General features: G+C 37.6%; 2 protein-coding genes across 2 annotated transcripts; one reads left to right on the forward strand and one right to left on the reverse strand.

Annotated features, from left to right (window-relative positions):
• The first annotated feature begins 19,220 nt into the window (after positions 1 to 19,220).
• Positions 19,221 to 27,070, forward strand: LOC113297726 (FGGY carbohydrate kinase domain-containing protein-like). Its single transcript, XM_026546302.1, has 15 exons — positions 19,221 to 19,449; positions 20,683 to 20,762; positions 21,003 to 21,120; positions 21,964 to 22,142; positions 22,838 to 22,920; positions 23,083 to 23,267; positions 24,382 to 24,443; positions 24,673 to 24,781; positions 24,876 to 24,995; positions 25,104 to 25,223; positions 25,320 to 25,440; positions 25,537 to 25,693; positions 26,126 to 26,198; positions 26,287 to 26,414; positions 26,812 to 27,070. Exons 1-15 carry the CDS (start codon positions 19,233 to 19,235, stop codon positions 26,932 to 26,934), a joined length of 1,875 nt encoding a protein of 624 aa, XP_026402087.1. The 5' UTR covers positions 19,221 to 19,232; the 3' UTR covers positions 26,935 to 27,070.
• Positions 27,071 to 27,843: 773 nt separating this feature from the next.
• LOC113292766 (ribosomal RNA-processing protein 17-like) lies at positions 27,844 to 29,968 on the reverse strand. Its single transcript, XM_026541630.1, has 4 exons — positions 29,809 to 29,968; positions 29,541 to 29,646; positions 28,669 to 28,795; positions 27,844 to 28,267 (listed from the first exon to the last, which is right to left on the reverse strand). Exons 1-4 carry the CDS (start codon positions 29,928 to 29,930, stop codon positions 28,020 to 28,022), a joined length of 603 nt encoding a protein of 200 aa, XP_026397415.1. The 5' UTR covers positions 29,931 to 29,968; the 3' UTR covers positions 27,844 to 28,019.
• Between the last annotated feature and the right edge of the window lie 42,121 nt (positions 29,969 to 72,089).

A 72,089-nucleotide genomic window follows, 5' to 3' on the forward strand; every position in this document is an offset into this window, starting at 1 on the left:
TAGAAGAGTCTATTCATAAAAGCACAGAGCTCAGGTGTTAGAAATAACATGATAGTTTCACCATATCTCGTTGAGTCCTTTTCAGTACTATTTTTATTTTATTTTGTTTTTAAACTATGTTTCTCTAAGTGATTAGGTGGGGCTCACGATTCAAGTTGTTACCAATGCCAGGGTGAATTAGAGTGATTGAGATACCATGAAAAAAAAAAGTTGAAAAAGAAGAAAAAAAAAAGAAAAAAGAAAAAAAAAATTTGAGACCAGACCATTTGACCAAAAGGAATAAATTCAATAAAGTCGACCACTGGTACCCTTGTATATGCCAGCTGTGTTGACCTAGAGTTAGGACTATCAATCACTGGTTCCCTTGTATATGCCACTGTGTTGATATTAGTCAGACTAGTATCTCAGTCCATTAGGATAGGTTCATTTTTGGCGGAGGCCTTCAGACAGATATGAGAAACACCGTTCACTTAGTAAACATCAAAAGCATCTATGTTTTTCTCTATATCCATCTTCTTGATATATCCATGTGATTAGTTTTGACTCCGGATACTGATGTCCATAGTGCGACTATCTGAGTAGAGCTCTGTCACTTATATATGAATTTTAGTGCAAACTCGTGTACAACAATTGGAATTTCGCATCAGGGTACTTCCTCTTATAGTCAATAAGTATGTCAACCAAGGAGATTCTTTAGTGCCTTCTAAGGTTATGCGTAGATAGTTAGGGTCTGGAGTAAAGGTTTTGTGGGTATATCTCTTGTAAGCCCTCCCGAGACTATAACTCGGCCACTAGGGCCACCTAGGGGTTTAAAGGCTTATTGCATACGCTAAATGCAATCGACGATAGGCAGAGGAAACGTTAATAGGGTAGAAGAAAACTGTGAATCAGATGCCAAAATTGCGGCTATAGCGAAAAGGTTAGAAGCTTTAGAAGTGGGTCATACTAGTGGTAGAATAGAGCCTTTTTGGGAAGGCCATACTGTTGAAGAGCAAGCCAATGCTCTTTATAACAACACTAGATTCGATAACCGTCAGAAGTTTGACCCATATTCAGAAACCTATAACCCTGGATGGAGAAACCATCCCAACCTTTCTTGGTCTAAGGGCCAGAATCAAGGTCAGTCTAGTAACTCTCAAGCTCCCCCAGATTTTGGCTATACTAAGAATCCTTCATCCCCGGCTCAGTTTCAGAACCCTTCGGATAAGAAGATTATGAGTTTAGAAGAGTCTCTTGCTTTGTTAACTCGTAACACTATGCAGTTTCAGCAATCTGTTGCTCAAGGTTTAGAAGAAAATAAGAGAATAGGTCAGGCTAACTCTCAGGCTATTTCCGAGTTGAAAACCCAGGTTAGTCATATAAATGAGTCTTTAAGAGAAAGAGGTAAGTTTCCTAGTCAAACTCAACCCAACCCTAGAGGAGTTCATGAAGTAGGTGCAAAACCATCAAATCAGTTGAATGCTATTAGAACCCTTAGGAGTGGTAGAGTAGTAGACAATCAGGTAACCATGCCCGATAGTGAACATACTGTAGTTCACCCCTCAGGATCTCATCCCTCAGGACCACTAACTGAGGGGACTGATAAAATTTCCAATGATGCCGACTCGGTTCCTGAGAGGTCTGATCCTGTGCCTAGAGCCCCATTTCCCCAGCTATTAGCACCAACAAAGAAGGAATCGAACTTTAATGACATATTGGAGGTTTTTAAGCAAGTTACCATAAACCTTCCTTTATTAGATGCAATTAGGCAAATTCCTGCTTATGCCAAGTTCCTTAAGGATATGTGTAGGCGAAAGCGAAAACTTAGCGTCCATAAGAAAGCCTTTTTAGCTAGTCATGTAAGTTCAATCATTCTGAACACTACCACTCCAAAGTACAAAGACCCAGGTTCCCCAACCATTGCTTGCACAATAGGTAAACACCAGGTATAAAAAGCTTTACTTGACTTAGGAGCCAGTGTGAACTTACTGCCGTACCATGTGTACTTACAGCTAGGACTTGGTGAAATGAAACCTACTCAGATAACACTGCAGTTAGCTGATAGGTTTGTCAAAATTCCTCGAGGTGCTATCGAGGATGTTCTTATTGAGGTCGACAAGTTTATTTATCCAGTGGATTTCGTGGTCCTAGATACCCAACTTGTCCCTGACCCAGAGAACCAGATACCTGTGATTTTAGGTCGCCCATTCTTAGCTACGTCTAATGCGATCATAAACTGTCGAAATGGTGTGATGAATTTATCCTTTGGTAATATGACTATCGAAATGAATATTTTTAATGTCAGTAAGCTACCTTATGAGCTAGATGACACATGTGTTGAAGAGGTGAATATGATAGAATCCTTAGTTCAGGAGTCATTACCAAACATCTTGTCTGAAGACCCATTAAAGAGTTGTCTAGCCCACTTTAGCATGGATTTCGACGAAGATAGCAACATTGAACAAGTGAATGCTATGTTGGATTCTATTCCTATGTTAGATACTGATAAATGGAAAGCTAGGTTCGAACCATTACTAGCTTTTGAGTCTACCTTAATCCCTTGTTTAGAAGAGCCTCCTAAGTTGGACCCTAAATCTGCATTCTTAGGGCCATCTAAGACTTTGCCTGTGATTATAGCATCCGATCAGGACAGCAGGCCAGAAATCGTGCTTCAAGACAATAAGGAAACTCTAGGGTTGACCATACATGATATGAAACATATAAGTCCTACAACTAGTATACCTCAAAAGAATTTAGAGGATGAACCACCTGATTATAACTCAGAGAAAGCAATTGACCTTTTTCAGAAACCTGATGGTCTAGAAATTAGGAATATTGTGACTAGTCTATATAGAGACACCCAAAATTCTAAGTTTGGGGGTAGTGATCGTCAATTATCCCCAGTAGAAGTCCCTAACCTGGGACTCGATCCTAGTGCTTATGAGGTATCACTTGAGTTTATTCAGACTCCACAGCCTGATCCTCCTGATACTGTTCAGGAGGAAATCCAGATATTAAAGTCCCGTTGTTCGGATGAATCTGTTTTTCAAGACACTCATATGAAGCCCAATTGGGCGCCCCAAATAAATCCAGTTGTCTTGCAAGAAACTTTCAATGAGGTTGTGCTCCTTATGTTATTTTTTCTGATCATGTGCAGTTGTTTCATATTAGTGGCAGTTTTATTTGGTTTTGATGACCCACAGTTATTTCGACTACTGATATATGATTTGAAAGGTAACTAGCCATTTTATGAAACTTGATGTCTGGCTGAAGACTTTAAACTTAGCACTTATTAGGAGGTAACCCAATCTCATGCAACACGGTAATATCTTTCCTTAACTCTTTTGCTTCAATGGTAACAGTTTCTCCTTGTTCATGCTTTTAATTTCATCTTTAGAACATTGAGGACAATGTTAGATTTAAGTTTGGGGGTATGGGAGAAACTTTTTAGTTGCATTAATAAACTCTAGAGCCTAGAAATTTATGCATATTAAGGATCGCACTAACTAATCTAAGTGGATGGAAGCATTTTGGTTGTAGGAGTTGAGGAACCAATCTGATTAGATGGAAACATCTAGAAGAGTCTATTCATAAAAGCACAGAGCTCAGGTGTTAGAAATAACATGATAGTTTCACCATATCTCGTTGAGTCCTTTTCAGTACTATTTTTATTTTATTTTGTTTTTAAACTATGTTTCTCTAAGTGATTAGGTGGGGCTCACGATTCAAGTTGTTACCAATGCCAGGGTGAATTAGAGTGATTGAGATACCATGAAAAAAAAAGTTGAAAAAGAAGAAAAAAAAAAGAAAAAAAAAAAGAAAAGAAAAATTGAGACCAGACCATTTGACCAAAAGGAATAAATTCAATAAAGTCGACCACTGGTACCCTTGTATATGCCAGCTGTGTTGACCTAGAGTTAGAATTATCAATCACTGGTTCCCTTGTATATGCCACTGTGTTGATATTGGTCAGACTAGTATCTCAGTCCATTAGGATAGGTTCATTTTTGGCGGAGGCCTTCAGACAGATATGAGAAACACCGTTCACTTAGTAAACATCAAAACCATCTATGTTTTTCTCTATATCCATCTTCTTGATCTATCCATGTGATTAGTTTTGACTCCGGATATTGATGTCCATAGTGCGACTATCTGAGTAGAGCTCTGTCACTTATATATGAATTTTAGTGCAAACTCGTGTACAACAATTGGAATTTCGCATCAGGGTACTTCCTCTTATAGTCAATAAGTATGCCAACCAAGGAGATTCTTTAGTGCCTTCTAAGGTTATGCGTAGATAGTTAGGGTCTGGAGTAAAGGTTTTGTGGGTATATCTCTTGTAAGCCCTCCCGAGACTATAACTCGGCCACTAGGGCCACCTAGGGGTTTAAAGGCTTATTGCATACGCTAAATGCAATCGACGATGCCTGCGACACTGAGTTAGGATTTTATTTTCTATTTGATTTGCTCGAGGACTAGCAAATAATAAGTTTGGGGGTATTTGATAGGCACATTTTTGTGTCTTACATAATCTCAATTGTATATATTATTAGTGCTCGATTTTATATTTATTATGGCTTTTTATGTCCCTGTAGGTATTTTTGGAGAAATAAGTTTTTGCGGCGAAATTGGCTAAAAAAGTGGTTTTTGCGCTCGTGGGAGAAAATTACTATACAGACTCTCACTTTGGATAAGGGGTGACCTAATTACTAAGGGACACCCATTTCCAGGCAGCTGCTAAAGAGAGACCAGCACAGGATAGGGGGAGGTCATCTTCATCGTTTTTGAACTCAGAAATTGGTGGGAAAAAAATGTTGCAGACGAAGCAGAGTTGGGGATTGATTTCGAAGGTGTTTTAGAGAGATTCAATCGCTGAAATTTGTTGGGATGGACGTTATTGAGCATAACAGGCTTGGTATGTGCGCTGGAATCGATCAAATTGGGCTGGATAATCCGAAAAAAGGAAACAGAGGTTGAAGTGAACACGGAAACTTTGTGGAATTATTTTAGGAATTTCAGGGAGACTAAAGGCGTGAGATTGTTTACTAAGGTGATATTCTATCTAAGGAAGAGTTTCAGATGATTTGGAAGTCTTAGAAACACTTAAGGAAATCGGCAGAGAAGATTATTGTCGTGGCTTGCACGAAAAGAAAAAGAGAGAATTAATCGTTGTTTTTAGGTTTCTGAGCGGTATAAAAGGTGTGTTCGAGTCCCAGGGAAGGTGACGAAGTCATTGGAGCAGTCGCAGAGAAGTTTGTAACACTACAGAGCTGAGAAGATCAAGTTGTAGGAAAACCCGTGTTTCTGCTGCTGCTGCTGAAGAAAAAGCGTTGCAAATAAGAACAACGTCTCAAATTCGTAACGCTGCTACAGTGATTTCTTTGTAACAGTCGTCCATTGTTTTTGTAACGCCACTACACCGTTGCAAACAATCAGTGTTATAGTTTTTCATCTTTTAATCAACTTTTGAACCATAAACAAATATTTTGAGCAAGTGATTAATATGAGGAGCTAAACCCCGTTGCTGAGGCGATAGAGGAAGCTATTTTTCCAACAAGAAGTGGTATATTCTATTTTATTTATTTATTTGCAATTATTTTATGATTATTTGCCTTGGTTGAAAATTGTTTGAATGATTCTTGTTAAGCAATTGTTATTTCTTTTGATAGAGCATACTTGGACCTAGGTTTTTGATGTTCTATGCTTCGGATTTACACTTGTTATTTTGAGAATCTACTTATTGCAATAGTTAGAATCAAATTGAACGAGAAAATTGCATAAATATAAATATTGGGATTAAATCACTTTGAACTTGGAAAATAGTGGAATCTTAGCCTCAGTGTTCTTTTAATATTGATATCATCTTTGTTGAGTTTGCTACAATTTTTAGTTTGTTTTCTATTTTAGTTTTAGAATTTAAGTCTATATTTTATCCTTCGCAAGTCTGAGAATCGAACCACTTTTACCACTATCTACAAATCACATCAATTTTTGGCGCCGCCGACGCGGATTTGCTTTTAGGGTTTTAGACTTATTTTTCTTTTATTTTATTTTTTTTATTATTTTTGTTCTTTTTTACGTTTTTGGGTATTTATCTTTTGTCTACAGGTTTTGGATCATAAAGAGAATTGAGCCAAGGAGTTTGGTGATTTCGTAAAGACTGGACTTAAAGCATAAAGACTTGGAGCGAAAGATTAAAGCGAAAAGAACGGAAAAAAGACAATTTCTTTTTAGATATTTTTTATTTTTTTAGGGTTTTTTTTTTTTATTAAAAAAAAAAAAGAGAGAGAACTGTATTAGGGTTTGTTATTTTTGTAATTTTTCTTTTCTTTTTGGACACTTGGACATTGACTTTGGACATTATTATTTTTAAACCCTAAGGAAGGGTTGGTTTAAATACAAACTGTGTGCAGGGAAGGACGGTGATTACGATATCACCTCGGCCCCTCGGTTCGTACATGACATAGGAGTCGTGGCCCGAGTCGACTTCAGCGGTTCTTCGCCCGTCTGGTACGGGAGGTAAGTTTTTCGAAACACCCGCGAATCCCCTGTCAGCGGGTTTACTGTATTCCTTCGTTTGCATATATGCTGAGGACTTGAAACGATGCTTTAATTCCTAGTAAAGGGCAAGGACTGGCCATACAAGATAAGGGTTCGGATTTCATCACCGTTCTCTTCTTGCCCGCCTTAGGAAAACGAAACCAAACGCGAACCTAAGCCTAAAATTTTGACTAGAACGAGACCTATAGGGTAACGAGCTTAATAGGAAAGTCGTTCGAAAATATTGGTTACTCTTTTGAGCATACTTCGAAGTTCTTGAGGTTTCTGTGAGTTGAATGCGTGACTGCGCCGCCTTGTAACCGGTGAGGCCTTGGGTATCAAAGCTCCACTGAGCTTCCCTCGCCTGATTCAACTTACTTTGACTCGGATTGATTCCAGAGGGGTTTGCTCAGATTGTAACGAGTTCCTTTTCGAAAGAATAGAAGCTGGTCTAGACAATCTAAGTGGAGCCATCATGCTTTTTGTTTGCTAGAAATTTAGGTTTGATTTGGTTGAGTCAGCCTTGTTTTGTGATTGCATAGAATTCCCTCCTTATTCTGTTGCATGCCTGAACGTAAAAGAGACGCCCTAGGTAGATTTGTTAAAGAGAAACCTAGTAGTTCTAAGCGTCTTGATTACCTCAATTTAGAAGTCCGATTCGTGAAGATTCCGTTTTTGAACGTCCGTTTGAGGAAAATCCCTGATAGTCCAATAGCGCCAGAAATGGCAACTTTGAAAGCTTGTTGAATCCTACTAGGACTACTCGTCCCTCGTGTATCAGTTACCTGAAACTGAAGCAAATTATGAACTTAAGCCTGGAACCTTACAGTTCTCCCAATCTTTTTAGGAAAGAAAATGAAAACCCCTATTTCCATGTTAGGGACTTTGAGGAAATTTGTAGTACCCTGAAAATTAGAAACCTTGATGATGATGCTTTAAAACTCAGGTTATTCCCCTTTTCCTTAAAAGATAAAGCCAAGTCGTGGTTGTATAGTTTGGCTTCCGAATCAATTGAAACTATGAACAACTTACATCGCCTTTTTGAACAAGTTTTTCCCTAGGCACAAAACCTCGTCTATTAGGACGCAAATCTGCACGTTTACGCAACAGGAGGGAGAGTCTTTGTATAGGTATTTGGAAAGGTTCAATGATTTATTGCCCAATGTCCTCATCATGGTTTAGAAAAGGTTAGGTTAGTTCAGATCCTTTATGAGGGTTTAGATTATCCCACACAACTACAGTAGAGTCATGTGTACAGGTGGGTTTGAAAACCAAACAGTTGATGATGCGATGACATACTTGCATGAAATCGCCGAAAAGACCCAACAATGGGAAAGTAATAGGGTACCCCAGAAAACAATTCTTCTAGGCAGAGGAAACGTTAATAGGGTAGAAGAAAACTGTGAATCAGATGCCAAAATTGCTGCTATAGCGAAAAGGTTAGAAGCTTTAGAAGTGGGTCATACTAGTGGTAGAATAGAGCCTTTTTGGGAAGGCATACTGTTGAAGAAAGCCAATGCTTTATAACAACACTATTGATAACCGTCAGAAGTTTGACCCATATTCAGAAACCTATAATCCTGGCTGGAGAAACCATCCCAACCTTTCTTGGTCTAAGGGCCAGAATCAAGGTCAGTCTAGTAACTCTCAAGCTCCCCCAGGTTTTGGCTATACTAAGAATCCTTCACCCCGCACAGTTTCAGAACCCTCGGATAAGAAGATTATGAGTTTAGAAGAGTCTCTTGCTTTGTTAACTCGTAACACTATGCAGTTTCAGCAATCTGTTGCTCAAGGTTAGAAGAAATAAGAGAATAGGTCAGGCTAACTCTCAGGCTATTTCCGAGTTGAAAACCCAGGTTAGTCATATAAATGAGTCTTTAAGAGAAAGAGGTAAGTTTCCTAGTCAAACTACCCAACCTAGAGGAGTTCATGAAGTAGGTGCAAAACCATCGAATCAGTTGAATGCTATTAGAACCCTTAGGAGTGGTAGAGTAGTAGACAATCAGGTAACATGCCCGATAGTGAACATACTGTAGTTCACCCCTCAGGATCTCATCCCTCAGGACCACTAACTGAGGGGACTGATAAAATTTCCAATGATGCCGACTCGGTTCCTGAGAGGTCTGATCCTGTGCCTAGCCCCATTTCCCCAGCTATTAGCACCAACAAAGAAGGAATCGAACTTTAATGACATGTTGGAGGTTTTTAAGCAAGTTACCATAAACCTTCCTTTATTAGATGCAATTAGGCAAATTCCTGCTTATGCCAAGTTCCTTAAGGATATGTGTATGCGAAAGCGAAAACTTAGCGTCCATAAGAAAGCCTTTTTAGCTAGTCATGTAAGTTCAATCATTCAGAACACTACCACTCTAAAGTACAAAGACTCAGGTTCCCCAACCATTGCTTGCAAAATAGGTAAACACCGGGTAGAAAAAGCTTTACTTGACTTAGGAGCCAGTGTGAACTTACTGCCGTACCATGTGTACTTAGAGCTAGGTCTTGGTGAAATGAAACCTACTCAGATAACACTGCAGTTAGCTGATAGGTCTGTCAAAATTTCTCGAGGTGTTATCGAGGATGTTCTTATTGAGGTCGATAAGTTTATTTATCCAGTGGATTTCGTGGTCCTAGATACCCAACCTGTCCTTGACCCAGAGAACCAGATACCTGTGATTTTAGGTCGCCCATTCTTAGCTACGTCTAATGCGATCATAAACTGTCGAAATGGTTATGAATTTATCTTTGGTAATATGACTATGAAATGAAATTTTTAATGTCAATAAGCTACTTCTGAGCTAGATGACACGTGCATTGAAGAGGTGAACATGATAGGAACCTTAGTTCAGGAGTCATTACCAAATCATCGGAAGATCCATTAGAGAGTTGTCTAGCCCACTTTAGCATGGATTTCGACGAAGATAGCAACATTGAACAAGTGAATGCTATGTTGGATTCTATTCCTATGTTAGATACTGATAAATGGAAAGCTAGGTTCGAACCATTACTAGCTTTTGAGTCTACCTTAATCCCTTGTTTAGAAGAGCCTCCTAAGTTGGACCCTAAATCTGCATTCTTAGGGCCATCTAAGACTTTGCTGTGATTATAGCATCCGATCAGGACAGCAGGCCATAAATCGTGCTTCAAGACAATAAGAAACTCTAGGGTTGACCATACAGGATATGAAACATATAAGTCCTACAGCTAGTATACCTCAAAAGAATTTAGAGGATGAACCACCTGATTATAATCAGAGAAAGCAATTGACCTTTTTCAAACCTGATGGTCTAGAATTAGGAATATTGTGACTAGTCTTAGAGACACCCAAAATTCTAAGTTTGGGGGTAGTGATCGTCAATTATAGTAGAAGTCCCTAACTTGGGACTCGATCCTACTGCTTATGAGGTATCACTTGAGTCTATTCAGACTCCCACACCGATCCTCCTGATACTTCAGGAGGAAATCCAGATATTAAAGTCCCGTTTTCGGATGAATCTTTTTCAAGACACTCATATGAAGCCCAATGGGCGCCCAATCCAGTTGTCTTGCAAGAAACTTTCAATGAGGTTGTGCTCCTTATGTTATTTTTTCTGATCCTGTGCAGTTGTTTCATATTAGTGGCAGTTTTATTTGGTTTTGATGACCCACAGTTATTTCGACTACTGATATATGATTTGAAAGGTAACTAGCCATTTTATGAAACTTGATGTCTGGCTGAAGACTTTAAACTTAGCACTTCTTGGGAGGTAACCCAATCTCATGCAACACGGTAATATCTTTCCTTAACTCTTTTGCTTCAATGGTAACAGTTTCTCCTTGTTCATGCTTTTAATTTCATCTTTAGAACATTGAGGACAATGTTAGATTTAAGTTTGGGGGTATGGGAGAAACTTTTTAGTTGCATTAATAAACTCCAGAGCCTAGAAATTTATGCATATTAAGGATGGCACTAACAATCTAAGTGGATGGAAGCATTTTGGTTGTAGGAGTTGAGGAACCAATCTGATTAGATGGAAACATCTAGAAGAGTCTATTCATAAAAGCACAGAGCTCAGGTGTTAGAAATAACATGATAGTTTCACCATATCTCGTTGAGTCCTTTTCACTTCTATTTTTATTTTATTTTGTTTTTAAACTATGTTTCTCTAAGTGATTAGGTGGGGCTCACGATTCAAGTTGTTACCAATGCTAGGGTGAATTAGAGTGATTGAGATACCATGAAAAAAAAAAGTTGAAAAAGAAAAAAAAAAAAAAAAAAAAAAAAAATTGAGACCAGACCATTTGACCAAAAGGAAAATTCAATAAAGTCGACCACTGGTACCCTTGTATATGCCAGTTGTGTTGACCTAGAGTTAGGTTATCGATCACTGGTTCCCTTGTATATGCCAGTGTTGATATTAGTCAGACTAGTATCTCATCCATTAGGATAGGTTCATTTTGGCGGAGGCCTTCAGACAGATATGGAAACACCGTTCACTTAGTAAACATCAAAACCATCTATGTTTTCTCTATATCCATCTTCTTGATATATCCATGTGATTAGTTTTGACTCCGGATACTGATGTCCATAGTGCGACTATCTGAGTAGAGCTCTGTCACTTATATATGAATTTTAGTGCAAACTCGTGTACAACAATTGGAATTTCGCATCAGGGTACTTCCTCTTATAGTCAATAAGTATGTCAACCAAGGAGATTCTTTAGTGCCTTCTAAGGTTATGCGTAGATAGTTAGGGTCTGGAGTAAAGGTTTTGTGGGTATATCTCTTGTAAGCCCTCCCGAGACTATAACTCGGCCACTAGGGCCACCTAGGGGTTTAAAGGCTTATTGCATACGCTAAATGCAATCGACGATGCCTGCGACAGTGAGTTAGGATTTTATTTTCTATTTGATTTGCTCGAGGACTAGGAAATAATAAGTTTGGGGGTATTTTATAGGCACATTTTTGTGTCTTACATAATCTCAATTGTATATATTATTAGTGCTCGATTTTATATTTATTATGGCTTTTTATGTCCCTGTAGGTATTTTTGGAGAAATAAGCTTTTGCGGCGAAATTGGCTAAAAAAGTGGTTTTTGCGCTCGTGGGAGAAAATTACTATACAGACTCTCACTTTGGATAAGGGGTGACCTAATTACTAAGGGACACCCATTTCCAGGCAGCTGCTAAAGGGAGACCAGCACAGGATAGGGGGAGGTCATCTTCATCGTTTTTGAACTCAGAAATTGGTGGGAAAAAAATGTTGCAGACGAAGCAGAGTTGGGGATTGATTTCGAAGGTGTTTTAGAGAGATTCAATCGCTGAAATTTGTTGGGATGGACGTTATTGAGCATAACAGGCTTGGTATGTGCGCTGGAATCGATCAAATTGGGCTGGATAATCCGAAAAAAGGAAACAGAGGTTGAAGTGAACACGGAAACTTTGTGGAATTATTTTAGGAATTTCAGGGAGACTAAAGGGGTGAGATTGTTTACTAAGGTGATATTCTATCTAAGGAAGAGTTTCAGATGATTTGGAAGTCTTAGAAACGCTTAAGGAAATCGGCAGAGAATATTATTGTCGTGGCTTGCACGAAAAGAAAAAAAGAGAATTAATCGTTGTTTTTAGGTTTCTGAGCGGTATAAAAGGTGTGTTCGAGTCCCAGGGAAGGTGACGAAGTCGTTGGAGCAGTCGCAGAGAAGTTTGTAACACTACAGAGATGAGAAGATCAAGTTGTAGTAAAACCCGTGTTTCTGCTGCTGCTGCTGAAGAACAAGCGTTGCAAATAAGAACAGCGTCTCAAATTCGTAACGCTGCTACAGTGATTTCTTTGTAACAGTCGTCCATTGTTTTTGTAACGCCACTACACCGTTGCAAACAATCAGTGTTATAGTTTTTCATCTTTTAATCAACTTTTGAACCATAAACAAATATTTTGAGCAAGTGATTAATATGAGGAGCTAAAACCCATTGCTGAGGCGATAGAGGAAGCTATTTTTCCAACAAGAAGTGGTATATTCTATTTTATTTATTTATTTGCAATTATTTTATGATTATTTGCCTTGGTTGAAAATTGTTTGAATGATTCTTGTTAAGCAATTGTTATTTCTTTTGATAGAGCATACTTGGACCTAGGTTTTTGATGTTCTATGCTTCGGATTTACACTTGTTATTTTGAGAATCTACTTATTGCAATAGTTAGAATCAAATTGAACGAGAAAATTGCATAAATATAAATATTGGGATTAAATCACTTTGAACTTGGAAAATAGTGGAATCTTAGCCTCAGTGTTCTTTTAATATTGATATCATCTTTGGTTGAGTTTGCTACAATTTTTAGTTTGTTTTCTATTTTAGTTTTAGAATTTAAGTCTATATTTTATCCTTCGCAAGTATGAGAATCGAACCACTTTTACCACTATCTACAAATCACATCAGTCACCGGTCAAATCGGTCAAGTCAACCGAGTCAACTCAGTCAAAGTCTTTGAGTCAACCCGGGTCAGATCATGAGTCAGACCCTAGTTAGCTATAGGTGAGCTAACTGGGCTGACTTGATTGAGTTGCCATGGCATAAGCCATTTGCACTGGCCTGAGTTATGTTGCACAATGATTGTGCATCATAGTTCCACCCAGCCATGATGGCCCTGCACACTGCAAATCTTGCAACATTTTCATTTCTTCCACCTGCCCATCCAAATTCTACACAGTTCAACCAGCCAACTGCACTCATTCTTCTTATACTGCTAACATCAACACACATCTGCAACACTGACATTCCCATGCTCACACCCTTCCATCCTTACATTGCAGCACCACCTGCTTTCACCTGTAACAAGATGAACCGTTTATGTACCAAACATTACCACCTACAAATGCATGACCCTGCCACAAGAAATACCATCAGACCCATTTGCACCTTCTTATCTAGCCAACACTCAACTCAGTAGCAACTACACTTCCTACACTTCTTGTCTCAGCTGCACTTCTACCAGTTCCACTGCAACTTCAGTTCACTTCCTCATTTGCACACTGCCTCTAAGCCACTCTGCAACTCTGCTCAACTGCAACTTCATCATAGTTTAATAACTCACAGAACCCTGTAATACTTCAATTCTGCAGCTCCCATTTCCAACTGCACCCATGACAATCAACACCAACACAATCTGTAGCTTCAACACCTGAACCTACTTGAATTGCAGCTCAATCTTCATGCTAATTTATTAAACAATTGCATCTCAATCTACCTAAAATCCAGATATACCCTGCAATCACAACACCCATATTGAAGACTCGCAAACACCACTTCATTACTGCTTCAAGCTCCTCTGCAATCTCAGTTCAAGCATAATTCTTCTTCCTGCAACTCACCAGCTGACGTCTAACCCTTGCAAAGCTGTAACATGCTTGTAAATATTCAACCAAAGCCCATGGCAATCACCTGCATCACCAACATTCTGCTACCACCAGCTCAAACCATCTCTTTTAAGTAGCAGCACATCTCCATGTCAGGTCTAAACTCATGGCAACAACTCATCTCAATCTTCTTCATTTGAAAATATATTTCTCAGCCAACAGCATCACCAATACCATATTCGGCTGAGCTCACATATCTACATATGCATCTCATCAACAACAAATTCAGAAACCCTTTTTCTTCTTTACCACCTCCTGAGTCTCTCTTCTCAATTCAATGGCAGCAACATGTTCATCATCTCGAATCCATTTAAACCAATCCCAACTTTCTTGTTCTTCGATTGCAAACCCATGTTGAACACCAACAGTAGCAGAACCTTCAAATCTCTACAAATTATCTCAAATTCGAACAGCAATCCGAACCCATGTCTCCAAATGTCCACAACTTCATAACCAGCACCTTTAATCAGTCCTTTGCAACCCATTATGAATATGTGCCCTAATTCAGTCAAAAACTAATTGCAGAAACATCTATTTCTCTACTGCGTTGTTCTTGATTCAAACACCAAATTCGCCAGCATCATCCCTAAATCAACCACCATTTTCTGCTCAGATTCAATCCCACATCGGCTTCTTCATCACTTCACAGATTCGGGCCATAAACTCAAATCTTCTCAATCTCCATTTCATTCTCAGCATCAAAAAACCTAATAATCACTCCAATCTTCTACTGAAATAGTTGTTCAATTCCTTCTCTGGCTGTTCTCGATCTGCTCCCACTTCTCTCTGAATCTCATGTCCGCAGCCCTCTCTCTGATTTCTCTAACTCTCAGACAAAGCTCTGAATGAATTTTAGGTCTTGTTGTAGGAAAAACAATGGACGTATCCACCCCAACTTTGAGAACCCCAGAGTATAGGCACCCGACAGTTAGATTCAGGCCACCAAATGACAGTCCCTTATCCTCCAATATGCTCCCGATAATGCTTGCCTGTGCAACGACGATTCCGCCCGCTTGCTCCAAGTGAATGCTCTTTTCTTCTCTTGAATTCTTCCACTAACAGCAGCCGTCTCTTATTTCTCATATCCACTTCTTCTCTACAATTTCTCTTCATCACTAAAGTAGTCGTGCTTTTCAAACATAAATTTGCATCACTAAAGCCGACATGTTTTTCAAACAAAAATTAAGAAATAGAAGCAAATAATGAGAAATAGTTTGTCTCCAACAACATTTGCATCTTTTTGCCTTGTTCTTCTTATTTTGTTCCAAATGACTCCAAAGTACCTAAATACTCAAAAACAAACATAAGATACATAATTTACAAGAAAACTTAGCAAAGAAAGCATAAATACTAGATATAAAATTAGGTGTTTTAGACACCTATCAATGATTGTCAAGCCATCAATCATGAAGGAAAAAGAGAAATCTCCATTAGCTCTGACATTGAAAAGAAAAAGAAGGAATGTAAGGAAGCTTAGAGCCGTTCCTTCAAATTCTCAGAAGTTTTCTGATGTTCTTGAAGTGTTGAAGGAGATGCAAAAGGATATTCAACAAATAAAGGTTTTTGTGTTTAAGACTCATGAGATTCAGAAGGCCCTGGTCCGATATCAGTCAAGAAGGTTTATTGATATTAACTCCTATCTTCATGAACCTTATGTCCCAATGGTTGTTGACGACAAGGAGTTCGGGGACGATAAAGAATTCTTCAAAGGTCTTAATGCCTAGTAAATCTTCTATTTTCTTGCTTTGTTTAAAAGAATAACTAGAGTTTGGAATAGCCATTATTGTGATTACACATAGCTATGTCCAACGTTTTCATCTTCATGTTTTTAGGTTTATTTGTTTAAATTCTAAAAAATTATTTGGAAGATGATTTTTGCAGTATTAATCTTTATGGTTTTATATTGCAATTTTTTATGGGATATGTGTGTTTGCATCCGTGAATTATGATTGTCCCATACCTTGTCAAAAGTTAAGTCTTTCATATGTCGATATGCATGTATTGATAAAAGAATGAATGAACTTTTGACAACACAAAAGTTTGAAGCCTATTATGTCATTATTGATGAAAGATAGGATGAAGTTTTGTTGACAAGGATTATGTCTATTGTATGTCATTGTGCGAATAGTGATGGAAAATAGAATGAGTCCTTGTGTATTCCGCAGTATTGATCTTCCCTGATCCGTATCTTTTATGTATTACTGTGAGGCTCCGTAAGTTCTCTTATGTCGAGCATGACCAATTAAATTCATCACTTTTTGTTGTTAATTTGATTGTATATTTCTGATAAGATTAATTATGGGTCCTCTTGTGATTAATCTAATTGAGTATTTTGGATTCAAATTCATATTCGTATGTGATTGGTTATGTCCAAAGAAATCCTTCTTTTCTTTTGAAATTAAGGTCGCTCTTGTTGTTCCTTCGGGAATGACTTTATATAGGTGAGAGTGCTTAATTGAACTTGTGCTTAATTGCCAAATCTTTGTGGGGAGTGCGACTGTGGAATATTATAGGGGTTATCTTGTATCCTTATAAGCTCCTTGATGAATGCATTTAGCTTCGGATTTATGATTGCATCTAAACAAGTTGATATATGCTTTCTTTTGGTCATGAAATGTCTCTTTTGGAAATTTCATTAGGATCTCGTTTTCGTACCTTTGCCAATTTTATTGAGTAAAAGGGGGAGAATTAATATGTAGTTCACACTACAAATACATATGATTTTCAGATCATTATGCAAGGGGGAGTGGTTTCTATGTGAGATGGAGTATTGACTAAGGGGGAGTGATACATATCACCATAATATTGTTGTCGAAGTTGTGATACAATTGAAATTTGATGCTGCATAATGATACTATGACACTATATAATGATACAATTGAACTAAGTCCGCGAACTTGAGTTGGTTATATCTAAAGACGATTATTTTTGAACTTATATTTATATAAACTAAGGAATGCAAATTGCAAACCATGGCTATAAAGTTCATGAATCGATTCGAGTGAATCAAATCGTTTTTGCTTCAATTGTGTGTTGTGTAGTTATATGAGATTTATACAATTAAACAACTCGCTAACTAGCTCATTTGAGTCCTTTGAACTAGTTATGGTGAAGAAGAATATGGTTGATATGAAAGTGCTCATATGGCTAACCATTTGGTTAACTACTGTTGAACCAACAAATGTACATGTTTGGGTACGGTTACACAAACCTAAAGTCGTGCATTTCATTTGTGTGTAACAATCTAAGTTTTCGATCTAATGGTTGAAAGATATTAGCTTGAATCTAATCAGGTTTTCATCTAACGGTGAATATTGAATGCTTTGTTACTAAGCTAACATTGATTGCAAATCCTGATGTGAAAGACTATATAAGGGAGAGCTCTAACAACTGGGAAACCTACTCCCCACACCTCCTGTGTGATACTAGTTGTATTAGCTAGAGTCGATTCTCCTTTAACCTTAGGTTTCTTCTTGTAAACCAGGTTAACGACTTAAAGACTTCATTGGGATTGTGAAGGTAGACCGATACTACTTTCTCGTAGTTGTGTGATCTGATCTTACAAATTCTATCGTGTTGAGTACAATCGTAACGATTGACTTGAGATTAATATCTCCGATAGGAAAGATATAAAAGTAGTCACAAACATCTTCGTCTCATCGTTTGTGATTCCATAATATCTTCTTTCGCCGCGTCGATTAAGATTATTGTGAGGTGATTGATAATACTAGGCTGTTCTTCGAGAATATAAGTCCGGTTTATCAATTGGTTCCTGTTCACCTTGATTTATCAAAAGACAAAACAAAACTTGTAGGTATTTCTGTGGGAGACAAATTTATCTATTCTTGTAGACTTTTCTGTGTGATACAGATTTGTTTATTAAAATCTTCGACTTTGGTTCGTAGCAACTCTTAGTTGTGGGTGAGATCAGCTAAGGGAATAAAATGTGTAGTACCCTGCCGGGAACAAAGACGTAAGGAGCGCAACTGTACCTTGGATTAGTGTGAAATTGATTGGGGTTCAACTACAGTCCAGACCGAAGTTAGTTTGTAGTAATTTAGAGTCTGTAGCGGCTTAATACAGTGTGTGTTCAATATGGACTAGGTCCCTGGGTTTTTCTGCATTTGCGGTTTCCTCGTTAACAAAATTCTGGTGTTTGTGTTATTTCTTTTCTGCATTATATTTTGTTATATAATTGAAATATCACAGGCTGTGCGTTAGAATCAATCAATTGGAAATCCGACCTTTGGTTGTTGATTGAAATTGATTGATACTTGAACATTGGTCTTTGGTACCGTTCAAGTGATTCCTCTTGTATTCAATTAGACTCGCAGATTACTATTTGCTTGAGTAAGAATTGAATCGACAAAGAGAGATATAACTCTTTGACATACTTTATTAAGATTGAGTCTAGTTGATTCTCTTGAAAGTGTATTAGAGTTAGTCCATACAGATTGCTAATCGAAATATTGGGTGTGGTTTTTGTACCCGCTTTTTCACTATTTCCAATAATTCCCCTGAATTTTCACCCTTGAATCAAGAAGAACTCATATTTACTACTTTTATTTCAGATGATCCTGTCGTTGCTACTAACCTGAATTGATGGCGTTGAAGATAGAAGTGTCAACAATAATGAATTCTCACTTGATAAATCTTCAGAAGAAAAATGAAATTGTTGGAAATTTCTTTACTGAATTAGATTGAGTTTTCAAGGGTACGGAAGAAGATATTTAGGAGGAAGGGTTCTGTTCCCAAATTTTTCGGATCTAAATAATTTATTCTACCAAATCACCGATATTATCAGCGTATGGGTGAACCTGATATACCTGCTTGTACCGGCCGATATGAGCGTTGTTATCGTTCAATCCGTGTATCTCCGATATTTTAGATATAGTAAAGGTTTTTTCCGATACATGATAAAAACCGATAATACCGGCCGGCTCAACTGATATTGATTACCTTGCCTGTGACTTGAACTCTAATTAAATTTTTTCGTGTCCCAAACACAATTCTGATCACTTTCAAAATAACCTTTTAGTATTTATTTTTGGAGTTTATGTTTCTTCGTAGTAAAAAGGAAAAAGGGAAGATGCAGTAGGCAGTTAAAATTTTGTTGGAATGTTTTGAAACGCTCGAGGAGTCCGTGTAAGGGTACTTTTGATCCAAACACGCCCTCGTAACAAAAGTAAGTTTACAGGGAAATCCAATGACGAACGGTAAAAATTCTAAAAAGCCGAATTAATTAACGCAAGAGGTATTAACGTAAACAGTAAAAATTAGATTAAAGAAATCCATTTAAAGATCAAAGGACAAAAAAAAAAAATGATGTCACCAGAAGAAGAAAAGGGACAAGTAAGTTCCTCAATTGATTCTGTCTCTGGTTCTTCTTCCGGAAGAGGTGTACCAACACCACTTCATTCTCATTCTCACTCCTCAAATACAAACCCTGATTCCATGAACTCTGTTGAAATGGTTACCTCTTTTCCCTCTCGCACCATTTTCCTTGGTGTTGATGTTGGTACTGGAAGTGCTCGTGCAGGTAACAAAATAAAAACCCTAAATTATCTGATCAATCTCAATTATGTGATTCTTTTTGTTCATATGATTAGGTATTTAATTGTAATTTTGATCGGTTTATTATCTGGTATCTCGTCTATGCTTGATTTATATTTTAATGTTATATATTGAATAATCATATTGTACTTATCGGATGATGATTAATTACGTCTCTTTGAATTGGAATTGGATTTTCTTTTGATAACTTACTCGTGTAATCTTAAGTAAGTTCCTGAGAAATTGCTTTTGAAATCTGTTTTTCATGGTTTCATTACTCTTGCTGGTGTATTTGAAAGAGTTTCATATTGTTGAATCTTCTTAGATTTTATTTCTCAGCAATTTCTTTTGGATTTTCACATGTTCATTTTTATGTCTGACCATTTTTCAGTTTTTAGATTAGTGAAATTGTGCGGATTAAACTACTCTATGAAATCGCCTCGCTGTTATCAGTAAATAAGGGCTATGAAATCAATCAACGATCAAAAGATATTAACTGAGCCAAAAGCAACTGTCACACAAGCTAAGGAAATTCAAGTAGCAAATAAATTTCAATCATGGTGTTTGATAGAATTAACAGGATGGGGTAGGCGTGGGTGGTGTTTAATGTTTTTGTTTGTTTCAAAAAAAAAAGTCTAGGGTATTCTTGTTGTGGTGTGTTGGGTGTAATGTTTAGATTGTATTGCTTAATATGTCCATTTAGTTGATACATGTTGGAAGGGTTATAAATTCGAGCTAGCCAAAACTTCGGATAAAGTTTGCTATACGAGTTGTATTTGTGAGCCTAAGCAATTCATCTCACGTTGTCCCTGGAAGTACTACAAACTACTTTGCTGGAGTTTGCTTAATATTTCTGTGTGGTTTTATATCGTTACGTTAACTCTAATACCCTACAGTACTTCCATGTGTAGTTGAGGATGTTCTTATTGTTGGTCCTTTTATAAAGCTCAATCTGTTATCTGATTGCAGTATTGTTTCATAGCTGATACCCTTATACTGGCGTTGCACTTCTCTGGCTCATTACCTCTCTTTTTTATGGCGTTTAAGTTGTTGGTTACACATGCGCTGTCAAGAAAATAATTAAGTTTTCTCAGGATTGCTTACCTTGGAGAGATAGTCAGTCAATCTGGTCTTTTGATGTTGAGATTCGCTTCTAACTCTGTATGCTAATATTGCTGTCAATTTTTATTGGCTACTCACCAGAGGTTGCTCGATGCAGGTCTATTTGATGATACTGGGAAGCTTCTAGGTTCAGCTAGTAGCCCCATACAGATATGGAAGGATCACGATTGTGTTGAGGTGACAACAGACCAAACTTTGTTAATCCTACTTTCTGATCAACTGAATTTAGTGCATGTGATCATTAGTTAGAAGCAAATGCCAGAAAAATGTTATTAATGAAGCCACTGACTTAGCATATATAATCAAGTATAATAATATGTTAGAACTGCGTGTTTGTGCTGTGTAATCTCATTTTCTAAAGTCTAGCAAAGGCATGAAAGGTGGGCAACTTCTGAAATCATCTTTGTATTCCTTCAGCAATCCTCTACAGATATCTGGCACGCAATCTGTGCAGCAGTGAAAGCAGCGTGCTCTCTAGCAAATGTTAGTGGTGACGAAGTAAGTGGTCTAGGATTTGCGGCCACATGTTCTCTAGGTTAGTACCTTTTGAGCTTTTCATAAATTCAGATCATCTCTTTTCATATCCAACATTTGCAGTATAACCTCTTGTGAAAGCAAACACTTGTGGTTTGATATATTTTTGTTCATATATTCAAGACATAATGAATCATCTGGCTACTGTTCCATGTTTAGACTTTGCGTCATCTCATATGGACATATGATTAAGCTGTATATATTTCGTTATTGCGAAGCTCAACTTTCTCCCTCTAAGTAGAGATCACGCACTGACAGAACTAAAACAGGTGGTGTTTTAGTAATTTAGTCCTTGAGGTTGAAATGTCAGCTTTTCTAGTTAAAATAGTACTGTACTAAATATAGGTGAAGGACAGCATGGTCCTTCACTTGCAATTGAGCTCACATAAGTGTGTCTAACAATAATAGAAGCTATTCTCCCATAAGTTGCGGCCACGTCAAACAGGCGTGTGTACATTTTGTTAGGTTCTCGTCAGTGTTCAATATATAAACGAACAGAAATGGTTTCGTGTCAAAATTGGTTCTTATGAAATTAATCATCTCAAGTGGTGGCCAATAGTAGCCAACACTAGCCAGGTATGTGCACATATGGTTAGGTGCTCCTTACCAATTTATTTGCTCACCTCTTTAACAATTCGTCCTCGAGGAGTTTAAAAAAAGAAGAAAAGATGTGTCAATTTCCAGTTACAAGCAATGATGGTTAACCAGTAGGCACATATGTTTCCCACGTGGTCCTATTGGTAACCGTATAAACCAGCATGCTCATTATTTCTAAAAGAAATGCACATTTTTGTTTTAGATATAAAGGGCTGTACATGTTCACAATATATGTTTCTGGCTGCAGTCGCCGTGGATGCTGATGGTTCTCCAGTGACGGTCTCTTTGAGTGGTGATGCAAGACGTAACGTTATAGTATGGATGGACCATAGAGCCATAAAGCAAGCCGAAAGGATCAATACCTGCAATTCACCTGTATTGCAGTATTGTGGTGGGGCTCTATCCCCTGAGATGCAACCTCCAAAGGTACTGTTTGCCAGTCTAATCTTTCTTGTCGTCATGTGCATGTTGTTTTGACCATGCTGTTTGATCTGTGAACTAGGACTCCCCAATTTTTCATGGTACATGAGGTTCTCATTATTTATTTATTTTTGATGCTTCTGTTGCATTAGAAACTGAAACAGTATCTTAAATATACCTAGATACGAGAAGTAATGTACCCTAGGATATATTTTTTTTTTCCTGTCCTTGTACTTCTCTCCCTCCTTTGCTACACTTCCAGTTCAGTTCTTTACGTGTTTTGTTTGTTTGATGAACCTCTATTTTGAAACAAAATATAGGTTAAATACATTGACTAGTGACGACGATATTAAAACAATCCTAGATCATCCAGGTGCGCTTTTGTAACCACTGGCCATGTGTACCTCCTGTTGGAAACCACTCAAGGTTAAAAACAGCTGCCAAATATCTGCAGAAAGCGCTGACCGGTGCTTAAGTTGGACTTTTATAAGCAGAGACATACTGTACACAAATGAATTATTCCGAACATGTTTCCTAGGGTGATGATGTATTAAAAATATGCACAGAGAGATGACGGGTGCGTAAGTTAGACCCTTTTCGGCGAAAGATATAGCATACCCAAACGGATTTATATACCATAAATAGGATGGCCTTTTTTTTTTCCTTTTTATTCAGAAGATCTATGATGTTCGCATGTGCAGCTTTTATGGGTTAAAGAAAACTTGCAAGAATCCTGGTCCATGACATTTAGGTGGATGGATTTGAGTGACTGGTTGTCATACAGGTACTATGGTTTACCAACTCTGATATTATTGGATCCATATGTAAGGATTATTTTTCACTTCTGGATGGGAAACTTGTTGTGGACACTTTAAGGAATCATTTTTCACGCTCATCTTGGTACACACTGTATTGATTTTCTCACAGTAGTCTTGCATTTTTTTAGAGCAACAGGCGATGATACACGAAGTCTCTGCACCACAGTGTGCAAATGGACATATCTTGGTCATGCTCACATGCATCAGATGAGTGAGAAAGATTCCCGAGATATGGAAGCTTGTGGGTGGGATGATGACTTTTGGGAGGAGATTGGCTTGGGTGACCTTGTAGATGGACATCATGCTAAAATCGGTAGGCTACCTGATTTAGAAGGGATTTTAGATGGCCACATTTTCTTGAAATCTGAAGATAGCTTATGACTGGCAATTGCTTAAGAGATTGGGTGATTATAAACTGTGGTATATCGTTGCATCATGTCCATTATTACTTCAGACGTTTAATAATAGACTGCCATCGTAATAGTTAAGTAGTTGGTTAGTTTGTTGAAATATTTAGGGCATCTTCTTTCCTGTTGATTAAATCCATTGTCATAATGACTTTCCATAGTTATGGATAACATGCAAGTGAAGAAAAATTACGAATAACACGGTGTGTATTTGAGATAATCGGCATTTAAGCGAAAATTGTTGCTTATCGCCCCATCCCTCTCACTGATATTTTATAATGCGCTTAAGAAGCAACGTTACCATCGAAAATTGTGTTCGAGTTTTCAGTTGTTTGTATCGGTATTTCAAGGTCTGTTTGTTACTTGAATTTTGTAAACCGCTAATCAGTACCGTCACTGAATTGATATATACTATCAATATCTTCGCCTCGAGTATTTGGCCGGCCATGCAGAATTGTCTTGAAATACTTTCGTTTTGGTTGATTCAATCTACCTTTTTGACTGAACTGTGAAATAAAATGTGACTGTGGTACTGCCATGCAAGTAAATTTTGATTCTCATATCCAACACTGACTTATATCGGTATTTTGGACCTTAAGAAGCAGGCGAGTGAAGCAATGTGATCATCGACAGTTGTTAAGGGTTATTCAATGTTTTGGCCCCTTTACCACTGTTATGATTCTGAGCCTTACGGCCCTTACCCCAATGTGGCAGTTGTTTGATGATAGGGAGATTTATGTAATAATTTGTCAGGATTCATGAGTCAGCCTTGTTCTAGAATTGCATCAACCTCCTCATGCTTGTTATTCTTCGAAATTTGTCGAGCTTAGATCCTTCTCAATGCTAAGAGAATGGAAAATGACTTGTTTTTTTTTTTGTTCTTGCATTTTTAATCATTATTGAAAAATATATATGTCTACCTTTTCTTAAACCTGTTCAATATGTAGACTGTTGAAACTCTTTCTAAACTCAGTCATACTGGTGGGATCTTAATGTTTTCCATATTAAATATGCCAACAGGACGGAGTGTTGCTTTTCCTGGCCATCCTCTAGGCGCTGGTCTGACTCGAGCTGCTGCTAAGGCAAGAAACTTATTCATATGATTAGTACTGGTGCTTCCTTAAGGTCTTTTATCACAGAAGGCATTTAGTTTTGTAAGACATTTGCACCTTCATTTGTGCGGCCTTTTGAGGGTGGTTTAGAACGGTGCCATTCCTTTCATTCGCATGGTTATTACCATTGGACAGTTACTTTAGGTATTCTTTTTGTTCATTTTTATTTATTAATTATTTGAGAGCAGTTCGATTACAGGAGCTTGGACTTGTGGCAGGAATTCCTGTTGGAACTTCGTTGATTGATGCTCATGCTGGTGGTGTGGGTGTATTGGAGAGCAGACCCATATCGGGGGAGAATTATAAAGGTTTACCTTGTTTGTTTTTCTCTCGTTAGTCTAAATTTTGAGCTCATAAAGCTTAGACTTCTGTAACCTCTCTTGACAAAATATGGTTTGTCAGAGGGTGACAAGGAAAATATATGCCACCGGATGGTGCTAGTCTGTGGTACATCTACCTGCCATATGGCTGTGTCGGAAAGCAAACTGTTCATTCCTGGGGTTTGGGGACCCTTCTGGTCAGGTGAGTGTTTCGACTTAATAGAGAAAACGTTTGGTAGAATATTAATTTTGTTGTGTTAAATATGGCGTACTTATGCGGTGCATCCAACATTCTCCATATTTTTTTTAGCGATGGTACCTGAATACTGGCTCACTGAAGGTGGTCAAAGTGCAACTGGTGGTTTATTAGATTATATAATTGATAACCATGTCGCTGCTCCTCTTCTTGCAAATCGTGCCGCTTCTCGAAGTATGCTATCATTGCCCAAAATCTGACTTTACTTACCAACCATTCTCTTTGATATTGCTACTGATATCTTATTCTCATCGCTTTCGTCTACTCTAGGTATTTCCCTGATGGAGCTACTGAACAAGATATTAGAAACACAGATGAACGACTTGAAAGCCCCTTTTCTTTCTGCCTTGACTGAAGACTTGCATGTTCTTCCCGACTATCATGGAAATAGGTCTGAAATTCACTTATGGTCATGACTGAACTATTTGAATTTGGTTTTAATTGATTTTCAGTTTCAAAACCTGACTTATTCTTTGTCGTGACTCAGATCTCCCATGGCAGATCCAAAATCAAAAGGGATAGTTAGTGGTTTAACTCTTGATACCGGTGAGAAACAACTAGCACTTTTATATCTTGCCACAATTCAGGGTATTGCATACGGAACACGGCATATTGTGGAACACTGCAACTCCCATGGGCACAAAGTAACTCTTAACACCTATACATCATATTATAAGTTACTTTACTATTTTATGTTTTTCTGGCACAATGTTTGATAATCTTTGAGAGAGGCCGGGGACAACTTAAAGATGACTTTTGCTGTATGCCTATATGTGGGATATTTTAACTCGTTAGAAGTGATATCATAATTGCTAAGTAATCGACTGATGCCGACCTGGTAATATATAGTAGCAGCCTGTTTTATTTAGTTAGCAAGATTAGCTACTTAGTTCCACATACTATTCTATTATTTGAGACGAGGCCGAAGTTGAGGTGGAAAATATTATTATTTTCTTTAGTAAATTGTTCTCGTCGTTCTAAGATTAAGTATTGATTTCGTCTCAAAAAAGATTAAGTTGCGGAAGGATGGTTTATTGCGATTTTGGACTTGATTCGTTTCTCGTTTTCGTCTACAGATCGACACGCTACTTGCTTGTGGCGGACTCTCCAAAAACCACTTGTATATCCAAGAACATGCTGACATCACTGGTCTTTCTCTTTCTCCCTCCCCTGTCAATATCATTTTGGTACCATGCATTGTCTTTTTATACCGATTGACAAACTTTGGACAAAACAGGATGTCCTATAATTCTCCCTAGAGAAAAAGAATCTGTGCTCTTGGGTGCTGCCATTCTCGGTGCTGTTGCTGCAAAAAAGTATTCTGGTCTGCATGATGCCATGAAAGCTCTGAACGCCTCTGGTCAGGTATGCTCGATACTCAGCAGGCTCTACGAGCCTGTTCTATGACTATGAACGAACATTATCTTGGGATTAACCAAAAATAATAATGGAGAGCCATTAGACCCATTTCTTGATCAACCATAATCATCCTAATCTACAATGCTGTGTAACATAATTATTTTTTCATCTACGAAGTTTTAATGACGATGTATACATGCGTAAGTCCGCCCACTTGTTTCAGTAGTTGGGAGGATTCTCCGAACCAAATAGAGGTAGCACCGGAATGTTCAAATGTCTAGTAGCCTAGTATACTAGGTTATTATTTGTTTAAATAACCTCTGCAACTTGTTGAAGATGTTTCTTCTCGCAATTTTAGTAGTTTTATAGGTGATGTCATGTCATATCTCATGTCTTTCTGCAGATTATTCATCCATCTACAAACCCAAATGTGAAGAAGTTCCATGATGCAAAATACCGGGTTTTTAAGGAGTTATATGAGCAACAGCTGTCTCATCGCTCGATCATGAAAGAAGCACTGTCATAGGTCAAACTGTACATTTGATGACTATGGTTGTTAGTAGGTTAAATTTATTATTTTGTAAATACAGCTCCTTGGAATTTACCTTCTGGATATTGTCAAATTTGCGAATTGATACTATTTCCTATATGTTGCTTCCTGATCCCCAACCTAATTGTAGAAATATGACATGTAGCATCCAACATTTAGGGTCATCAAGCTGCAGAAATAAGCTCCGAGTTAGAAACCTAGGACATGTTTGTTGTGACTGCAGCTTGTTTATACTGTCAACTATTTGGAGAAGAAGTGTGTTCCATAAACAATGAGATCAAAAGACAGGAAAACTGAAGAGACAATTGCTTTTAGCAGTTGCTCAGAGCAGTTATTCTATCTGATGTCAAAACTTAAGATACTTGGCAATTCTGTCCAGTACTTGAATATGGCGATATTCTGCTAGCCATCATTGATTATCCGATGACTTCATGGCATTGCAGAAATAGGACCGTCAGCCCACATGCTAGTAAACAGCTATCAAACGAGTTAGACCATTCCAACACTAAAGATCATAATCTACCAATTAGTGGTGGATCTTTTGTGTCGGCTGAACAAATAATAATAGGCAGTTCCACTATCATTTGTAAATCAAGCAAGAAACATGCTCGTTTTATCGAGTTTCAGGTTTCTAAATATTTCTACATCATAAACACTCATTCTTGAACTCCCTCCTCCCAACTCCCCACTCCACCCCGTTTTTCCATTGCGAAGGATCAGCAGTTTGGGGGGTGTGGGGCAAGGTAAACCTATACGCTTAACTACAGAAGACGGGTGTCAATTTGTCTATGGATGTCTGCTTTCCCAAGCAATAGCTTCCATGCTTCCTTACGTAAATTATAGAAACCATTTAGTTAGAAAGTCGCAGAAAGGAACATCCACACATCTAAAAATATGTTTGCTTTATATGTTAAAAAAAATGGAAAAAGAAACGGTACAAGTTACCAAATAGTCAGATGAATATCAGATTCCAACTTGTCTATTCCACCGAACCCGAAAAGAAACAAGACTACTGAGCACAAATTTATATTGGTTGAACCAGAGGAAGACAACATAAACCACTAATTCCTAGTCTTTTTCTTACCAGCCCTTTTATCTCTCTTCTTTTGTGTTTTGGGTGTTGATCTGCGTTTTCCCTTCCCGACGTTCTTCAATGGCTTCCTTTTCACAGGAATGCTATGCTTCTTATCAGTTTCACTTGATTTAGGTACTAATCTTGTCTTCTCCTTTGAATCAACATCATCCTCCCGTGAAATCTCGCTTGTCTTGACAATAATTGTCACATCACCATTGTCATAGGTCTCCAGTCCTTCAAGTAAATCACAGAAATTTAAGCCACAGTTTAAAAAAGAAGGGACAGAGTAAACCCAAGAAGAAACTAAATTGAACGCAGCTAAAACCAAATCCATGCACTTAAATATTTATCACTACGAGAGTATCCAAACCGATCACCATTTATCCAAATCGTAAGTATAAGATCCATTTGCAGCTCGGTGTACTATGGCTCCCGAGGAAAGGAAGAAACCCAATAGGAAGAACTGAATCACTCTTGGAAATAGGGATGATTTTGCTGAGGGGTCAGAGGTGTTTCATTTCTTTTAACACCAACTATATGTAAGAACTGCATAACTACCAAGGATCTCCGCAATAACACTATTTTCTAACAACTAGGAAATACTTGAAGTCTTGAATATAAATAGTTGAACATACCAGAAAGTGGGGCACTTAGCTCAGTTTCTTCATTAAGCTCAAGGTCATCACCATTTTCATCGGGTTCTGAACCCTCATCAGCTGGCCGAGCTCCACCAAATTGGACGTATTCTCTATCTAGTTTCCTCTACAAAACAATAAGAGGAATAGAACAACATGTCATGCAAAACCAATGAGGATATAAAAATGAAGAAGCTATTTTCATCTACTTTTCATAATTACTTTGACAGTTTAAATCACAATGCAGCAATTAACTTCAACCGTCTAATGGGTATCTTGTATATGCAGTAAAAATCAAAAGTTCCTGTGTATTTCACCGCCCCAGTTCCCAGTCTCAAGACTCAACCCCTGACATTCTTTGTAACTCCAACAGTCATGCCAAAAATGATAAGATAGAGTCATGCTCACACCTATATAACAAAATCAGTACCATACTTTTAGTTCTAACTTATTTCAGTTGTTTCATGCTTCTGGAGATAAAGCTTGCCATAACAGAGGTTACAGAATTTTATGAAACTGTATAGACATGACCACAAGATTATTCATATAATAGAAACTTAGAACAATTTCATTGAGAAGAAATGGCAGGAGAAAATAACACTGCAGTCTAAAAAAAAACAAGACAAACAAAAATGAGCATCAATCAATATATTACAAACGAGCCATTGTGTGGTAGACATAATAACAACTGTTGAAAATTATCGACTAAGATGATTTATGTTGTAATAATTACCAAAATGATATTCTTCCATACACATATAGCTCTTTAAGAAGGGGGCTTGTTCAAGGGAATAAATGGAAAAGAACCACGAATGCACCAAAAATGAATTATTTCTTGAATTGAGACCTAAAATTATAGCAAAATATGGTACCTTTTTCCGATTCTCGATACGCAGCCGTCGTTCCTTTTCTTGTATCTGATGCTGCGCTTCTTTTCTCCTCTTCTTCTTTCTCTTATGAAACCCAGTAACATAGTCCCTAATAATCAAAATATATAACATTTAGGGATTTAATTTTCAGTTGAAATTAGCAACTTCACTGCAAGAAAAAGGCTAAATTAACTGTAAGAATTAGATTGTAAACAACAGACACATAGTAAAAGAAATCTAGGGTTTTGGAAAGGGGAAAGAAATAACGTACTTGAGATCTTTATCATTGAATCCAACAGATAGAGCTTTGTTTCTAAGCGCCCTCTTCTTAATGTGTTTCCCACTTGCTGATGGAGGTTGTCCTATTGCCACTACTTCTTTCTCTTCTCTCATCGTTGTGCGCTTCAAACAGGTTAAACCCTCAGAAAACCCTTTTGTATCTTCTTAAATTTAGGAACTACGGAGAACCATTAGGTACCGTAATAATGGGCTTTTTAACGGCAGGTCCATGATTTATTCGCAGGTCCAAAACCACCTACGAAAGTTTTTTTTGCAAAAGGAAGATGAGAACTTGCGGGGAAAAGGTTGTTTTATTAATTTTTTTTTTTCTAAATTCCACCTATTTGCCACCCACGTTTTTCCTATTTGTTACGTTTTTCAATTTCCTTTTTTCCTATTTACTACCTATACAAGTTAAATTGAATTTGACTATAACTAATTTGTCATCTTCTCCGATAATTTCTGTTTTCATTATAAACTCATTAAAAAGAAGACATTAATCATAGATTAATATTTGTTTAACTAGTACATCATTATTGTTGAATCATAAATGATTCGTACATACAGTTGGATGAATTCTTTGAAGAAAAAGACGAAGTTAGTCGGTGGCCACCACCTTCTTAATTTTGTTTTGGATTAGTACTAATCAATCTGAAAGAAAATCTTGTGATTAGGATTGTTTTATTATTGAGTGCAAACATAAGGTCAAGAGGTAGTATTTAGGATATATCAAGAAATATATGGGTGGCAAATAGGATAAATGCGAGTATCAATTAATGAGGGTGGGAAACAGGAAAAATGGGGGTGGCAAATAGATGGAACCTCTTTTTTTGTGATAAAACACACAATTAATTAATAAAGGAAGTCATTACAGTAGGAAGGTAAGGCCTTGTTGTTTTACTAATCTCACAGATCTGTTTTTCTCTATTCGACTTTTTTAATTCAAATTCATTTGTTTTGTTCATTCGATTTAACCTAATTTTAAGGGGTTTTTAATCGTTGCATATTGCCTTTCATTCGTAATTTAATCTGATCTAGGTTAACCATGAGTGGCTTTTGCATCAGGTTGCTTAGACTAATAACCTATTTTATGAATATCATGGCTCTCGCTAGGTTAAATTTGGGTAGATCGTGCACCAAGTTATCAAATAAAAAAGACTCTTGTAGTGGCTCTTGTAATACTTGACAATATAAGAAAATTTACCGGAATTAGCTCGCGATAAGACGCTCCATAAGAGGCCATACAGAGTGGCCATCAACAAATGATTGACTCACATTATTTTCACCAAAAGACATAATGAAATACCTATAGTATCACGGGCGAAATGAAAGTTAAACACCCCAAAACAAGAATTTAGCGCAAATAAGTTTTTCAGAATTAAAATAAGGGAAAGAGAGGGGAAAATCACTTCTTTCCAACATAAGATACCCCTTACTGATATAACTAAACAAAAGATCGGGCTCCATAAGATAAGAAGTTACTAAATCGAAGACATCTATAATACAAATATCAAGGTAAAAGCAACTAATAAGATCATAAGCCATAGATAGAAAAACAACAGACGATGAAGGAAAAAACACACAGAAGAAAAAATGAAAGGAATTTCTATCGGAGTCATCCCCGGGGAGTTTATGAGGGAGAAAGCCCAGGGAATGTAGAATAATTTCAAATGTTGTATTATCTTCCCCAACCCCCACCCCCAAATATTAAGCTCGGAAATACAGGTATAAAAAGGGCAGAATATGGATACCATTGTCAACATTATATTTAAAGGCTCAAAGATCAAACGTAAAGATCACAAACCAAGTCCATGTAAAAGAATATTGTAGTCTATTTAACAATTATAGAAACTGATGAAAGCGAAATAAATAAAAATAAAACCATATGATAGTGAAACAGATGAATGTGTTCTTGCTAGATTAAGCAACTAATGTTCGTTGTAATTTCAAATATTTGGGGTATAGAGGAACATTTTGTGACCATGCAATTGTAGTTTTAATGCATATTTGGATTTAACTTATACCAACAATAAAATATCATAAAAAGGTGGAAAAAAGACATAAGAATAATGCCTACATTAGTAAAAGCAATTTTTAGTTCTTGAGAATTCAGTATCCTAAGCCTTCGTTTCGATCAAATGTGTGTAAATTTCAACGATTTAACGGATTTGGTTTCCTTTGGTAACGAAACAAGTAAGGTTATAGATAGATATCTGGATAATAATATTCAGGATCTTAAATCCAAGTCAACAAAATTCGAAGAAAAACCAAACATGACATCGAGGTTCAAGTGGATGTGTTGACTCCTAAGGTCCAATAAAATGAAGAAGAACCGTAAAGAAAAACAAAATGATACAAGACTTACAGCCAAGTGTATATATTAAAGTATAAAATAAATCCTTTGACAAAACCTAGCCATGTTAGTATTTTTTTTCTCGCTATCTTATTGTTTACCTACATTATGGACGTTGTTTTCATCCTTATATAAATATATACTTGTCGGTTTCCTTACCTAATGAGAAGATTAGGTTATACGAAGTAGTTATTGCTAACTATAGTAGTATATTGATCATAGTACCCTGCTTATATATGTTTTAGTGTCAATTACAACCTTTATTATGTTAAATATAGTGTTCCTTTACTCCTAGTTGAATTCACCGAGGCCTGATGAGTTCACTTGACTGAGTTGTGGGGAAAAAACTTCTCAGTTAAACGTGCTCGGCCGAGAGTACTCACAGGATGGGTGACCTCTCAGGAAGCTGCTGCTGGACAACCACAGTAGTGCCGTTAAAAATCCCACACTGCTCGATAACCGCAGTGGGTAAGTGGGAACAATATCAGTGTTAGTTGGGATACAACTAGGGGGTCGTTCGCTTGTGCTCGGGTGGGGGAGTATGCTGGGGAATTATGCCAGATACTGCTCTCACAGGAGACAAGGAACGTCTACATTATATCGAGGCCTTTTCAGCACAATTATCCCCAGAGTTGGCAGAAAACTCTGCATTTAAGCGTGCTCGGGCGGGAGCAATCCAGGAATGGGTGACCTCCCAGGAAGTTACTGCAGGATAACCGAAGCGATGCCCTTTAAAAACCCCACACTGTCGGATAACCGCAATGGCTAAGTAGGGACAATATCGGTGGAGGGTCGGGTCATTACAAATGGTATCAGAGCCGACGACGGTTCACCTGCCGAGGGTGGAAAGGTACGCTGGACGGGGTTTGCTCCAGGTGTTTCTCATGATGGGCATGGAACGTCGGAGATCTGGGCTTGTATATATATTAAGGTGGTGGTATTGTAATACCCCGATATTCGGCAGTGGTTGGCTGAATGGAATATAAGTAATGTTTGTCCTTTCTTATCACCGAGTCTTGATGAGTTCACTTGACTAAGTTGTGGGAAAAAACTTCTCAGTTAAGCGTGCTCGACCGAGATTAGTCACAGAATGGGTGACCTCTCGGGAAGCTGTTGCTGCTGCTGGACAACCGCAGTAGTGTCGTTAAAAATCCCACACTGCTCGATAACCGCAGTGGGTAAGTGGGAACAATATCGGTGTTAGTTAGGATACAACTAGGGGGTAGTTCGCTTGTGCTGGGGTGGGGGGTATGCTGGGGGAATATGCCAGATACTGCTCTCACATGAGATAAGGAACGTCTACATTATACCGAGGCCTTTTCAGCACAATTGGCTCCAGAGTTGGCAGAAAACTCTGCAGCTAAGCGTGCTCGGGCGGGAGCAATCCAGGGATGGGTGACCTCCCGGGAAGTTACTGCAGGATAACCGCAGCGATGCCCGTTAAAAACCCACACTGCCGGATAACCACAATGGTTAAGTGGAGACAATATCGGTGGAGGGTCGGGTCATTACAATATTAATGTTATTTATTTTGTTATTAGAGAACCAGTTGTTCATGATTATAACTTGGCTTTTAATTAGTTAATTGAAGTGAAGATCTTGTCACATTAACACATGAAGTTATGAAGTAATCAGTTTCACAAGTATAAGAGCCACTCTCATGGTCAAGAATATTTGCAAGTGATTCCCGAAAGACCGTCAATTGTTGAAGTTACAATATTAAAGATATTATCAAAATATATGAAATCCAAAATAAAAGACATTGACATGATGAAAATTATTCACCCTGCATGAAGATGAAAATCTACGTGGAGAAGAGAGTTTAACAAGTCTCGGGTAGTGGTAAAGATTTAGAAGATGGCAAGTTGCACGAGGAAAATCACACTAAGCACAAGTAGGAAAAGTGGTCTAGAAGTGGTTAATAGCTTGCAAATATCCATGCACATACGAAAGAAGATTGAAAGCCAAACATATTGATGAGTGCTAAAAAGTGCATATTTCTATATATTCTTCTTGGCATTTAACTCATCTTTTGTGCATTAATTCTACATTTTATCCCATATTCTGTATTTTCATTGTTTTCAAGAATAAATATTTTTATTAATTAATTTTGTATTTTTAGGTACCAAATAAAGACTAGATGAGTTGCGGAGCCAAAAGAGCAAAGACACGGGAGAAAGCCGGTGGAATCTCTAGCGGAAAAGAAGTGAAGAATGTGTTATGGAAGACTCAAGGATAAAAATGGGCTTAAAAAGGAAGAAATTGTTCTTAAAGAAGAAGTGGGCTCAAGATTACCTAAGCCCAAATCCAATTCCTAAGCCCAAATCCATATCCTAAACCCAAAATTCAATACCCAAACCCGTTTTCCTTCTTAACCGTAAGATTGGATCCATTCCATCATCCAACGGTCGCTGCGTCATCATGCATCAGATTTCGATGCACCTTACCAACACTACAGCACCTACCTCCATCTTGAGCCGTTAGTTTCGTTGTATTTTTGCATCCAACGGTCGCTCATAATCTGTCTCCATCTCGCCGTTAGATCCGTTTCAGAAGTTATCATCCCACGGATTCCCTTCACAAAACATCAAATTTGATGATCCCGTTTAACACCTAAGAAACCTAACCCTATTACCCGCACCAAACGCACCCTTCTGCCAAAACCCATCGAGCCATCTCCTTCTTCCCCTCTTCTGAAACAGCGACGCTGTCTCCATCACCACCATCTTCTCCCCCAAATCACTCCACCATCTTCTCCCCCCAAATCATTCAACCATCACCACTCGAGCCATCATCACTTAGACCTACTTTTCTAGCCACTTATTACATCACCTCCTAATCGTTTCATCTCACAGGAACCCTAGGTTAGGAGTTGATGAAATAGGTGAGGTTAGAGAATAAATCGAAGGCATGGGTAGTATCAGCAGACGACAAGGAAGCATGGGTGAGAGCTATCAATCGTTTTCAGAGATTAGGTAAGGATTTTTTGTAAAACCCTAATTTCACTGATTTGGGGATTTTAGTTTTTTTTTGGCTGTAACTATAAAAGGGTGTTAGGGGTTGTAAAATTGGGCATCTCTGGACTAGCCAGTAGAGAATTGAAGAAATTTTCATTACAATTTCAAATTCAGTCCCTTTATCACAGTTGATTTTTGAATGTTGTGTGTTGTGTTTGAATTATCTTGTATGATGAATGCTTGTGTATGTAATATGTTGAGCATGAGCTAAACTGCATTAGGCTGAGGCTCAGATGAAGCCTAGTGCATTGTCAAATGGTGAATTGCTAGGATAGTTATCCTGATGTCTGTTTTGATTGAGCAATGGGAAGAGATTGATGCTCATAGTGCCTGTGATTGATTGTTCTGTCAAAAGACAGTCAATGCTAGGGGCAAACTAGTGAGCAAATTAGTTTTCCTCCCATTCTAGATGTATGCATAGGATTTTCAACTCAACCTAGTATCACATTGCTTGGCTAGGACACAAAGGTGGATTCTAAGCCCTTAGCTTAGCCACAATCCCTTTTACAGTCACTTAAATTCAGTTCTGTTTTGCTTCCTGTTCAGTTTATCTCCTTACCTGTTTTGCTTGTTTAATTTCTTGCAATTTGTAGCTGTTGTGCACTGAAATCAGTGCACAAACTCCCCCTGCCCTTGGCTTACAGCCTTGGTTCCATGCTGTTTTGTCATCTTTGCTTTGTTAACTGTTTTGGTTCTTTGCATCTGCCATATTACCTTGCCTTGCTCACTGCCATAGTGCTTTGCACCCATTGATAGCTTAGGATAATTTCTTGTATGCTCCCACTCCCTGTGGACTGATCCCATTCTTACTTTCTATACTAAAACTTGACCTTGTATACTTGCAAGTCTTTTGTGTGTCTTTCCCAAGCACACCAAGTTTTTGGCGCCGCTGCCGGGGAGTGGTGCTTGCTGCTGCTGATTTCCTTTGCTGTCCTGACCTGCAATCATTGCACTGAGTTGCTGCAGAGCTGTGTTGCTGGCCACCTGAGCTGCTGCTGCTGCTGGAACGTTGGCTGCTGCTGTTGCTGTTGCTGGAGCTGGTGAACCAAGCCTGCTGCTGCCAAGCCAAAGCAACTGGGCTGCCAACTGAAGCTGCGTTTCACTGCTGGTCTCGTGATCTTCTGCTCCTGGGCTTCGCAGCTGATCCTCCTGGGCCGTGTTTGCTGAACCAACTCCAACTGTTGCTGGGCTTGGGCGTGGAGCTGCTTAGGACGATCCTAAAGCCCAACTGGGCTGTGCAACAAAGGGACAAAAGCCTATTGGGCTTCCCTCCTTAACAAGTAAGCCTAAACCATGAGTTAACCACTTGGGCCTCATTTAAATTCAATTTGGGCTTGTAATATTATTAATTTATTTTTATTTGGGATTGTAATAATTTTTATTTTCTTTTTTTTTTTTTTTTTTTTTTTTTTATGGGTTGTTTAATTATTATTATTGTTTTTATTTTCTTTTATGAGTTGTGATAATTTATGCTAGGTTTAGTTCAAAAATTTTCCAAAGCCCAATTTTAAACCAAAAACAAAATCCCTTTTAAACCAAAACCCATTCAAAACCAAATCTTCGTAACCCTGTGGGCCAAATTGTTTCCGATTGCTCTGTCTGACCAACATGTTAGTTAAGGTACCTACTAGGACATGATTGTGACCTACAGAGACCAGACAAACAGACTTGTTAGAATTAACCCAGACGAACCTATCGAAATTCTAAGTTCTGAGACAGTCCAGATCAACCAAACAATGGGAGAACCCGTACCCTCAAGGATTATATGTACCCAACTAGAGCCAGTCAACCTTCTTGTATTTGCTACCCGAGGCTAATGGCCATTATGAGCTGAAATCTAGCACAATACAGATGCTTCCTATTTTTAGAGGTGTTGAGAATGAAAACCCGTACCACCACGTGAGAGAATTCGAGGAAATTTGTGGAACTCTGCGTTTCACTCAAATGTCCGACGAAACCCTGAAGTTAAGGCTTTTTCCTTTCTCCCTGAAAGATAAGGCAAAGGCCTGGCTTATGCTTTACAGCCTCAATCCATCATGACATGGGATGACCTCATAAAGGAGTTTTTCAAAAAGTTTTTCCCGAACCACAAGACTGCGACAATTCGTCAAAGTCTGAATAGCTTTGTGCAATTAGAAGGTGAGACCTTAGCTAGATACTGGAGAGATTCAATGAATTATTGCTCCAATGTCCCCATCATGGTTTTGAAAAATGGAGACTTGTGCAAATTTTGTATGAAGGTCTAGATGTGTCCACCCGAACAACGGTTGAGTCGATGTGTAATGGTCTATTCGTAGACAAAACTGCTGATGCGTCTTGGGACTTCTTGATTGAAGTAGCTGAAAAGACGCAACAGTGGGAATCCATCCGTGAAACCAGAAAGACTACATCCGAAGCAAAGGCTTTTAGGATTGAAGCGGATTTTGAGGGTAGAGCAAACATGGCATCAATAGTTAGGAGATTAGAAGAGTTAGAACTACATAAAAATTCAAAACCTTCCACCACTACTCTCCGAGAACATGTCGCTTCGTCTGTTGTGCGCTTGTAACGACCCCAACCATCAATTCCAAAATTGTCCGATTTGCTTGCAGTCCAGGAATCTAGGCTTGAACAGGCACATGCCATGTTTCAAACCAGAGCATAACCCTATTCACAGACCTACAATCCAGGATGGAGAAACCACCCTAACTTTTCATGGTCAAAAGGACCCACTCAGGAGGACCATCTCAACCCAATCAGAGCTATCAAAACAATCAGGGATATCAGAACAATCAAGGTTATCAACACCCGAGAAACCCTCAACAACAATCAAACTCTCAACAACAATCATATCCTCAACAACAATACCGACAAGAGATGTCCACCCTAGAGGAAATGTTCCAGAGTTTGATGCAAAGTCAGAAAAGTCTTGATCAAAAGATGGGTCAAATCTGTGATTCCATAGTGAGAGAGAAAAGGGTAAACTTCCGAGCCAACCCCAACAAAATCCAAGAGTGTATTTCAAACAGGCTCTTCATCCTGCAAGGAAACCTCTCCAGATCAAGTCCATGCCATTACCACCCTCCGAAGTGGTAAAGTCATCGAGAACAAGTGGGCGAACCTAATGAATCTGATACAAATTCCACGCTGTCTCCACAACCCCAGAAAACCAAAGAATCTGAGCAAGTTGGAAAGCCTGACAATTCTACTGCTGTGAATGTCCCTTTGCCAACTCATTCTCCTGTTGCCCCATTTCCTCAAAGATTGATCTATCAACAGAAAAGTACCCATTACAATGAGATGTTAGATCTGTTCAAGAGAGTCAACATCAACATTCCTTTTCTTGAAGCAATCAAGCAAATCCCTGCTTATGCCAAATTCCTCAAAGACTTGTGTACTCAAAAGCGCAAGCTCAATGTGCACAAACGTGCTTTCTTAGCTGAGCAGGTGAGTTCCATCATTCTGAACAAAACTCCACCCAAGTTTAGGGATCCAGGATGTCCAACAATTTCTTGCACTATAGGAGAACACACGGTCAATAAAGCGTTATTAGACCTAGGTGCAAGTGTTAACCTACTGCCATATTCTGTTTATGAGCAGTTAGGTCTTGGGGAGTTGAAGCCAACATCTATCACTCTACAACTGGCAGACCGATCTGTCAAGATTCCTCGTGGAGTGGTCGAAGACGTTTTGATCAAGGTTGACAAATTCTATTTTCCCGTAGACTTCATTGTCTTAGACACTCAACCTGTACAAAACCCAGACTGTCACATTCCTGTCATCTTAGGACGTCCTTTCTTGGCTACGTCCAACGCAATCATTAATTGTCGTAATGGAGTGTTGAAACTGTCTTTTGGCAACATGACGGTAGAATTGAATGTGTTCGATATTAGTCAACAACCTGTGAATCTTGATGATGATGATGTGCATGAAGTTAATATGATTGAAGGATTAATACAAGATTCGTTGACTAACATTCTATCCGTCGACCCCTTTCAAGCATGTATGGAGAACTAAAACTCAGATTCCTATATGATGCATACTGTAGTGACGTCCTATCTCTGCTCGAATCTGTACCTCAAATGGACGTCACTGAAAGGAAATATGAAGTGGAACCACCCTTACTCTCTGATTCCAAGCTCATTCCATCCATTGTTGAGCCACCCAAGCTTGAATTGAAAACATTGCCTAGTACGTTGAAGTACGCATTCCTAGGTTCTTCTGATACTTTACCTGTCATTATTTCATCATGTTTAGACACGGAACAGGAAAGTAAGCTTTTAGAAGTACTTAAGGAACACAAAGAGGCCTTAGGATGGACCATCTCAGATCTCAAAGGAATTAGTCCCACCATTTGCATGCACCACATTAACCTTGAAGAGAATGCCAAACCATCGAGGGAAATGCAAAGGAGACTTAATCCTAACATGAGAGATGTAGTCAAAGGAGAGATCCTGAAACTACTTGATGCGGGTATCATATACCCAATACCTGATAGCAAATGGGTTAGTCCCATTCAAGTTGTGCCTAAGAAGTCAGGCATTACTGTAGTTCAGAACGACAAGAATGAATTAGTCCCTACTCGTACAACCACAGGATGGCGAGTATGCATCGACTACAGGAAGTTGAACACAGTAACAAGGAAGGATCACTTCCCGCTCCCTTTCATTGACCAAATGCTAGAACGTGTGTCTGGACACAGTCACTACTGTTTTCTAGATGGCTTTTCCGGTTATAACCAAATTCACATTGCTCCGGAAGATCAGGAAAAAACTACATTCACGTGTCCATTTGGGACGTTTGCTTATAGACGTATGCCCTTCGGGTTGTGTAATGCACCTGCTACTTTTCAGCGTTGCATGATGAGCATTTTTTCTGACATGATAGATAGTTTTCTCGAGATCTTTATGGATGATTTCTCTGTTTTTGGTTCCTCGTTTGACGAATGTTTGAAGCATCTTGCCCTAGTGATATCCAGATGTAAAGAAAAGAACCTTGTTCTAAATTGGGAAAAATGCCATTTTATGGTGAATTCAGGAATAGTTCTAGGACACATCATCTCAGAAAAAGGAATTGAAGTGGATAAAGCTAAAGTTGACCTCATTCAACATCTACCACAACCTCGCTCTGTGAAGGAGATCAGATCATTTCTAGGTCATGCTGGTTTTTACCGGCGATTCATCAAAGATTTCAGCAAAATCTCCAGACCTCTGTGCAGTCTTCTCTCCAAAGATGTTGCCTTCAATTTCGATGCTGCTTGTGTGAAGGCATGGGAGGAATTAAAAACCCTTCTCACCACCGCTCCTATAGTCCGACCACCCGATTGGAAGCTTCCGTTCGAACTTATGTGTGATGCCTCTGATTATGCTGTTGGTGCTGTTTTAGGACAGCGAGTTGATAGACTACCATATGTGATATACTATGCTAGCAAAACCCTTAATGATGCCCAACTCAATTATTCAACTACCGAGAAGGAATTGCTTGCCGTCGTTTTCGCATTAGACAAGTTTAGATCTTATCTGATAGGGTCTAAGATCATCATATACACAGACCATGCGGCTTTGAAGTATCTTCTTTCCAAGAAGGATGCTAAAGCTCGCCTTATTCGATGGATACTATTATTACAGGAATTCGATCTCGAAATCCGTGATAAGAAAGGTTGTGAGAATGTGGTTGCTGATCATTTGTCTAGATTAACTTTAGAGTCTATTGATGAATTTGAGCTGATTAGAGAATCATTCCCAGATGAACAGCTGATGTCTATCTCAGACCTTCCTTGGTTTGCTGATATTGTTAACTACCTCGCACAGGTAGGATGCCCTCACGTTGGTCGAGACAAGACCGCTCTAAATTCCTGGCTGAAGTTAAACATTTCCTTTGGGATGACCCATATTTGTTTAAGTACTGCCCAGACCAAATCATTAGGAAATGTGTCCCCAACACCGAACAGAAAGATGTGATATCTTTCTGTCATGACCAAGCATGTGGAGGCCATTTCAGTGCCAAGAAAACCGCTGCAAAGATCTTGCAGTGTGGGTTCTATTGGCCATCGTTGTTCAAGGACTGCCATGATTATGTGTTGCTGTGAACGTGTCAGAAGCTGGAAGCATTTCAAGGAGAAACATGATGCCATTGAATCCTATTCTGATTGTTGAGATTTTTGATGTTTGGGGGATCGACTTCATGGGTCCATTTCCCATGTCTGACAGCAAGTTGTACATCTTAGTCGCCGTTGACTACGTCTCCAAGTGGGTAGAAGCCATCGCAACCAGAACAAATGACCACAAGGTGGTACTTTCCTTTTTAAAGGAAAACATATTTTCACGTTTTGGTACCCCTAGAGCTATATCAGTGACGGTGGTTCACATTTCTGCAACAAGTACTTTGAGTCTTTAGTACGCAAGTATGGCATAACTCACAAGGTTGCTACTCCGTACCACCCTCAGACTAGTGGACAAGTGGAAGTTCTAATAGGGAAATCAAGCACATTCTAGAAAGGTTAACCCGTCTAGGAAAGATTGGTCATAGATTGAATGATGCTTTGTGGGCCTATAGAACAGCTTATAAGACACCAATTGGCATGTCCCCTATCGTCTCTGGTGTATGGAAAGCCATGTCACCTTCCTGTGGAATTAGAGCATCGAGCTTACTGGGCTATCAAGAAACTTAACTTCTCTCTCGACAAGGCGGGTGCACAACGGAAACTTCAACTCAATGAGTTAGAAGAATTAAGGAATGAGGCTTATGACAGTGCCAAGCTGTACAAGCAGAAGATGAAGCTGTTTCATGACAAGCGTATCCTAAGAAAGTCTTTCACTCTGGTCAGAAAGTCTTGCTGTATGACTCCCGATTACATCTTTTTCCAGGAAAACTGCGTTCCAGATGGAAGGGTCCGTACCTAGTACGCACAGTTTTTCCTCATGGAGCTGTAGAGCTGGAGGATGTTTCCAACAAGAACGTTTTCAAAGTCAACGGGCAGAGATTAAAGCCATTCCTTGAGCCATTTCCACCCGACATTGAAACAACCAACCTGGAGGACCCGGTCTATGTGGACTAAACTGGTCCACTCTTTCCCTAAATAACCAAAAAGTTTTCACTCCCGACAAAACCAAATTTTTCCCAAAAAGTCCAATCCCATTAAAAACCAAAATTTTCTTGTAGATAATGTGTTAGTTAAATTTCCTTTTGTATATATTTTGTGCTCATCCATTGTGACTCCGAATATGTTGGAGTTTTTCCTTGGATAACGGAGTTTTAATTCTGCTTTCGCCGAAATCGGGTATTCTCTCTCCTTTTACTCTACTCAGCATGTCCCTTTCCATATGTTGTATTTTAATTCTTTCCATATTTTTAAACATTGAGGACAATGTTTAGTTCAGGTTTGGGGGTATAGAGTAGATACCACGATAATATGCCATAATTGAAAACAAAACTCCATCTTTTTGAAAAAATTGAAAAATCAAAATAAAAAAATTAAAAATTGAAAAAAACAAAACATAAAAATCGAGCTCATTTACCTTGAAATGTTGATTCTTGTGCAAATATGTAATTATTAGGAGTCTTAGTCTAGATATTTAGGCACCCTGACTCTAGCACAATTCACATGTGATAAGAAACTTGCACGCGCACGATCTACCAATACATGTATAGCCTCGATCTTCAAGGTGTTTGATAGGAAGTTAGATTGCCAATCACTTTAGAATACTGAACGAAACTTGACTAGCTTGTTCTTTGGTTGGTTGGGATAGAAGGTGGAGGTTACATTAAGAAAACAACCATCGAATTTAACGGTGCATCAAAAAGGGCTACCTCTTGCAAGTGTCATGTAATTTGTTTTCTTTTGTTCATGTATCAAAAGTGTCCTATGTTGTATCAAAAATTTCTAAAAAAAAAAAAAAAAAAAAAAAATCAAAAAAAAAAAAAATAAAAAAAATAAAAAAAAATCAAGTATATTTATTTCATTCATATCTCTCTTGTTCCAAAAATAAAAGAGAGTAGTCAATGTAAATAAGAGTCATGTAAAGAGTATCTTTTGTTGTTAGTCTTGTAATAAGCAAGGAGGGTGCAGCCATCGATGTATAACGCGGGTAAACTGAAATATCACCAACTCATTGGGTGAACATTCACAATTCTCGTAAAGCCGGACAGCTAGCTTGGCTTAGAATTCGGTTCTTAGCCTAAAAACTATCTCTTGGTGGTTAGTAGTCATAACTTCAGGTCATTCTAGAAACATGTGTAGATACACTTTACACTCTTATCACATGTCTTTATTTGTTATCAGTGCTAGGATTGTGCCTTTGATAGCTAGATTGACATCTCCATTTTGCTGTGAGCTTAAACTGACTTGCACATGTCACATTTGATGGAATATGAGCTTATATTTTGACCTAGAACTTTGTAGGTACGTTATAAGCAAACCTTCACGAGACTTAACTCGTCCACTAGGGACACTTAGTGGTTTAAAAGGCTTAGTGCATACGCTAAATGCATTCGAGAGACCAGCGACAGTGGTATAGGTAGGATTTCCTTAGTTTTGTTTTACTTGAGGACAAGTAAAATTCAGGTTTGGGGGTATTTGATGAGTGCTAAAAAGTGCATATTTCTATATATTCTTCTTGGCATTTAACTCATCTTTTGTGCATTAATTCTACATTTTATCCCATATTCTGTATTTTCATTGTTTTCAAGAATAAATATTTTTATTAATTAATTTTGTATTTTTAGGTACCAAATAAAGACTAGATGAGTTGCGGAGCCAAAAGAGCAAAGACACGGGAGAAAGCCGGTGGAATGTCTAGCGGAAAAGAAGTGAAGAATGTGTTATGGAAGACTCAAGGATAAAAATGGGCTTAAAAAGGAAGAAATTGTTCTTAAAGAAGAAGTGGGCTCAAGATTACCTAAGCCCAAATCCAATTCCTAAGCCCAAATCCATATCCTAAACCCAAAATTCAATACCCAAACCCATTTTCCTTCTTAACCGTAAGATTGGATCCATTCCATCATCCAACGGTCGCTGCGTCATCATGCATCAGATTTCGATGCACCTTACCAACACTACAGCACCTAACTCCATCTTGAGCCGTTAGTTTCGTTGTATTTTTGCATCCAACGGTCGCTCATAATCTGTCTCCATCTCGCCGTTAGATCCGTTTCAGAAGTTATCATCCCACGGATTCCCTTCACAAAACATCAAATTTGATGATCTCGTTTAACACCTAAGCAACCTAACACTATTACCCGCACCAAACGCACCCTTCTTCCAAAACCCATCGAGCCATCTCCTTCTCCCCTCTTCTGAAACAGCGACGTTGTCTCCATCACCACCATCTTCTCCCCCAAATCACTCCACCATCTTCTCCCTCCAAATCATTCAACCATCACCACTCGAGCCATCATCACTTAGACCTACTTTTCTAGCCACTTATTACATCACCTCCTAATCGTTTCATCTCACAGGAACCCTAGGTTGGGAGTTGATGAAATAGGTGAGGTTAGAGAATAAATCGAAGGCATGGGTAGTATCAGCAGACGACAAGGAAGCATGGGTGAGAGATATCAATCGTTTTCAGAGATTAGGTAAGGATTTTTTGTAAAACCCTAATTTCACTGATTTGGGGATTTTGGTTTTTTTTTTGCTGTAACTATAAAAGGGTGTTAGGGGTTGTAAAATTGGGCATCTCTGGACTAGACAGTAGACATTTGAAGAAATTTTCATTACAATTTCAAATTCAGTCCCTTTATCACAGTTGATTTTTGAATTTTGTGTGTTGTGTTTGAATTATCTTGTATGATGAATGCTTGTGTATGTAATATGTTGAGCATGAGCTAAACTACATTAGGCTGAGGCTCAGATGAAGCCTAGTGCATTGTCAAATGGTGAATTGCTAGGATAGTTATCCTGATGTCTGTTTTGATTGAGCAATGGGAAGAGATTGATGCTCATAGTGCCTGTGATTGATTGTTCTGTCAAAAGACAGTCAATGCTAGGGGCAAACTAGTGAGCAAATTAGTTTTCCTCCCATTCTAGATGTATGCATAGGATTTTCAACTCAACCTAGTATCACATTGCTTGGCTAGGACACAAAGGTGGATTCTAAGCCCTTAGCTTAGCCACAATCCCTTTTACAGTCACTTAAATTCAGTTCTGTTTTGCTTCCTGTTCAGTTTATCTCCTTACCTGTTTTGCTTGTTTAATTTCTTGCAATTTGTAGCTGTTGTGCACTGAAATCAGTGCACAAACTCCCCCTGCCCTTGGCTTACAGCCTTGGTTCCATGCTGTTTTGTCATCTTTGCTTTGTTAACTGTTTTGGTTCTTTGCATCTGCCATATTACCTTGCCTTGCTCACTGCCATAGTGCTTTGCACACATTGATAGCTTAGGATAATTTCTTGTATGCTCCCACTCCCTGTGGACTGATCCCATTCTTACTTTCTATACTAAAACTTGACCTTGTATACTTGCAAGTCTTTTGTGCGTCTTTCCCAAGCACACCACATATATCAAAAACTTTATTTGGGAAGCTCAACAAGATAGTTGTGGATACCGTATTCCGTATGTCCTCCTAAAACCAAAGGGATAGTATTTAGCAAAGGCGTCAAACCCAATTCCAAGCCTAAGAATACTGTAGAATGTATTTAACTTAGCTAATATACCCCTTGAGGAGCACCGGATCATTGAGGTGACACTCCCTAAAGTCTATAAATATGTATTTTAGCCTCAAGGTCAAGGATCCCATCTTGATCTCCTCAAGGTCCCATTTTCAAGATTTTATCAATGAAGTGCAAGTTCTTCCTAGTATCTTTTTAGTTGTGTTTTAGCTTAGTAGTGAGTTTATCTTAATATGTGCAACAAACCTTTAAGCCCCCAGGTGGTCCTAGTGGATGAGTTTAGTCTCATGAGGGTTTATGAAATATTTACCTACAAATTCTAGAACAATAGTTTTCTTAATCTTCTGCTCTATCTTGTGGTGGATCCCAAGGTGTAAGTTCTGGGTCAAGCTCAAGAAAGACGCATCTAATGATCAGGTAATATTCATAATTTGAATTGTGTACCAGTATTCCAAAAGTGATAACGTCTCCAAAATTCCTTCTAGAGAAAACAATCATGAAACAGTTTGGTGATTAAATTAAAAAGTAATAGTTTAAGATATATAAATCAAATGAAAAGTGCTTACAATGATTTCAAATGTCATCTGAGGAGCTCTGCTTCTATCAAATTATTTTTGGATACGTAAGTAGAGTCTTACTGCCTTTTTAATAACAACAACCTTATAACCGAACTTGTTCTTTAATAAACATTCACAAACTCATGAATGTAATTATTGTAAACCTGCTCTCAAAAGTTGATAGACGGAATTTGGTGGTGTAGGACATCAGGTTGAAGTGCATCATTGACCCAAGCTTTGGTGATTGCTTTATTTCTTCAACAGAGTACCGAGGTATGCTTATTTAAGAGGATATGCAAATAGAATTTAGAGGAGATAAATAGGGTACATGTTATAATTATGATGTGTGTTGTATGGTGGGGAGCAACTCAAGTTACATGAATTTGTTTTTAAAGTAGTATATACAAAATTGTCGTTGTATGATTGAATAAGACTGTTGCAAATTTGAAATTGAATTCTAAGAGAATTAAAATTGCTTGAGTTTGAGTGGTCCAGAGAGAGAAAGTATAGTCGATGTATTGTATGATTTAATGAAACTATTGCAGATTTGAAATTAAATGTTAAGAGAATTAAATCAGATTCAAATTACTTGAAGGTATTCTCAAGAGAGAGATAAAATATATCCGTAGTATGGTACGATTCAATAAATACGACAACAACTAGATTACAAGTCCACTTAAATTTTAGCTCACTTTAGTAAGAATCATAATTACACTTAGCTTCTGAGACAAGCCTTTCAACCCCCATTTGACGCTAGTGGGCTAGTTAAGTCTCGTGAGGGTTTATAGAAGATGTACCTATAAAATATTGATTACCAATTTTGTTAATCTTCAGCTTCATATTCGGGAGGATCGCTGGATGTAACTTTTGGGTTATGCTCTGGAAAATTGTCCTTAAAAATTAGCTAGCATTCACAAAATTTGAATTCTCTACCGGTATCCATACATAAAATAAACATAATACATAGTTTAGTGTTTATTTTTACTGCTAATATTATAATACTTAAGTAAGTACAATTGCTTAGAGTTCTTTCAACTGTCATCTTAGGAGCTCCGTAACCATAAATCCTTCTTTGAATTTCTACGTACTTTTTACTGCCGTTAAAATGATAGCAACCCTAGCTTGTATAACTTGCATATTTTCTATGAACATTCAAAAGCTTTATTCAAAATTATTGTGCACCATACCCAAAACGTTAGTTGTCGGAAGCCGGTGTTGTACTATATCTGGAAGCAGCGCGACATTCACATAAGCAATGTAATTTCCATATTTCCTTATACAAAATATATAACCATAAGTATAAAGATATTCTCATATACCAAAGGAATGGGTGAAAAATATTTGTATACTCATTAAAAAGGACAAAATTTATAATTTTTGGTGTATGTTATTTGGTGGAAAGTACCTCAATTCATATGAATTTGTTTTAAAAAGTAACCGTTACACAATAGACATTTGAGAGGCGTATATTTTTTTTGAATAAGATTCAAAATTATTGAAATTGAATATGTTTAGGGAACTAAAATTGAATTCAAGTTAGTGGAACTTAAGTTGGAAATGAACTGATAATATATCCTAAATTATAAGTTCACTTAAATAAGAACATAACCTAAATTACAAGTTCAGTCCAAGCATCTTCGAGAGCTCTGCGAATCGGGCGACAACCTAGTTAACTCAGTATTCAAATTTTCTTCCCTGTTTTCATATGTTGTGATTTCTATTCTATGATATTTCTTATGATCTACAAATCCTGATTAGTTTTCTGTTTCACCTCTGGTCTTTATCATGTTTCCTATATTTTAAATTTTTTTCCTCTATGTCTCTCGTTCTTTTATCATAATACTTTTGTCATCTGATTATATTCTTTATATTTTGCTTCTCTGTTGGTTTTCCTATATCAATAATTTCTCACCACATCTAATGGAGTTCTAATTCCTCTTGCAGGCCTTATTGATCTTAATATGGACCACATCCTGTTTTGGATCTATGTTGAAAGATTTTGCATTTTTCTCTTGACAGTATTGTCACTTTGGGCTGTTTTGCCCGTCAATAGATTTCTCCATCCGACAGTTCTGTCAAGTTACAAAATTTCAACGTTAAGTTTTTCTCAGTATGAGAACCATAATTCCACCATCATTCAAATGTTTGAAACCATGAGCTACCATTAGTTTTCTCTGAGTCAAAACCCGATTCAAGTTCAAAAAATTCAAAAAATCAACTTTCCGCCCATAACCATCCGTTATTCTAGGAAATCTCATTATTCTGCGGAATGCATGCACACGCTATCTAGAGAATCTAATGTTTTCCGTTCTTAGAATTATTCTATGCCTGATTTAAGAAAACAGATTATATGCGTCACAGTTTACATTAACTGCTCCTATTATGATAAAAAAGAAAATCGTAAACAAACTTGCAAACCTGAAAAATATCCAAACCCTAGACAGTATTTTGTAGTTTTTGAAGAAATGGATACTCAAAGTCCAAGCAATCTAAGTGATATCACTGAAAGAATTTGGACTACTTCGATTAGATCCAGAGGTGCCATCATATCTACAAAGAATATTAATGAAGCTGCTAATGAATGGATGATGAGTGCCAAATATTGTATATATTTGCACCTTTTTATTGGCATTTAACTCATCATTTGTGCACTAACGCTCCATTTTATCCCATATTCTGTGTTTTCGTTGTTTTCAAGAATAAATACTTTTCTCAATTAATTTTGCATTTCTAGGTACTAAATAAAGCCTGGTTAACTCACGGAGCGAAAAGAGCAAAGACACGGGAAAAAGCCGAAGGAAACTCTAGCGGAAAAGAAGTGAAGAATGCGGTATGGAAGACTCAAGGATGAAAATGGGCTTAACAAGGAAGAAATTGTTCTTAAAGAAGAAGTGGGCTCAAGATTACCTAAGCCCAAATCCATTTCCTAAACCCAAACCCATATCCTAAACCCAAAATCCAAACCCAAACCCGCTTCTCTTCTTAGCCGTCAGATTGGATCCATTCCATCATCTAACGGTCGCTTCATCAGAGTACATCGAGCTTTGATGTTCCTGTCTAACACTATATCACCTAACTCCATCTTGGACCGTCAGTTTTGATGTATTCCATATCCAACGGTCGTTCCACATCCACTTCCATCGCGCCGTTGGATCACTCTCTCATCTTTTCATCCAACATCTTCACTTCGCTGACATCAAAATTTGATGAGCCCGCTCAACACCATAACCTAGAATATCTATACCCCAAAACAAACAACCCCTAACCCATTCTTCTCTCGAGCTCTTCTTCCCCTTCTTCCCAAAAATTGCAGAGCCTGCAAATCCCTCTCCCCGACACCACCAGCGTCTGCTCCACCATCTCCCATCCCTCGAGTTCCACGACCACAACCACCCGAAAAAAACCCATCTCCCTAGTTTCTCTCTCTCTCATTCCTAGCATCATTCCTGGATGCTATGAATTAGGCAGTGAGAAGCTAGGGTTAACTAGGAGCGCAGAGAAGACCAAGAAGGCATGGGTTCGTAGCAGAAGAGGAAAGGAAGGACGAGCAAGAGACCAGAGGAGACAAATTCAGAGAATCAGTGAGTGAATTCTTGATTTTCAAAATTAGGGTTTATAAATTAGGGATTCTGCATTATAAATAGAACATGGTGTTTGCAACGTTAGGGGTATGCCCGGATTAGTCGGTGCACCAAGCTGTAGTAGTATACTGTGTTCATCATGTTCTAATTACTTTTGCTAGGGTTGAGATGAAACCATTAATTTACTGCTAAGTTTGATTCATGTTTCTGATATTGTTCTTGTCGTGCTTTACTTGTTTAGGATAAATATAATCTTAGCTCTTCATCATTTTACTTTCACAGTGTATGTCATGCATCCATTGTAGTTAGAATACTTCTGTGATGAATGTGCTGCAATTCATGCTTCATTGTCTGTTATTGATCCCTTGATTAGTTGTGCCCTGAAAAGACAGTTAGTGCTTTGGAAAGATACCCTAATTGTGATTAGAATATCCATCTTAGGAAAGGTTTAATTATCTAAGTTATCAAATTGATCTGTGATTAGTTTTACTGTGAGAAGACAACTAATACTAGGGATTAGTTAGTTGGCTTAGTTGATATTAATCCATCCATTGAGACCCTGGATAAACGGCAGACTTGCATCTTGTCCGGTGTCCATACAAAGGGACAAGAACATTATTGAAACTGGACTGACTTAGCTGAGATTAGGTGGTGGATTCGACTGCCCTAGTGCCCTTTAATATGCATTCTTGTTTTCTATTTTGTGTTACATAACCAACGTCTAGCCGTATCCGCAAACAAAATCCCCTATTTGTGTTACTTCTTGTTCTGAAATCAGTTGTAGTGAGACCATAGTTTCCAAGCTACACCCACCTTGTCTCTATGGATCGACCTGTGCTTGCCCTGTGTTACATTTTGACGCTGTGCACTTGCAGTTAGACATAGTCGTAGGTACTCTTTCAAGTCCTACCAAGTTTTTGGTGCCGCTGCCGGGGACTTGGCTGCTGTGTAGTTGAACTGTTGTCCTAACTGTTTTCTGGGCTAATTTCTGTTATAGTTGTGTAGTTTTGTTGTGCATCTTAGTCCCTGTATCTTAGTTCCTGTGCATCTTGCTGTGCATCTTAGTCTCACTTGGCATAACTTAGTTCTGTAAGCATTTATCTCACTTGATGTGCATTTAGTGTAAGCATACTTGTTGTTCTTCTTACTTGTTGTGCATTTAGTGTAAGCTCACTTGCTGTCTTGTTCTTTGCATCTTTTAGCTTAGTGCTATTCTTGCATCTTTTAACTAAGTGTTGTTCCTGATTCTTGCATATTCATCTTACTTGCATCATCTTTGCTGTTCTGCATACTAACTTGTCTGCATATTGTTTTGCATTAACATGTTCATCTAAACTTGTTCATCTTCATTGCTTTTCTGAGCTAGTTCTTAGCTAGTTCTTGCTGTGTAACTGCATCTTAGTGTAACTTGCATATCTTGCATAGCATATGTAGCTTAAACCCACGTAGTAGCTGTAACTTTTCTGATAAGCATCTTAGTGTAGTAGTTTTCTGTAGCTTTGTAAGCATCTTAGTGTAATTTTGCTTGTTTCTTTTTCCTACACACAACTGAAATTCCCTATGTGAAGGTTCTGACAAGCTTCTTTGAGCCACTAGGTACCTGTGGTGCTGCTGAGGAAGAAGCTTGTGCTGCTGTGCTGCTGCCTGTTACTGCTGCCAGCTGCTGCTGCTGAGTGCTGTGTAGCCCGACTGCTGCTGGTGCTGCTGTTGGAAGAGCTAAGAAGAAGTGGGCTAGCTAGTTCTGTTGCTGTGCTGTACTGTAAAGATTAAGATCAAAGCCCAACTGGGCTTGTGCAAAAAAAAAGGGATAAAAAGCCCAACTGGGCTTCCCTCCAAAAATCAGGTAAGCCTAAACCCAGTAGGAAAGCCCAATTGTCTGTTGGGTTTATATTTTTGAATTCTGGGTTGTAATATTAAACCCAACAGTTGGGCTTGTATTTTATTTGGGCTTGTAACTTTGATTATTTGTGGGCTTGTAAAAACTTTTGTTTCAAAACTTGAATAGTTTTTAAAACCCCAAATGGGCTTCACTTCACAAACTTTTTAAAACCCACTTCTCAAAACCCAACAGTGGGCTTCAAAACCAGGGCTTTCTTCCAACTCCCAACAGTGGGCTTCAAAGTACAAACTTTTAAAGACCCAATAGTTCAAAGTTTTCAAAAAAGCTTTTGGGCTTCTTTTCAAAACCAAAAGTGGGCCTTGCTCAAATTTCTCCCATTTTGAAACCAAAAGTTTCAAAACCCAACAAAACCAAAAATTTCTCCCATATTCAAACCAAAATTTTGCTCCTAATTCAAAACCAAAGCTTTGCTCCACCAATGTGGGCTTGCTCCCAAAATTAAAACCAAAAGTTTTCTCCCATTCAAAAACCAAAATTTTGCTCCCATTCTTAAAACCAAATTTTCTTTTCAAAACCCTTTCTAACCAAATTTCAAAACCCATCAAAACCAAATTTTTCTGAAAACAATGGGAGAGTATGTGAATAAACCCCGTAGTCTCCATGAATACATGTACTCTTACAGAATAAGTCAATTATCATGTATCGTCTTACCCCAGACTGATGGCCCATTTGAACTAAACGCAAGCATGATACAAATACTTCCTATATTTCGAGGGTTCGATTCTGAGAATCCCTATAATCATGTAAGAGAGTTTGAACAAATTGTCCGGGCTTTACAACCTGACCATATATCCGAAGACTCCTTGAAATTGCGCTTGTTTACATTTTCTTTAAAGGAAAGGGCTAAAACATGGTTTTACAATATGAGACCGCATTCAATCACCACTTGGGACCAACTCACAAATCAATTTGTCAAAAAGTTCTTTCCGCATCATAGGACCATCTCTATTCATCAAAGTATTAATTGTTTTTTCCAGTTAGATGGAGAGACACTTTTTCATTATTTTGAACGGTTTAATGATTTGTTGTTTGAGTGTCCACACCATGGCCTTGAGAAGTGGAGACTGGTCGCCATTATTTATGAGGGACTAGACTTTAAGTCTCGAGCCTTGGTTGAATCTATGTGTAATGGTGAGTTCATTGATAAAACTGTGGACGATGCATGGTCATTTCTAGCTGAAGTTGCAGAGAAAACCCATCAGTGGGAAACCTATAGGGAAACTAGGACCATGCCACATGATATGGGTAATCACCATGAGTCAGATGTTGATTTTCCCAATGAGCTTAATTCTGGATATAGTGTTTCATACCCTATTGCTGAAAATGTCAATCCATATTCACCTATTTTAGAGGCAGATGTATGGACGAAAAACACTAATGGTTTTGACAAAGTAGGATTTTCATGTATTTATGATGATAATGATGATGTTATGTTAGAAGAACATGTCTATGCTGAAAATGTTATGGAACCTTTGGGTTCAAATACATTAGGCTATTCTACCCCGACCTTCATGAATGATGTTTCTTCTAGTATTCCATATACATGTGATGAGGCTACTGATTTAGATATTGTGCAGTTATCCTGTGAAGAGCATGACTTAGGTAATGTTGAATCTTCTGTTGACACTAATGATCCTATGCATGAAAATATAGTTGATGTGTTTGATTCCATACTTAAGCCACAATATATTGCTTCTTTTGATGTTAATTTGGATATTTCAGATAACCATGATTCTGAATTTGGACTTGTGAAATTGTTTTGTGATGATGAGCATGCTACACAACTTGATTATGAGTTAAAAAATCCTGATGTGACTGATAATATTGGTACTTTTGATCTCATGCATGTGAGAAACTTATATGTCACCTTCTTGCCTAAGTCATAGATTGAGACTAGTCCACCCAACCTAGATATGGTTTGTGACAAAATTTTTAAACCAACTATTCTGAGAATTCCTAATCTAGGATTGGAACTGTGTGCCTCTCAAGTCCTCTTGGACTATTTTGCATCTAAATATAATACTTTTAAGGAGCCACAGTTGGAATATGCATGTTTTCCCGTCCCTAACAAAGTCCATTTCGAGTTAGATCTTGTGCATGATGAACCCCCAAAACCGCGAGATTTCGTATTCAATAGTATATCTAATGTAAAATCCAGGTTTAGGGGTAGCTCATTTAGTTGTTCACTCTCGCTCCCATTTCAGTCCAATTTTAGTGTTTTGAAACTGTCTATGTTTCAACACTTTGTCTTTTGGGTTGATCCTCAACTCTTTAGACTTTATGTATATAGTGAATTTTTGTATATAATCCTGAAGATTCAAAATCTTCAGGTTGAGTCACTTTGACTTGATTTCTTTTTCCATTTCTGTATATATTTTGCTACTCCATGGTGATCGCGGCTGAAATATGTTGGATTCTAACCATGAATAATGGAGTTCGTTTCTTTCTTTCGTCAAATCGGGTATTCTCTTTCCTTTCTCTCAAAACTCAACATGTTCTTCTGATATGTCCAAGTTATAAATATGTTTATCTTTAGAAACATTGAGGACAATGTTTAGTTTAGGTTTGGGGGTGAAAAGTAGATACCGTGATATCATGCTATAATTGAAAACAAAACTCCTCCCTCTTTTTGAAAAAAAAAATCAAAATAAAAGATTATAAAATTGAAAAAAAGAAAAAATTAAAAATGAAGATCATTTACCTTGAAATGTTGACTCTTGTGCATGTATGTAAACATAAGGATTCTTAGTCTAGATATTTAGGCACCCTGATTCTAGCACAATTCACATAGTGATAAGAAACTTGCACGCGCACGATCTACCAATACATGTATAGCCTCAACCTTGAGGTGTTCTATCGGAAGTTACGATTGCCAATCACTTTAGAATACTGAACGAAACTTGACTAGCTTGTTCTTTGGTTGGTTGGGATAGAAGGTGGAGGTTACATTAAGAAAGACAACCATCGAATTTAACTGGGTGCATCAAAAAGGGCTACCTCTTGCGAAGTGTCATGTAATTTTTTGTTTCTTTTTGCTTATGTATCAAAAGAGTTACCATGTTGTAAATATATGTTTCTAAAAAATAAAAATAAAAAATAAAATAAAAAAATAAACGATGTATATATTCAGAAAAATATCAGAAAAAAAATCAAAAAAAAAAATCAAGTATTTATCAATTCCATCCTCTCTTGTTCCAAAAATAAAAGAGAGTAGTCAATGTAAATAAGAGTCATGTAAAGAGTCATCTTTTGTGTTTTTGTGTTATAAGCAAGGAAGGGTGTATGCCATTGATGTACAATGCGAGTAATTGTGAAATACCTCCAACTCATTCACAATTCTCGTAAAGTCCGGACAGCTAGCTAGATTTCGACCTCGGTTCTTAGCCTGAGAAACTATCTCTTGGTGATTAGTAGTCATAACATCCGATCTTTCTTTACACATGTGTAGATACACTTTACACTCTTATCACATGTCTTTATTTGTTATCAGTGCTAGGATTGTGCCTTTGATAGCTAGATTGACATCTCCATTTTGCTGTGAGCTTCTACCGTCTTGCACATGTCACATTTCATGGAATCTGAGCTTATATTTTGTCCTAGAACTTTGTAGGTACGTTCTAAGCAAACCTTCACGAGACTTCAACTCGTCCACTAGGGACACTTAGTGGTTTAAAAGGCTTATTGCATTCGCTAAAAGCAATCGATAGACCAGCGACAGTGGCATAGGTAGGATTTCCTTAGTTTTGTTTTACTTGAGGACAAGTAAAATTCAGGTTTGGGGGTATTTGATGAGTGCCAAATATTGTATATATTTGCACCTTTTTATTGGCATTTAACTCATCATTTGTGCACTAACGCTCCATTTTATCCCATATTCCGTGTTTTCATTGTTTTCAAGAATAAATACTTTTCTCAATTAATTTTGAATTTTTAGGTACTAAATAAAGCCTGGTTAACTCACGGAGCGAAAAGAGCAAAGACACGGGAAAAAGCCGAAGGAAACTCTAGCGGAAAAGAAGTGAAGAATGCGGTATGGAAGACTCAAGGATGAAAATGGGCTTAACAAGGAAGAAATTGTTCTTAAAGAAGAAGTGGGCTCAAGATTACCTAAGCCCAAATCCATATCCTAAACCCAAACCCATATCCTAAACCCAAAATCCAAACCCAAACCCGCTTCTCTCCTTAGCCGTCAGATTGGATCCATTCCATCATCTAACGGTCGCTTCTTCAGAGTACATCGAGCTTTGATGTTCCTGTCTAACACTATAGCACCTAACTCCATCTTGGACCGTCAGTTTTGATGTATTCCATATCCAACGGTCGCTCCACATCCACTTCCATCGCGCCGTTGGATCACTCTCTCATCTTTTCATCCAACATCTTCCCTTCGCTGACATCAAAATTTGATGAGCCCGCTCAACACCATAACCTAGAATACCTATACCCCAAAACAAACAGCCCCTAACCCATTCTTCTCTCGAGCTCTTCTTCCCCTTCTTCCCAAAAATTGCAGAGCCTGCAAATCCCTCTCCCCTACACCACCAGCGTCTGCTCCACCATCTCCCATCCCTCGAGTTCCACCACCACAACCACCCGACAAAAACCCATCTCCCTAGTTTCTCTCTCTCTCATTCCTAGCATCATTCCTGGATGCTATGAATTAGGAAGTGAGAAGTTAGGGTTAACTAGGAGCGCAGAGAAGACCAAGAAGGCATGGGTTCGTAGCAGAAGAGGAAAGGAAGGACGAGCAAGAGACCAGAGGAGACAAATTAATCAGTGAGTGAATTCTCGATTTTCAAAATTAGGGTTTAGAAATTAGGGATTCTGCACTATAAATAGAACATGGTGTTTGTAATGTTAGGGGTATGCCCGGATTAGCCGGTGCACCAAGCTGTAGTAGTATATTGTGTTCATCATGTTCTAATTACTTTTGCTAGGGTTGAGATGAAACCATTAATTTACTGCTAAGTTTGATTCATGTTTCTGATATTGTTCTTGTTGTGCTTTACTTGTTTAGGATAAATATAATCTGAGCTCTTCATCATTTTACTTTCACAGTGTATGTCATGCATCCATTGTAGTTAGAATACTTCCGTGATGAATGTGCTGCAATTCATGCTTCATTGTCTGTTATTGATCCCTTGACTAATTGTGCCCTGAAAAGACAGTTAGTGCTTTGGAAAGATACCCTAATTGCGATTAGAATATCCATCTTAGGAAAGGTTTAATTATCTAAGTTATCAAATTGATTTGTGATTAGTTGTACTGTGAGAAGACAGCTAATACTAGGGATTAGTTAGTTGTCTTAGTTGATATTAATCCATCCATTGAGACCCTGGATAAACGGCAGACTTGCGTCTTGTCCGGTGTCCATAAAAAGGGACAAGAACATTATTGAAACTGGACTGACTTAGCTGAGATTAGGTGGTGGATTCGACTGCCCTAGTGCCCTTTAATATGCATTCTTGTTTTCTATTTTGTGTTACATAACCAACATCTAGCCGTATCGGTAAACAAAATCCCCTATTTGTGTTACTTCTTGTTCTGAAATCAGTTGTAGTGAGACCATATTTTCCAAGCTACACCCACCTTGTCTCTGTGGATCGACCTGTGCTTGCACTGTATTACATTGTGACACTGTGCACTTGCAGTTAGACATAGTCGTAGGTACTCTTTCAAGTCCTACCAATAGACAAATAGCTTGATTGGCAAGCTAGTAACTGATGATGGTGGGATCGAAACCTCGGACGTGAAGGGTGGTTAAATCTTCTCTGGGAAGTCAGAACTGTGGGGAAATATCTTTACGTTTTCAAGTTTAACTATGACAAAGATATGAAGGATGGTCTGAAAAAATCTCCCTGGATTGTCCAGAGAAACCTACTGGGACTACATGTGTACACTACTGCAGTTGCACATAAAGACTATGTTTTTGATAAGCAAGAATGAAATGTTTATTTCAAGGGGTTGCTGCTGGAACATCATCATGAAGCGGTTGTGAATGAAGCTATTGAAGATCTGGGTAAAAAAATAAGCACAAATCCTAGAAACTGCAGGCTACGTTCAGGAAATATGATAACTACGAGAATTGAGATAGATCTTAAAAAGTCTCTCAAAAGAGGAGAATGGTGGGATACAAACTCAGGAGAACCAACTTGTATTCCTTACCACTGGGTTAAACAACCTCACAGTCTTTGTTCAGAATATTACACCATTGATCATGATGACAATAGATGTGAAGAAGTGGCTGAAATTTTAAAAGAAAGATCTATGACACAGGAAAAATATGAGGAACACCTTAAGGTTAAAAACAATGTTGCTGCTGGAGAAACTGCTGATCAGGAAAACATTAGAGATGAATTTGTTCACATTGAAAAGGATACGGAACAAGATGCTGATACGGATGAAACTAGAACTTCTAAAAGAGCTAGAAATCAAAACACTCAAACCCTTGGGTTTAACCCTTCCATACAAGGTCCCATCTTAGCTGCTTATGGTGGGGTGGGCAATAATATGGATGCTAATGTTGAACTTATGGATGGAGTAATAATGGATGACAGAGAAAACCATGATGCAAGTGCTTTGGGTGGTGCTAATCAAACTCAAGATGGCCATGCAATTACAATAATATACTCTACACACACTATTCTCCTGTTCACTGCAAACTTTTATAAAGTTTATAGATTTGGTTTAATTCATTTACTTTATTATTGCTCTTTTTTCACCTGTGATTTATATCCTATTACAATGAGGGTCTTAGCATGGAACTGTCAGGGTTTTACTAGTAAAACTACTAGGGATCATCTCAAAGATTTGACATATAGGTATAACCCAGACATTATTATTATATCAGAAGCCAAAATAGGAGAAGATAAAATGAGAAAACTTATCAAACCTTTCAAATATCCAAATAGTAAATTAATATCTTCCATAGGATTGGCTGGAGGATTAATTCTTCTTTGAAAAGATGACTTTCAATTTAAAGTTGTAAATGCAGAGTCTTGGATTATTAACTGTTTGGTGCAGGATGATCCTTCGAAGCCGGAGTGGTTACTAACATGCATTTATGGTTCTTCTTATCCTAATAATAAGGAGAAACAGTGGACTTATATTAAAATTTTAAGTTCAAATGTAAAGCATCCGTGGGTGGTTCTGGGAGGTTTGAATCTGGTCTTCAAGAATGAAAATTGAATATGTGGATCTTCTAATATTTCTCTTACTTCTAATACTTCTACTTTTATTGCTTCATCTTCAAGAGATTCCCCATACATAAGCTCATTTATGATACTGGGTTAGAAGATTTAGGGTACACTGGAAGGTCTTTCACTTGGTCAAATAATGTTCATGGAACTGGAATCAGACGCTCAAGACTTGATAGGGCTTTAGTAAATGGAGAATGGATCATTCACTTTGCTGATGCTAAACTTATTCATCTTCCTCAACTTGGGTCAGATCACTGCCCTATTATGTTAGATACTTCTTCGACTACGCGGATAAAATAATAAATTGGAAATACTTTCAATGTTATGAAAGTGATGAGTCTCTCAAGGAAGAAGTTGCTGCTGCTTGGAGAGTACCACTCAATGGCTCACATGCCTTTCAGTTATCAAAACATCTCATTAACACTAGGCGCTATGTGTCTAAGTGTAATAGAGAAAATTTTGGTAATATCCAAAGTAATATACATCTGATACATCAACAAATGGAGTCCATTCAACAAGAAGATGTAAATTCAAATATTAATCAACAAATTCAGCATATTGAGAACCAGATTGAACACTGACATCAAGTGCAAAGTGATTTCTGGGGCCAGAAAGCAGGAGATGAATATTATCTTCAAATGGACAAGAACACAAGGTATTATCATGCTAATGCAAATAGAAGACGATCGAGAAACAATATTACTTCCTTCAAAAAATGAGAGTGGACAGTGGTGCACTACAAGGGAGGACCTGGAGCAACTATTAGTCAAACACTATAGTGATCTCCACACTACTTTGTCACCAATAAGAAATGATACTATTCTCCAATGCATCCCTTAAGTTATTACATCCTCAGATAATATGGACTTAACTCGAATACCAGAAAATGCTGAAATCCTTAAAGTCCTTAAGGATATGAAGCCATGGAAGGCACCTGGTCCGGATGGATTTCCACCAGGTTTTTTCAAAACACATTAGGAGATTGTTGGTACAGATGTAATGGAGATGGTGAAGCAATTTTTTCGCACTGGTTTCATTCCAAAGAGTCTAAATGCTACAAATGTCTCCCTCATCCCTAAAACTAAGAACACGCAATTCCCTTCAGATTTGCGTCCAATTGCTCTCTACAATACTTCATATAAGATTATCTCGAAGATACTTGCATCTACAATGAAGAGGATAATGGGAAAGATCATATCCCCACTTCAGGCTGCATATGTTCCAGGCAGACAAATATCAGACCATACATCTTGCTCAAGAGATCATTCACCCAATGAATAATAAAAAAGAATCAATCAAGCAACTTGCTTTGAAACTGGACATGTCAAAAGCCTTTGATAGACTTGAATGGTCCTTCCCAATAAATGTCATGCAACAAATGGGTTTTATCCAAGAGTGGTGCAATCTGATAATGCAATGCATTAGCACTACAAAAATCTCGATTCTCCTCAACGGTGAACCGTGTACTGCTTATCAACCAACAAGGGGTGTTAGGAAAGATGATCCATTATCACCTTACCTATTTATAATTGTTATAGAAGATCTTTCTCATCAATTACTTCATGCTGAGCATAACAACAGGATACAAGGCATTAAATTGGATCCAAGTCTACCTCCAATCCCCCACTTATTTTTCGCGGATGATTGTCTCTTGTTCATCAATGCTGATATTCATAATGTTAATAATCTCCTCAAAATTATTAAAGATTTGGGTGCGGCCTCAGGTCAATTAATGAATTTTAATAAATCAAGCGTTTATTACAGTGTTGGGGTTCCACAAAGATTCTGCCGATTACTTACTAGAAGGTTGAAGGTGCCAAAGATGAATTCCAATAAACGATATTTGGGATTACCACTCTTAATTAGGAGGAAAAAGATTGAATGTTTCTTTAAATTGGTTGATAGAATCAAGGGAAGACTATCTGCTTGGAATGGAGATTCAATGTCTCAATGCAACAAGTCACTAATTATCAATACTATAACTAGCATTATTCCTTCTTACTCGATGAACTGTTTACAAGTACCTACTGAAACAATCAAGCAGATTGATTCTCTACAACATAAATTATGGTGGGGATTCACGGACAAGAAAGGCACGTACATCACTTCTTGGAATAAGATACGCTTACATAAGAATCTAGAAGGGCAAGGGTTTAAGAATTTGAAGATTCTAAACCTAACACTTCTAGTCAGAGATGCATGGAGAATATGTATAAATTCAGATGCGCAGTGGGTTAAAGCAATGCAGGCAAAATATTTTCCGTGCACCAGTATGCTGCATGCAAGCACCAAGCAAAATTGTCTGTGGGTCTGGAAAGGAGTGCAGAAGCAAATTCCTTTTATCAAGGAGCATACTAGTGTAGATGGGGCAAAACGAGTTGCTGGTTTTTACGGAATTGAGGAGACGACCGTACGGAGGAAACTCCTTGAACCGAGCAAACTGTCAAACCTCACACAGATGCACTGCAAGAAGGGAGTGCTTTGAATTCGAGAGATCAATCTGTAGTACTCCGGCCTAAACCAAGACAATGGCCGTTCCATAGTAAATTCGGTCACAAGAGAGGATGGGTCGATCTGTAGGAGGGAAGCTGAGAAATATGTGTGATCAATGGTGATCGAAGATTATAGGTGTGTTGCTTATTCTGAAATAAGATAAGTTCTGAATGATTGAATTTGATCTATTGAGAGTAATTGCTCGGATGTTAATCTCTTGTTGTCTGTTCGACGTTAGATTTTCCTTTTCCAATCATGATTCAAAGACTTATTTATATTGCTAGAATTGTAAACAGCATGATCCCATGAAGTGTGACAGTTGATGGAATCAAAGAGTGGAGAAGTGGGAATCGTGTTAAAACCAGTTGCTCAACGTGCGGAGACTTGGTCGATTTTCCATCCACTACTTTGTTAACTTCTTCAACTGATTGCACGACTTGCTCACATTCTCATTGTGTGTATGAACACACGTGCCGTAGACCTCCAAACCAAAACCCTAGTTAGTATCCCCCATGTGACACGATTGATGTCTCGTGATTGTGGAGTCTGCAAGGCAGACGTGTGTTTAGTTAGTCAGTTGCTGACTTCATGACTTCATGGGACGATGAGTCCATGTATTGTTGAGTCGAACATGATTTGAAAATGTTCTGAGACTCATGAATCGAACATGTCTGCTGAGACAAAGGTATAATGTATGAATAAACGTTGATAGTTAACGTGAGAAAATATTGCTCATTCGATGAATTGTTGAATATTGATAGTTGAACCAATATTCCTTAGTTTGAGCAAATATTGCTCATCTGAACGAATGTTGCTCGTTTGATGAATTATTGGTAGCATGACCAAATAAAATATTATTTTAAGATACTGGCAACTGAACCAAATATAATTAATAAAATGTTGATCATGGGATCGTCGTAAAATTATTAGTGTTTGAATCTGCTCAGAATTATGTTTTCGAAGAGCTTTGGATTCGAAACCCTAATTTTGATAAATTACTGATCAATTGACGATTTATTGAAAATCAACCATGGAGTGAAGGAGGGACCGACTACATGGGATGATGGATCGACCATGTAGCGCCCAGATGCTCGAGTGAACAAAATACTAAAGTCTCTTGAAGACCAGTTGGTGAAATGATGATTAAATGCTGGTTTAATCATTTTTTCAAACAATGTTCGTCTGAACCTTAGGTGATAAAACCTAATAAATTATGAAGAGATGAGGGACCGACCAAGGGGTCATGAAAATCGGCCCTGGTTGGTCACGGGATCGACTGACGATCGTTTTATGAAATTCCAAAATTGTTTGGAAGAGTTTGAACCTAATATGAACAAATTAGGTCAAATGATGAAAATATGTGGGACCGGCCTCTTGCAAGCCAAAGGGACAACCTTAGTCGGTCAAGGTAGTGTGCTCGCGTCACCAAAGTTTTCGTGTCTCAGTCCTGAGAGTTTTGATATTTTCTGATGTGCGTTTGAGCAATCATTTGGGAAAATATGAAGAAATCAGGGATTTTTTGCTGAAACTGAGGAAACTTCATGAGATGAAGGAAAAATAATAATAAAATGAAGGAATCATGAAGTGTGGGACTGGATATGGCCAAGGCATGTCCGGTCGGCCAAAGAGCCCGGTCCCATGGCACTTTTCCTAATTTTATATTATTTTTTCATGATTTTAGGGAAATATCATGAAATCAAGGAGTTTCCTTGAAGTGAAGGAGTTTCCTTGAAGTGAAGGAGTTTCCATGAGATGAAGGAAACAAATAATGTTAATAATAATAATAATAAAATAAGAGCATGTGGGACCGGCTTGGGCATGGTCGGCACGCTAGGGCCCGGTCCCTTGAGCTTTCCCTAATTTTATGTATTATTTCATGATTTGAAGGAATTTTCATAATTTGAAGGAAACATCATGAAATCAAGGAATTTCATGGAATTAAGGAAACATAAAAAATAATAATAATAAAATAAGGGGCGTGTGGGACCGGCTTGGGCATGATCAGCCGGCTAGGGCCCGGTCCCACGAGTTTCCCTAATTTCATATTATTTTTCATGACTTGAAGGAAATATCATGAAATTAAGGAATTTTCATGAGATGAGGGATATAATAATAAAATAATGAGGAATCATGAGGTGTGGTACCGGCCACGACTAGGGCATAGCCGACCGGCTAGTAGACACGGTCCCATGACACCTTTCCCAATTTTATATTACTTCTTTGATACGAATGAAACACCATGAAACTGAGGAGTTTTCTTAAAACGAAAGATATTTGTTCAAATGAAGGGATTTTCATGAGATCAAGGAAAAATAATAAAATATGATAAAATATAGAATTGAGCGTGGGATTGGCCACGACATAACCGGCCGGCCGGTGGACCCAGTCCCCATCGCCTTGATTAATATTTTATTATTTATTATTTTTTTCTATTTTGCATAGGTTCATCGTTCCTTCGTGTTTTGAGATGCTCGTTCGTGCATTATTGCCGAGTACACTTGCACCATTTTGGTCGGGGCTTACTCGATAGTGCTCAAATGCCCGTGTGTTGAATATTTATTACTAACCCAAGGAATTCTGCTGGGAAGAACCATGGATTGAAGTAACGAAATATTATGAAAAACGTAGAATATTTTCCAAGGATTCAGTTAATGAATCTAATGATTTAGAAATAATTAATTGATGGCTCTATACTAGCACGATCGTCTAGGAGCATTAGTTATTCAAGAATTGAGCGATATGAGCTTGTTGAAGCGTCATATTTCTTTTATATAGTCAGGGAAAACATTGTTACTTCCCGAAGACGTTATTGCTCTATACTAGCAGGAAAGCTGTCTAGGAGCCGTACAATCGTTAAGATTCTATATGCATGTCTTTTATATAGTCAGGGAAAACATTGTTACATCCTGAAGACGTTATGCTCTATACTAGCAGGAAAGCTGTCTAGGAGCCGTCCAATCGTTCGATTCTATATAAAAGTGATTACTGAAATTGCTCAGTATTCATGAGATATGACGTTGCCTCAGTTGAGAGACTGCATATCACGTATGCTCTGAGAGACAATAAACTCAGTCAGAGACTCTTGCGGCATGAGTTTTCATGCTTCAATGAGAGACATGAGCCTCAATACTCATCTGATTGTTGGATCAGGAATATGTACAATTATGGTTTTACGATTTTAGCCTCTGTCGAAAATCCACCATCTACAACTAGATGGAGAGTTGGTAAAGGAGATAAGATTAAGATTTGATTAGATGTTTGGGTGACAGGCTTGAATGTTCCACCAACTCCAAAACAGGGAACTAGTGACTGTGAGAACTATATCTTGGTACAAAAACTTCTACTTAGTGGAGGTAGACAGTGAAATGCTTCTCTTGTAACCCATTAGTTTGAACCTGAAACTGCATAGCTAATCTTGAACATGCGAGTCTCAATTTCTACAACTGATAAACGCATATCAAACCTGACAAGAAATGGAAATTCCACCCTCAAATCATCTTACAATAAACTTCATGAGACCATCTTAGGTAATATGCAGGTGTCATTAAAGATTGAAGGTACGAATTTAAGCTGGAAGGAGTTTTGGAAAATATAAGGATGGACAAGAGTGAAACACTTTTGGTGGAAGTGCTTAGATGACATCCTACCTACGAATGAAAGGCTTCTGAGAAACTGCAGACATATAAATCGTGATTGTCCTTTTTGTGGTCAGTCTGAGGAAACTACTGTGCATGTTCTCTTCTCATGTTCGTTCTCTAGGGATGTTTGAATGTTAGTGCCGGGTGGGTCTACAATACTATCAAGAACTCACACTAATGTAGTTACAATCTTTAAAATGTGGATGAGCAAGAGCCAACAACAAATTGTCACACCAGGGTGGTTAACAATGGCTATGACAGTTTCATGGACCATCTGGAATGAACATTGTGGGGTCAATTTTCAAAACAAAAAGGCATATCCAAGGGCAGTGGCTAAGAAGGCCATTAGTTTTGCAGACTACATCAGCAAACTGAATCTACAAGACCAGTTACAAAGCACTAATATCCCAAACCCTATTTCTCCAAAATCAGTTTGGAAACCACCTGCATATCCATATTTTGTTATCAACTGTGATGCATCATATGATGGTAAATCTGGGCTAACTGGTGTTGCACTTTTTTTACGTGATTTCACAGGCAAATGGTGGGGATGCTCAGCAAAATGCTATGCAGGAATAAAGAATTCAGAGCATGCAGAGTGCCTGGCGTTTTTTGATGTTGTTAACTGGAGTAAGGAACTGCACCATATTCATGTAGTTTTGGAGACTGATTTACAAGGAATTGAAAGCTATATCAATAAAGCAGAACCAGTTATTGCGTGGGAAAATGAAGACATTCTATTAGATGCATTAGATGTTTTAAAAACTATTCTTTATTGATTATGTCATTATGTTCCTAAATATTGTATTAAACCTGCTGACAAACTCGCAAAGTTTAGCAGTAAATTTGGAGTCACTAGAGTCTTGTTTGACAAATCACCTAGTATCATCGAGAATCAGTTGATTCAAGACAATGTACCGGTTTCGGTTTAATATATTTCTCATCTTTAGCATCAAAAAAAAAAGAAAAAAAACTAAATTACAAGTTATGCTAAATAAAAACATAAATTAAGTACCTATTTTAATATTAAAAAAACATTAAAATCTAACTTATTTAATTAAAATCTAACATGAATAACTTATTACTCAAAACTGTTAATTAGTATACAATTTAATTTCATAGTGAGAAGGTTGGTTGTAACTGGTAGGATGGTTTTCTGGTGATGCTGGAAGAAAATCAACACCATTTATTTTTCGCAAAATTGTGTGTTGTTTCATCATTTCATAATATATTCTTGCATTTAGGGCCAACATTGAGAGATTCTTTTCCGTTATACGTTTTTTTTCAATCGGCATAAAGACGATTTTGTTCTTGTTGTGTTGTTAACAAATTCTGCGTAATGCCAATGTCACTTTAGTACAGTAAAATCGTTGGGTGATGATACCAGTGACTTGAGTTTGAAACTCGTCAACATCAATTCTTTACTGATACAAAAAAGAAGAAGAATAATATCGTGTTGTTTGAGTTGACAAAGTGAGTTAGCAATTCGTGTTTCTATAATAAATTTAATAAGTTGACTACTCTCGTCACTAACGATTGATCTGATTCTTGCGATGATGGTGTACGAGGTGTGTTTGGTTGAGATTGAGTTTTATTGGCTGTGGTGTTTTTAAATTTAGTCATTTACCTGCATTTGGTCGATGTTGTGGTATTTTCATCTCTAAACAACGATCTACAGTTTGGATACTGCTCAGTAGTAGTTGGATGAATTCGTGGAATAGGAAAAACATAAGGGATGCTAAACGAGTTTGGAAAATGGAATTTGAGGTCTATGGGATGAAAATGGAATTTGTGTATTATTATTAGGGAATGCACTTGAAAAGGGATATTGGGTGTTGGGTTGTCAAAGAAGAAATCAATTCATCTTGTTCATTTATTTCCATATCTTCACCACCATCCTCAGTGTCTTAAAGTAACTCATATTCTCTTTCGCGTTTGAAATATTTGTCGTTTTCATTAAAAAATTAAATTCCTGCAATTATAACCTACATTAATGTAAATTTAGCATAAGTTAATAGAAAGAAAAACATAGACGAAAACTGTAAAACAGATGTTATGAACAAGTTTAGTTAACTTACTTGGTTAATAGAATCCAAGTTGGGATGATTTTTAGTAGCATTTGAAAGACAATTAATAAATTTACCCGCCACAACCTTGATAGTGCTAAATCTATTTCGAATTCCACCTTCAATACGACTGTTAGGATTTCTGCCAAAAACTTCTATGAGTTTAAAAATACTTATTTTCAAAACAATTTTATATCTTATAAGTTTCTTCTTTTCTGGAGCATAAAATAAAGTAACAGGTTGAGAGTATTCTGGAAGATCGTATTTCCTTCTTCAAAGTTTTGCCATTTTGTCTACAACTAAGATGAAGCAGAAAATGAAGCAAAATAGTTTTCTAGAAGATGATTTGAGGATATTTGAGAAACAAATCAAGTTGTAAGAAGATGATATGGGGTGATTTGAGAAGAAAAATATTTTTTTTTTATATATAGAGTTCTTTCTTATTTTATTTTTATAAATACCAGTTGGGATCCGACAGTAGAGATAACAAAACCGTTAAAAGTAATGTACGGCGAAGATCGAGTATGAAAGAGGTGTAGGAAAAAAAGATCAAACAAGTGTAAATACGGAGACAAAAACTCAATTTATGTAATTTGAGTGATGAAAAATCAATATTCGGATGAGTTCGGAAACTGATTTTCCGTCACATATCCCTTGACTAGAGCACGACGCAGATATGTTCCTTTTCACTAGCTAAGCCTTGTGGATTCCCCACATTCTATCCAAGGGATAACCTATATTGGTTGGGTTTGGCTGTAATGTGAGGATAACCAAGGAACTAAGGAGCCATAGTGCTTGACCTTAGGTTCAGTTTCAGTTAACTAATTTTAATGTATTTTATTTAAATATTATAAAAAAATTAACCGTATGTTACAAAATGTAGTAAATGTTACATTGTGTATCATTATGCAAAACCCGTAAATCGATTATGTGATTTATTAGAGGATATCATCACTGATGCTCCAAATATGATAGTAAATGATATAGCCATGACTCAGAAGAGAGCAACAACTCCAACACTGTCACATCCTCCGGATATTTTTATATCAACTGTATACAAAAAAGGTTATCGGTGTCGATTCTCCAGAGGTCAGGCCCACAACTCATATAAATGTCACTCAAGTGAGTTATCTGGAATGCTCCTCAAGATAAAGATGTTTTTGGGCAAGCATAATCTCTTTACTCAATATTCAGTATAAAGTATAGACAACAAATCCATATATTTATAAATTATGTGGGCAATTCTGTCGAGCTCTAAGGTTACCTATGAAAAATACAAATATTCAACATTATGATTAGATATCTCTGCAAACTCAATTAAATGATTAAATGTATTTTCTATTGACGTCATAACTTATTCGGTTATGATGATACCCCATACGTGGATGCAGTTTCCATAATATATCCCAACTTTCACCTACAAGGAGAATTTTTCTTCTCTTGGTCTTCATGCTCCAAGTTCATTTGAGATCATTACATTTATACATAACGGAAAACACATAATATAGATTCCATATGTAAAGAGCCAACACACTAACAAATAACCATGTTATATGTTAATTGTGGGAGTCATGTTATTTGGAGGGAAAAATGGCTTGAAGGGAAAGAATTAAACCAAATTTAGGTCAATGTTTGGACATAGGAAAATATAATCAAAATCATTTATATTTGTTAAATAACAATCCTAACATCTATCTATTGTTCCTAATCTTTACTTGCCTCTCCGACGGGTTATCTTCTTCCAAAAGCCCTTATTGTTTTCTATGAAAAACCAGTTTATTTGCTATGCCAAGTTATCCCAGCTGTCGTTACCATCTCAAAAAAAAAAATTCCTAACTTTTCACTAATTATTAACTCTGGGTGAACAAATTCAAGTTTTAAATGCTTAATTCTTGGCTTTTACGGTACAAGTAAATTCTGAAAGTCAATCAATTTATATGCGTATCATTATGATTTAATTAAATTTATAAGCATATAACGATCACCATAGGTCCATAAACGAATAAGTTATTTTGTGTTAGGTCCCAAATTTTGGTATGTCTTAGTGTTTGGGTCTTAAGTTTGTCTAATTTTGAGTTTGGCTCGTTCGACCGTGAGTCAACTACAGTTTTGGTAAAACCGTTAAGGTTAATGTCAACAAGATCAAAAGATAATTTTCTTATTCTTTCGAATTTAATTTTTTTTTCAAGCTCAGATGAAGAAACCTTTAGGGTTTTTTCTCATCTATTGTCAATTTCATATGTTCTTCTTGAATCAATTGATTTTAGTATATAATAGGTCGTGTTAAAGAATAAAACCTAATTTCTTCTTCTTAAGCTTCATATATTTTGATAATTTTGAAGAAGGACTGATTTTTTTTTCTCGATCTATAGAGAAGTTATAATATTGCACGAATCCCAAAACGCATATGTTTGGGTCAAGTAAGTGTCAATGAAACAACAATTTATCTAGTATTAGGTTGTCGTGCTCAAGAGAGGCTTTGATTGAAAAAATCATGGATTTGGAGAAGATGATTGATTCTAGTCGAAGGCTGTGGTTGGTTGAGTGAGGAGAGCTTAGACGCACATATGGGGATTGCATGGTTGGACTGACTGCATTTGTCTGTGAGTGCTTCTTCTCGGTTAGTTCCTACTATTTCTATAAACCATTCGTCTTTTTTCAACCGGGTTTCTTAATTTTTGATATATAGATCAAAACTAATTAAGATAGATATCATTCATGTTAGGAAATTACAATATTAAATCAATTATAAAATGAACAATCAAGAAAAACGAATATACACACCAAAACCATAATGGAGACAATATTTAATGTGGTTCGGCCAACTCGGCCTACATCCACATAGAAAATCCAAAGGGTAAAATATATTATAGATCATCAAAATATTCTGAGATAATTTTACAATTATATTTACACTCTTATTTTGTAGAGTGATGGACATTGTTAAACCTGATTAAGAAAATAATACTAAAATCTAAATATCTTTGAGTAGGTAAGTACTCCCTCAGTCCCTAAATAGATGACCTATTTGTTTTAAAATTTTGTCCCACTAATAGATTACCTATCTCACTAATCAAGGAGATATTTCTAAAATTACTCTTTTAATTGATTATTATTAGTATATAAGATATGTATAATTTGATAGCCATGTTTATATTCGTTACATAAGTGTTTTAAAATTCTTTTCAACTGTATAAATTTTATGCATATTCGTGGTATACTTTAAGAGATAAACTAGATCTTAACCCGTGCCATAACGGAACGAGCATAAGTTGTATTTAGTTATCCATTTTTCGACATATGAATATTAAATATAATATTCATTAATATCAAGTTTATCCTTTTTATCATTACAAAAGTAAAGGAAAACCCGATAGATATTCTTATTCTTCACTCCACAAATCCTTTCTAACATTTTTCGCCTTGAAATTCTCCCATACCGTGCCTTTCCTTTCTCGAGTTGTATCCTCAAGCCAGCCATGAAATTATACCGGAATTAATTTTTACATATTTTGTCCCCCAGAAAAACATTATTTGATATGTTTTTTTAGTTTACAAAGATATCTTATCGATCCTTTGAAACGGTATTACTTTTCTGCATCTTCCTTATTTCAGTGAACAATGTTAGGATCTTCATGGACCATAGGAACCCATTATGGGCCCGACCACATAGCACCGATGTTATCCCTACTTGACCACCTTTGGAAAAGAGGTGTTCGGTTTTATTCTAAAAGGCCTTGGTTTTACGTAAAGAGGTGTCCAATATTATTAATCTCCACATGTACTCCTCTTTCTTCCATGTGGGACAATCTCTATCTATACATATGTGGTTTATCGTGCCACATACTCCAACGATCTCCACCTTGGCGAGATTAAACCACTTCACCAGTGCAATCAGACTCCACACCATACGATCACTATCTGTATATGCTACCCATCGATCATGATTATTGTCACTATGCGCCCTGGAATCCTACTCCACCTTGAGTTAATGAGAAGGAAAGCACTAACTCCACCTTGAGCATTTCCTTGCCCACCTAGAACCCTGATCCACTTGTGAGTTAATGTGTGGGATACTAACTCCACCTTGAGCGCCAATTCAACCTTGAGCATTTCCTTACCGATCTAGAGCCCTTCTCCACCTGAGTTAATGGGTGAGACACTAACTCTACCTTGAGCGCCAGTTCAACTTTGGGCCTTGCCTACTCCAACTTGAGTCTGACTCCACTTGCGCCCTAAACCGGGTGACATCCACAATCACTTTTACGTTCGGGAAGTAGCCCCAACCATGGGCTCTGATACCAATTGTTAAGATCTTCACGGACCATCAGACACTACTCAGGGCCCCACCACATAACCTCGAGCCCAACTTGACCACATTGTGATAAGAGGTATGAGGGTTTTTAACTAAAAGGCCTCGGTGCTATGTATGGAGATGCCCAAGCTTATTAAGCTCCACATGTATTCCTCTTTATTCCATGAGGAACAATCCTTAGCTATACATATGTGGTTTATTGCGCCACATACTCCAACAACCGAGCGGAACCAAAAAATTAAACTATGTAAGCTGTAACAAAATTACAATACCTGAACTCATTCGTCTTAAGATAATTTTGTAGATATTAACAGTGTTCAGATCCTTGTTGATTTTTTACCCTTTAAGAATAGTCTAAAAAGAGTAAACTCAGAATTGACTCAATAGTACATATCGTATTGTATGTTCTTACTATTTCAATGACATAATGAAAAGCTAATTCATTCACTTAAGCTATTATATTATAAAATGTTAAGTCATTTCCGGTGACAACCATTTGCTCACATACGATGTAGTTCTAGTTTTCCAAAAATCCAAAATATATTATGTACGTAATTCAATTCGGCAG

This window comes from Papaver somniferum, chromosome 7 (assembly GCF_003573695.1).
Source record: "Papaver somniferum cultivar HN1 chromosome 7, ASM357369v1, whole genome shotgun sequence".
NCBI classification, from domain to species: Eukaryota; Viridiplantae; Streptophyta; class Magnoliopsida; order Ranunculales; family Papaveraceae; genus Papaver; species Papaver somniferum.

Bases quoted from the DNA above. Each gene is read 5' to 3' on its own strand.
- LOC113297726 (XM_026546302.1), top strand. From the start codon at position 19,233: ATGATGTCACCAGAAGAAGAAAAGGGACAAGTAAGTTCCTCAATTGAT. The intron at 19,450-20,682 runs GTAACAAAATAA...TGCTCGATGCAG, and splicing joins TACTGGAAGTGCTCGTGCAG to GTCTATTTGATGATACTGGG. The intron at 26,199-26,286 runs GTCTTTCTCTTT...TGGACAAAACAG, and splicing joins AGAACATGCTGACATCACTG to GATGTCCTATAATTCTCCCT.
- LOC113292766 (XM_026541630.1), bottom strand. From the start codon at position 29,930: ATGAGAGAAGAGAAAGAAGTAGTGGCAATAGGACAACCTCCATCAGCA. The intron at 29,647-29,808 runs GTACGTTATTTC...TTTGATTATTAG, and splicing joins TTCAATGATAAAGATCTCAA to GGACTATGTTACTGGGTTTC. The intron at 28,268-28,668 runs GTATGTTCAACT...ATTTACTTGAAG, and splicing joins GCTAAGTGCCCCACTTTCTG to GACTGGAGACCTATGACAAT.